At 44.2% G+C, this 71,130-nt stretch overlaps 3 protein-coding genes across 5 annotated transcripts; 2 read left to right on the top strand and 1 right to left on the bottom strand.

Annotated features, from left to right (window-relative positions):
* Nucleotides 1-13,667: 13,667 nt before the first annotated feature.
* On the top strand, nucleotides 13,668-53,146 carry ACSL4 (acyl-CoA synthetase long chain family member 4). Of its 3 annotated transcripts, none has more exons than XM_066640083.1 (16): nucleotides 13,668-13,742; nucleotides 31,545-31,629; nucleotides 35,449-35,685; nucleotides 36,293-36,470; nucleotides 37,093-37,202; nucleotides 37,767-37,905; nucleotides 39,196-39,346; nucleotides 40,651-40,774; nucleotides 41,293-41,364; nucleotides 43,680-43,819; nucleotides 44,508-44,680; nucleotides 44,974-45,048; nucleotides 45,802-45,993; nucleotides 46,869-46,983; nucleotides 47,607-47,764; nucleotides 50,119-53,146. In XM_066640083.1, the coding sequence occupies exons 3-16, from the start codon at nucleotides 35,458-35,460 to the stop codon at nucleotides 50,274-50,276; spliced, it is 2,013 nt and encodes a 670-aa protein (XP_066496180.1). In that variant the 5' UTR covers nucleotides 13,668-13,742; nucleotides 31,545-31,629; nucleotides 35,449-35,457; the 3' UTR covers nucleotides 50,277-53,146. The 3 variants fall into 3 exon arrangements, with proteins under 3 accessions (XP_066496180.1, XP_066496179.1, XP_066496178.1); XM_066640082.1 differs by having other exon boundaries at nucleotides 35,446-35,685; XM_066640081.1 differs by lacking the exons at nucleotides 13,668-13,742; nucleotides 31,545-31,629 and having other exon boundaries at nucleotides 35,433-35,685.
* A 3,084-nt stretch (nucleotides 53,147-56,230) lies between these two features.
* Nucleotides 56,231-56,581, top strand: KCNE5 (potassium voltage-gated channel subfamily E regulatory subunit 5). Its single transcript, XM_066640200.1, has one exon. The coding sequence runs from the start codon at nucleotides 56,231-56,233 to the stop codon at nucleotides 56,579-56,581; it is 351 nt and encodes a 116-aa protein (XP_066496297.1).
* A 3,972-nt stretch (nucleotides 56,582-60,553) lies between these two features.
* On the bottom strand, nucleotides 60,554-64,061 carry NXT2 (nuclear transport factor 2 like export factor 2). Its single transcript, XM_066640108.1, has 4 exons — nucleotides 63,905-64,061; nucleotides 62,858-62,944; nucleotides 61,753-61,897; nucleotides 60,554-61,121 (listed from the first exon to the last, which is right to left on the bottom strand). Exons 1-4 carry the CDS (start codon nucleotides 63,917-63,919, stop codon nucleotides 60,940-60,942), a joined length of 429 nt encoding a protein of 142 aa, XP_066496205.1. The 5' UTR covers nucleotides 63,920-64,061; the 3' UTR covers nucleotides 60,554-60,939.
* Between the last annotated feature and the right edge of the window lie 7,069 nt (nucleotides 64,062-71,130).

Below are 71,130 nucleotides of genomic sequence, written 5' to 3'. Positions count from 1 at the left end.
ATGGAAGACTGCTTGAGAGCTCCCGTATATATCTCACGATCTGGATGCGAGGAGACTTTACTGGGTTCCCTCCCTCTGTCTGCATCAGTGGCTGTGCCCTCTGAGAACTGGAAATATCACTGCTGCTGAGGGAACTGAGGGAGGCCAGAATGTGATACCAGATCATAAAAGGATCCATCTGTCTTGAAAGACAGAACCTTCTTCAATTGTAAAAATCCCTATAGGGATTTAGTATAGCCTGCCTGTGTAAACCGCCTTGAAATAAAGTCTGAGGAGAAATCTGACGACCATGAAAGGCGGTATATAAATACCTGTATTATTATTATTTTTATTATTAACTGGGCAAGTTCAGAAGGAGCCTACCCCAGCTCATATTTGCCTTGTCTCCATTTTCTGGATTACTCTTGTCTGGTCAGCCACGATGATCATAAGCTGTGATACTTTCATCCTTTGAGGAATGCAGTAGCAGAGTTGGAGGAGGAGGAAGCAGGGATGATCAATGGTATCCCTATCTCAATCCTTGTCCAGCAACTAGGAAGAGGAACACCACAGCCCTCTACCTCCTCCTCACCTTCTCTGCCATGTCTTCAAAACTGGCTGGGCAAAGAAGATGCTGAGAGTTCTGTCCCCAAGATCCTCCCAGCCTGGCCAATGTAAGTGTAAAGAAGGAGGTAAAAGGAGACAGTGAGCCTCTTCCTGAGGTAAGCTGACTCCCCATACTGGCCCGATGCAAAGTGTCCCCTGGGAGTCTGCTGTCTGTCTTTCCCAGTCTGCCATTCCAAATGGACATATTTTTTTTTACAGGTATTTATATACCGCCTTTCTTGGTCGTCAGATTTCTCCTCAGACTTTATTCAAGGCAGTTTTACATGGGCAGGCTGTTCTAAATCCCCGTAGGGATTTTTACAATTGAAGAAAGGTTCTATCTTTCAAGAACCACAACATTTCAGATGGATCTTTCTGATCTGGTATCACATTCTGGCCTCCAGTTTCCTCCCACGCAAGCTGACAAACAGCTCCTGCATCTCTCACATGGAGGGCAGCCAAGACGCTCCTTCGCTCACACCAAAGAGCAGGTGGAATAACTCGGCTCGGCTTGTCAGCTGCTTCAAGGTCTCACCATTCACGGTGCCGGTGGCTTCGAACTGGCGACCTTCGGATGTTATCTTCAGGCAAACGGAGGCTCTACCCTCTAGACCAGACCTCCTGCCCCATTCTGTCTAACCTCAAGAGTGGGCCACCCTGATGGATGTGAGTTAAAAATACACACATTTATTTATTTATTTCTATACCGCCTTTCTCTGTTCTTACATGGAACTCAAGGTTGTTATTCATAAACCACCAGGCTTATTCATAAACTACATTTTTTTAAAAAATGGGTTTCTACAAGAATTTGTTCTGAGAAAAGTACTCAGAAAAACCTCAACTGCACCAGATGTTCCCGTCCAAGTGTGGCCATTGTCCTGGCTGTGCCCTGCACCGTCCAAGCTTCTACAGCTGCCACAGCTTACCCTCGTTCAGGTTCTCAAGATGTTATCCATCTCTAGCTGACTCCTCCTCATTCCTCAAATTCCACACTCTCTCATAGTGCCTTCACAGTGCACTCCAGTGCCTTCTTGAGGTCTGTCAGCAGCTTTCTGGTCCTCCTTCCAAGGTGAGAACCCAGGCTGAACCTGCTTAGCTTCCTTCAGGCACCGGCTCAGCCATCAGACCACACCTCCTGCCCTGGTTTTCCATCTCCAGCTGCACAGGCTACATTTCTAAAACAGAAAGCATTGGAGAAAAATTACACACAGGAAAGACTTTCTCCATCGCTTGCGGGCTTCCCATAGGCAGCTGCTGAGCTCCTATGGGAAAAGAGGTTGCAGGACTCAGATGGGCCTTTGACCTGATCCTGTAGGACTTTTCTTGTGTTCCTGGGCTTGTACAGAAACACACATCTGAACAAAGGCTCTGCAATTTGTAAAACAGGGAGAGCCATTTACCAGAAGTCAGTATCAGAAAACCTGGAATGATTGTCACTAAGTATGCAAAGGAAGTAGTGATTAACTCCTGAATAAGGCCTGCTTTTAATTTTAATTATTTATATTTATTTATGCAGGTATTTATATACCGCCTTTCTTTGGTCATCAGATTTCTCCTCAGACTTTAATCCAGGGCGGTTATATATAATTATATAGAAAGTATGTTGCTCTGTCAGGAAGTTAAAGAGGCAGCAAGGATGTTTTGTCTGCCTATGAGGAAACTTCTCAGAAGAGTAATGTAGAACTTCACAGGACTATAAAGCAATAGAATGCCAGATGCAAGGGAGGGCACCAGGATGAGGTCTCTTGTTATCTGGTGTGCTCCCTGGGGCATTTGGTAGGCCGCTGTGAGATACAGGAAGCTGGACTAGATGGGCCTATGGCCTGATCCAGTGGGGCTGTTCTTATGTTCTTATGTAATAAAAAGAGATCCCTGTTGGAAAATTTCTGATGATACAAGGCTGGGTTTGACCCATGGGCAGTGACCCATTGAGCAGTTAGAGTCCAACCTTGCCTACCTGAGAGGAGGTAGAGGAGATTAATGCTACCCACCTTTTCCATACTGACCTTCTCGAGAGCCCTCTGGAGAATGGAACTTACTTCCAAGTAGGTGTGCTTAGGAGAGCAGCTGCTGATACAGTCCATGAATAAATACTAGAAAATGGGGGGAAAGCTGAACTATATCAGGGCCAGTTAGGACACCTGCCCACCTGCCCACCCCTGCATTCAGGTGCCTTAGGAATGGGTGGTACCACTGCCAGATCACGGTAGGACTAGGCTTACATGGAAGCCCTTTGTCCAAAACAGGGGTGCCCAAACCCTGGCCCGGGGGCCACTTGCAGCCCTCGGAAGCTCCCAATCAGGCCCTTGGAGAGCCCTCAGTCTCCAATGAGCCTCTGGCCCTCCGGAGACTTGCTGGAGCCCGTGCTCTCAGCATGAGGACAACTGTACGATCTCTCATCTGAGCTGTGGGACGAGGGCTCCCTCCCCTACTTGCTGTTTCACGTCTGTGATGCAGCAGTAGCAGCTAAGGAAAGGCCGGCCTTGCTTTGTGCAAGGCCTTTTATGGGCCTTGAGCTATTCCAGGACCTTCATTCATTCATATAGGTTCCATCTCTAACATATTCATTTATGTAAATTTATTCAAATTTTAAATTGTGAATTAATTCTTTCTTTCCCGGCCCTTGACACAGTGTCAGAGAGATGATGTGGCCCTCCTGCTAAAATGTTTGGACACCCCTGGTCCAAAACAAAGCCTTCACATTGCGTAAATGCTCAAAGCTGCCTTAAACTGAGTCGGGTCCTTGTTCTCTCTACTTCCATATCGTCCACAGTGATTGGCGGTAGCCCTCCAGGGTCTCTGGCACAAATGTTTCCCAATCTTAGGCCCACCATGAGAGATTCTGTAACTAGAGATATCAGGAATTGAATCAGAACCTCCAGTATGCAAAGTATGGTCTCCACCCCTGAGTCACAAAGGCTTCTAAGGTTTGCCTTTATGCAAAGATTCCAATTCTTGTGATGTTTCAAAGAAATGCCAAACCAAGCCCTGAGGAGTCCAGTGTGCTTCCAGCGGGTAAATGTGGGAACTCTTGCATGTCTGAACCAGCTTTTACAGCAGGGGTGGCTAGCAAAGGGCCACAAATCAGGTTCAAAGTGTGTGATATTGCACTGCTTTTTTGCCCTACACCATATATGCATATATCCAGTGGGCATGGCCAGCTGAAGACCTCCTGGGGCCTGTGGCATCCCAAACGCTGCCTTCCCTGACTGAGCAGTCTCCAAACCACAGACTGCCTTGTTCAGCTATTCCTGTGTGACGTGACACTTTCTGTTCTGCACTGCAGCCTCTGTTCATCCTGCCAGATCTTCCCCCAGCCTCACCCCCTGTGCCAGCCAGCCACACCCCCTGGGCACAGAATCATCTAAGGTGATAGGAGATGGAAGCAGCTGGTTGGTGCAAGGCTGGGGGAAGATCAGGCATGTTGAACAGAGGCTTCAAGGGAACGGCTTCAGAGCATCACGCTGCATGGGAACGGTTTTTCCAAGATGCTGTATCTGGCCTGAGGGCTGGGGTTAGGCGCCTGCTGTCTTACCTGGGTGAAGTTTCCCCTCAACTCTCTGGATTAGAGAAGGAAGAAGGGAGTGGAGCTGAAGTATGGGGGAGAGGGGATATTCTCCCATACTTCTCCTTCTACTCTGTTTTCCATTTTTTAAGCCAGTGGCTGAAAGGAGCATAAGAACATAAGAACATAAGTACAGCCCCACTGGATCAGGCCATAGGCCCATCTAGTCCAGCTTCCTGGATCTCACAGCGGCCCACTAAATGCCCCAGGGAGCACACCAGATAACAAGAGACCTGCATCCTGGTGCCCTCCCTTGCATCTGACAAAGCCCATTTCTAAAATCAGGAGGTTGCACATTCGCATCATGGCTTGTAACCCGTAATGGATATTTTCCTCCAGAAACTTGTCCAATCCCCTTTTAAAGGCGTCCAGGCCAGAGGCCATCACCACATCTGTGGCATGGAGTTCCACAGACCAACCACACGCTGAGTAAAGAAATATTGTGCATCATGTGCACAGGTGCATCATGGCTTGTACCCCGTAATGGATTTTTCCTCCAGAAACTTGTCCAATCCCCTTTTAAAGGCGTCTAGGCTAGACGCAGGCTAGAGCAGGAAGGTCATCAAAGGTGGACTGATGATGGAGGTGGCAACTCTCTTAATCAGTTTCTGGATGGGTTGACCTTGGGTGTGTGTTTGCCTCCAGTACTTTATTAAGTCGGAGAAGAGGCACGAGTGCAGGCTCTCATGGTCACAGCCAGATGCACAACCTTATTGCCTGGGTGTGACGCAGTTAAAAAACCTGCTGTCCAAGCCACTTGTGACATATGTGCTGTTAGCTGTTATTATTATTATTCTTAAAATCATATTATCCTGCTTTGTTTGCCGCACGGTGTCACAAAATGGCTTGCATTAAAAAGAAATTGCAACAGAAATACAAGAGGCAAACAATTAATTAAAAACAGAAAAACAATTGCAAACAGCAATAAAAGCACAACAAACCACTTCCCTGGCAAGAGAAAACCAGTCACAAATAAATCCTAATCTAGCCAACCTTCGATCAGCCAAATGAACCAGAACACACATAACAGATCAGACAACCCTGAATTCCTTGTGAAACAGCCAGGCATTTATATGCACCTGAAGATACGGAGGGTGGGAGCCAATGTAAGAAAGTTCCAAGGTGTCAAGGATACAGTTGAAAAATCCCCACTTCTGGTAGACATTTGCCTCAATTCTGAAGGTAATGTTGCCCAGAGGAGGGCCTCAGAAGATGAAGTGTGCAAGAGATACATATGGACAATATTCGTATAATTTACATTTATATCCCACTCCTCCTCCAAGGGTACCAACGTGTCAAAACCAAGCAAAATCTCAGCTTTTGCCATGCTCATGTCATCTTCTGAATTAAGGCTGCAATCTTACGCATGCTCATCTGAGAGCAACCCCATTGAACTCAATGGGACTTACTTCTCAGTTCACATGCATAGGATTGCACTGTAAGAATACTGTAGCATGTATGCAGGTGACTGAGAGAATTCAGCCATTTTCAATCTATGTGCACATGCTACACTTCTCTCTTGCCACTGCTGGACAGGAACCACCAAAGGGCACATTCCTTATTCACCCAAGCAGAAAGGGTTGTACAATTCATACACAGAAGCTGCAATATAAAGCAGGTGCATAGGTGAATTTCACCTGCACCTGCCTGAACTTTGTCTACCCATGGGTGAAACAATCAGTACAGTTACATCATGATTCTTGCAGCAAATTTTCAATGGGCACGTGTGCTTCAGTAACACAAAGAGGGAAAAATGATTAAAGTGAACTGAAAAATAGTACAGGCACAGAGCCGTATGCAAAATTTGCATTTTTTAAAAAATTGAAAAATACAGGATTTCTAATGTACCTGCTCCACCTAGGAAACAAGACTCGGTAAGTGGAATTCCAGACTCCAGAGAGAAATTCAGAGGAAAATTTTGGAAACACAGCTACTGAAGATGAGGATTATTGCCACTCATTAGTTTGTGCCAGAGTTGCTTTGCAATCTGCACAGATCTTAACACCTGCAAGCAGAGAAGCACTATCTTTAGACTGTGGGTATGTCATGCATGCCTGTGTCTCAAAAAAAAAAATCTTTCTGGAAGCATTCCTGCAGTTTGATTGCTACACAGTTTGATTGCTGCACAATCCTAGGCCTGTGTACCCAGAAGTGTTGCAACCAGAGTTAAGAATGCCTAACAGCCCAATCCTAGCTTGCCCTGAAGCAGGCCGGCCGGCCAGTCCCGCATCCAGAGAAGGGTTGGGGACGAAAACAGCTCAGCCCAGGGCACGGGGAGTCGCTTTCCTTTACCTCAGGTAAAGCGGCAGTCCAATGGGGCTACTCAGATCTGTGCCATTTGAAGAGGTGGTGCAGATCTGAGCAGTCGGGAGCTGTCCTGGGCTGCCCGGGTGCAAGTGCTAGATCCTGGCCCCATCCCACCCTGCTCACCCCCTGCCCACACTTCCTCACCTGCCCCGAAACACCTCCTCCACACCCTCCCCACACACCCCCTACCCCCACACTGGCCTGACTCAGCCAGTGTGGGCTTACCTGATCAGCTGGCCCAGAGGGCTTGGGCCAGCCTCCCTCCTCAGAAAGTGGCACAAAAGTGCTTTATGGCACTTTTGCAACACTCTTCGGTTGGTGCAAGGAACTTGCACCAGCCAGGGGTGCACTCTGGAGTGCGCCCTAAGCCCATTAGACTGCCTAAGGGCCAAGCTACATGTTATGAGTAACGAGCAGGTTGGCCCTTAAGTGTTTTATTTTAGTTAAAAATAGCACATGAGAGGGGCATGCAGTGCAACTGCAACAGGGAGGTGGGGGGCTTTAATATTTGCCCCTTTTCCAATCCATACGGTGAAACACCCCCTATGCTATTTTTTGATAGCTAAAAAGCTTCCACTGAAATTAGTGCATAGAACTGTAGCTTCATGGAGGCTTAAATCCAAAGACAACGGAACTCAGTGTAACTGCCATTAGAGATCACAATAAACCTGTTATGAATAATCTTGATCATAGACACTTTGATCTTACACATCATCTAGCAGCCAGCTGTACATGTTTCTGTTGTAATGGACTATGTGCAAGTTCATACTCTCACCATTGTAATACTGCAGAGCTAATAGGTTGGGCTGATAACTGCTGGATGGTGCAATACCAGAGACTCTGTTGCTTTCAGTCTTGATTTCAACTGATAGGCTGGCTGCAAACGGATGTAAAAGATCAAAAACTGGGGCTGCATCTTTTCAAAGCTACATGTTGCACATGCCCAACCTGCTTCCAGTTGTGCTCTCATAGGAACAAAAACCCCAGTAATCTCTTTTAGATAGCCTGATGCAAAGTAATGAAAGGGAATTTTCAGCCAGATCTGGGCTCCCAAATTTGAAAATTAATAAACTCAGGGCCCAAACTTATCCAGTTTTCCAGCTCCGATGCTGTTGCAATGCAGCCCTGAGGTAAGGGAACGTTTCATCTCCTACCAGAATAGCTGTTTTAATAAAAGATATCTAAACCACGTTGGTTCCTGCATTGAGTTGGCCTCCATGACTGCCCCCTGCCCCACCCACCACAGGAAGCAGTACACACCCTGTTGCACAGCTGCATCAACCCTGGGAAGTTGGATAGGATTGGGCCCTCAGCCATGCTATGAATGCATCTCTTAAATGGACTTGTGCTGCATCCAGACCCCTGGCAACCGGCGGAGGTAAGTGCAGTGCCAAGTGGCGGAATGGAGGAGGGGAGGGGATGTTTCTGGGCAGGGGGAAGGACAGAATCCTGGCCTTGCCTGCCACTCCCCGCCTGCCCGCCCATGGTCCTGCCCACTGCCCACCCTCCCCAGACCTCTGCTTCAGTCAAGGTTGGCCAACACAACTCACCCTTTCCCTCCCCTTTCCACTGGCGTGGGGAGGCTGGCGCAAGCCCGTGTGCCGGCCTAACCCCACTTATGTCATTGCGAAAGTGCTTTACAGCCCCTTTATCTGCCCCTTAGGATTGCACCCTTCAACACTCTTTTAAAACTAACAAATGTACAAAGTACTGTAGAATAATAAGCTGATGAATTTTAGAAGGCGATCCATTTTCACAACTGAGCCATTGCTGTATCTTTAATTAGGAACTTGGACAGAGATGAAATATGAGGAAAATGTACTAAAAGAATTTGCTGGCATTCTCCAGCTGCCTCCCTGTCACACTCTATTAATCACCATTTCCTTGAAATGTTGTGGACATCAAGAATGGGGAAAGTCCTCAGGCATGTTTCAACCTTAACAGCCTAATGAATCATATCTGCTGCTAGCTCTTCATTCTCACTAGGTTGAAGGTTACTGCTGGCCATTGACACCTTACAAGAGAAACAAGAATTTTAATTTTGTTTGCATACACAAAGCTCTGCTTCCATTATGCACATTCATTTTGCATGTCTTTTCTAATTCTGTGTGCTGGCACACAAGCACTCAAAGACAGAACTTATGCCAATATGGGTTAAATATACTGTACTGACATCCACTAGATTCATGTATAGAGGTCTGCAAACCAGCTGTATGAGAACTAACTAAACTTCCTTTGTCCCTGCTGCAGCTTTTCCAAGCATAAACACTGGAGAAAATGAGATGTGATAAAGGTGTTTGCTTTCCTTCTCTGAATAATTTACATTACCATAGTGTAGGCATGATGGTGTGTGTTACTGAGACAGCAGAGATCAATTTCCCATGGAAGTGGCCATCTGGCTTGAATCCATATCAGATCTTTGATACCAGTTGCAGTGGAGGGCTCTGGCCATCCAGTTTTGGTGCAGGATCAAACAAGGATCAAAAGAGCGCAAGAGGTAGATGATGTAGTCAAGATGGCCTGGGGTCCAATTCCAGATCAGACTAGGAAGGATAAAAAGGGTCAGACAAGAAGACAAGATAGGAGATGGGCTGGTGCTCAGGTAGGAGTCTCAGGCTACTCTGCATGACCTAGATCAAACTTCTCATGAGTTGGCTCAGACTGGGGCTGAAACCTAGTAGAGCTTGTATATAGAACTATCAAGGCCCCTACTGGCTATTTATCATCTGCTTCTGCTTGGGTTGAGTGGATAAAGTTTCCACAGTGTTAAATAAACCTATCCCCTCTTTATAAAATTGCAAACCACTTTGATTAACTTTTTAAAGGCTGAAAATTACAAAACCATTTAATAAATAACATTAAAAAGATTGCCACTGATGGGATCCTTCCTCCTCCGTGAATTTGTCTAATTCACGTTTAAAACCATCTAAGCCAGCGGCCATCACCACATCCTGTTTGAAATAGTAAACTTGTTGTTCCTGGAGCTCCCTAAACTGGCCAAATATTTATTCCTGTGGATATATAGCCTGCTCTCTCTACAGCTAGGCTGCTTTTCCTTCTTACTGACAAGGAATTCTGCATAATTTGAAAGTTCATGATTGGTCCAATTTCTGTTTTTGATCTAAAACAGAAACTGGTTGAAGGGGAAAATAAACTTTATTTTTTATCTGTTTATGAACTAGACTTCAACTTTCAAACTGCACTCCTGTTTTTTGTTTTCCCGCTACAGTACAGTAGTTAGTTACAAGGGAGCAATAAAATGGCTGTATCACAAAATATTTGAAGTGGCTTCCATTACTCTGACAGCCATGGAATAAAACTCAGCACCATTAGAAAAGGAAATCCCATCTTCAATGGAATGTGGTCTGCAGTTTGGTTAGGTTTCATGGAAATCCATGCGGATTATAAAAACTTTACAGTTTATATCATCCATTTTATAGTTTCCCTGTTTAGTCAAGTCTCATTTACTGTCTGAGTACCATCTGTTTAAAAATGTAGTTGTACACCAGGAAAAAGTCAGAACAGAGTGTTATTTGAAACTACTTGTAAGGGATTTTCGTTTTATTGGATTCAAGTTGCGAATAAATGTTACATATGTAAAACACTAATTGAATAAGGTCGGGAAGGAAAGTCCAGCAATCAAGTTCAGCAATGGCTGGACTGGCTGTATAAAGTTACATTTCAAACTGAAGGACAAGCAAGTGGGAAAGATAGGGACATGATCTTGCAATTTTACAGTATCTATATTTCAGGCATTATACAATAACTAACTATAAAGACTAACCACCTCAACCCCAGGTCTGTAGTGCAGAGAGAAGGGCCTTGTTTTTTCTAACTCTTTCCTCCCTACTCCTTTTCCTGGATCCAAAGCAACCCCCAGAAGCTATCCACCTTCATGTCCACAAATCTTCCATCTCACAGGAGAAGCCATACAAGTTGACTTAGGGTGCAATCCTAACCCACTTTCCAGCACTGGCATAGCTGTGCCAGTGGGGCATGTGCTGCATCCTGCAGTTGGGGGGCACTCATGGAGGCCTCCCCAAGGTCAGGGAATGTTTGTTCCCTTTCCTCGGAGTTGCATTGCCCTTATGTCAGTGCTGGAAAGTTCACGCTATTCACACTTAACTGGGAGTAAGCCCAATTGACTATAATGGGACTTACTTCTGAGTAGACATGCACAGGATTGGGCTCTTTAGCTGACAGTGGCTGCATATCCATTTGTTGTAACAGAGAGGCGGAGGGGGGGAGAGGAAGGAGAGATTTCTATGCTACAAATGTCTAAGAAATAGGGGCCTAAACTCTATAAAACAGAATAAAGAGACAGGAGTCATGTCATGTGCTTTATAAACAGCTGTAAGGCTTTGGCATACCTATCCAAAACCTGTCCTACTGATTGCAGTGGAAGGCATGCAATCCACTGCCTAAAGTTTTATGACAGTCCTTCCATCTGTCTGGCAGCAGCCTTCATAAACATGTGGTCAAAACAGGAATAGCTACTTCAGCCTGGGTGGGGGTGGGGGAAGGATTTCTCCTCCTCCATGCAGTGTATAGAGAAAAAGGAAGTCTTGGTGACAGAGTCCTTCATCTGATTTTATCTTTGCATGCAAGTTCAACTCCAGAGACGGAACTCTGCAGCCCTATGCCTAATATGGATATGTTTTAAAACTGGAAGTGGAGGAGGGGATGAAACTGAAACCATTGGAACTAATCGCATGCCCCATCAGAGCTGTTCTATGGAGTGCGCAATTAATATTTCACATGCAAGGCCATGTTGAAGGACATAGCAGGCACACCAAAACCTGAAACCATTTCATGGGGACACATAGGCCCTGTGAAAAAAATGAAAAAATCAGCTGTACTGTGAACTACATTCATTTTGGTACAACAAAACCATTTTCTAACTGCAGTTGCCTTTTCTATTTCGTTTAACTCAATGGTTACCCCTTCAGAATTGAATGGCTACCACATGAATCTCAAGCTATTTCGGCCTTCTAAAAGGGGTATAACATTGGTTGACTTTATAGAAAGATGGTTGAGCCCAACAGATTAAGCACAACTGATGTGGTTAAGGAGATATACGGGGCCGTGTTCTTCCATTTGTTTCTATTTCAAGTTTTGTCGTTGTGTTGTGCATTTAAGGTTGCAATCCTAACCACACTTTCTTGAGAGTAAGCCCCATTGACCAAAATAGACCTGGTTAGGATTGTGCCCTAAACTGATGTGAACTACCTTGAGGGTTGCCTTGTAGGTTGGAAGGCAGGATACAAATCTCCTTAAATAAAAATTAAAAAAATCACAACCAACCACAAATCATTGCACAAATATAGTGAATCAACATTATGAAAATAGTGAGTTGCAATTATACAAATAACAAAGTGAGCCAGATACCCATCGATATTGGTAAATTCAAAATGAGAAACAAGTGATAGAATATCTTTTATTGGATTAAGCAGTATTTAAAACAAACTCATTTTTCATCCATTTTAGGGCTGATTTGTTACGGACCTGTGTGGAAGCCACCAAAATACATTCATCTCTGTCACTCCTACACATATTGGGTGTTTCTGGTTGCAATCTCAAATGCACTTATTAGGGAGTGAGTTTCACTGAACACAGTGGCAATTACTTCTGAGTAAACACGCATAGGCTTGTGGTGTAAGACACTTATCTTCAACTGCCTATGCACGTGTTGTATCTGCACATCAGTGCAGCCGATAAATAACTATTTTATTTATACAGCACCATCAATACACATGACACTTGAGAGGACAGGTCCCTGCCCCAAGGTACTTACAATCTAGACAGAAATAAGAAAAAAACATGGACAGGCAGGGAAGAATATGCAGTTATTTCAGTTACTAATACATAAGGCGAAATTTTTACACCTGAGTAACTTGAAGCAGGCTAATCTGTTGGTCCTAAGCAACCTGGAGTTACCTCGCAAGTAAATTGTTGTGTTTTAACCTTTATCTTTATTTCTCTTTTTTAACATCTATTTATACATTGGATTGTTTAGAGATATTATGTTGATTTTTATGCCTAATAAAGGTTTGGTCGATTGATAAAAAAAAACTCATATATAAGCTAAGTAGGTAGAGTGGATGCACTCTACCTAGATCTTTGTCTTAATGATGCCACAAAAACATGAAGAGGGGATTTCATGGACGGAAGAGAGGATGCATCATTTAGGAATTCTGAGAGCAGGAAGGAAGAAAGGGTAGAATCATTTGAGGGAGCAGAAGACCATCAGCCCATAGACCAGAGGTGTCAAACATAAAGACCTCCCTTATCACTTGACAGGTCAAGGGAATCTCCTTATCAGGCCAGCTTGATAAACGGCTCTCTACCAGGTCATTATGTGCTCACAGCTGATGAGCTACCAAGGCTGCAAACAGGCTCTTATCAGCTCTTATCTCTTTAGATTGCCAGGCACTGTGTGCAGCTTGTACAGGGCGCAAAGAAGAGGTACCAAAATGATATGTGTTTTTTTTAATTTGGGAAAAAAGGGGCAGGGGGGAAGGCGCAGGTTTATGAAATTAGGCATGTTTAGGACTGGGAAAAAGAAAAAGAGAACTCAAAGGCCCAAATCCTAACCCACTTTCCAGCACTGGCATAGCGGTGCCAATGGGACGCGTGCTGCATCCTGCAGTTAGGTGGCATGGGGGCGTGGCTTGCGATTGACAGGTCCACCTCACGAGGGGCGGGACAATCTCCTGTGTGCGTCTTTTGATTGGTCCAGCCAAGCTCTTCCCCGCCCCGGCCCCACTTGACGCGCCTCCTGAGGCAGAAGCGTCAGTCCGTGTGAGGGGCTCTGAATCAGCGTCTGCGGCCAGGCTGGGCCGCTCCTCCGCCCACGTCGCTCCAGCTCTCCCTCCACCACCACCCCTCACCTCAGCAGCCCCGTCACTCGCCTCAGCCGCCGACGCAGGTCCACGCGCGCGCTCCGCCCCGCCCCCTCTCCCTTCGCATTGGCTGTCCGCGCCGTCACTCACGCCTCTCCGGCTTCTGATTGGCTCTTCGTCCTCTCGGCTTGCCCTGGAGTTACCTCAGCGGCTCCACACTCGCGCGGCCTCCGCCCCGCCCACCCTCCTTCCCCGTTGGCTGCGCGCGGCGTCGCTCAAGCCTCGGCGGCTTCCGATTGGCCCCTCCTCGCCGGCTTGCCCTGGAGTTACCTCAGCGACTCCTCGCTCCCACCCTCGCACTCCGGTCCACGGCGGCGTCCTCAGCCATTTTAAACGGCGAGAGGCGGGCAACGGCGTCGCAGGAGTTTGTTGGGCGTCTCACGGTGAGTGCGCGGCGGGCCTGGTGTGGCCCCCCCTTCGGGGGCGGGAGAGCCCATGTCGGGGGGGCGCTGTGGGGCGGGACCCTCCTCCTGGGGGTGCGGGGGCTGCTCAGGCTCGCCTGCCCGCCCCCTGCACTGCGGAGAGCCTGCGAGGCAGCAGGAGGCGCAGCCCCTCCCCCAGGCTGTGTGGGGGCTCTCCCCCTCTTGCCCCCTCACCTGTCCATCTGCATGCCTCGCCTGCACATCTGCATGCCTCGCCTATAGAACTTCAGCCTCGTCTGCACGCCTTATCTATGCATTGAGGAGCAGCAGCAGCATTTATACGCCGCTTTTCAACAGAAAGTTCACAAAGCGGTTTACAAAGTCAAACGACTAGATCTTTATGCCTTATCTACACATCTGTGCGCCTCACCTATAGATCCTCTGCCTCTTCTGTGTCCCTTACCTAAGTGTCTATATGCCTTGTCTACACATCTGTACACCCACCCCTTTCTTTTCTGGGGGGATCTCTCTCGCTCGCTCGCTCTTCCTTGCTTCTATATCCACCGCCCCTTGCTTGCCCCTCTCCAGATTGTATTGGGGGCATCCATCCCTTCCTTGCCCATCCATCCTTCCTTCCATCCCTTCCTTTTCCTTTCCAAATTCTATTGGTGGGGTGTATGCATCTATCTGATCCTCCCTTCCTTGCCCCCCCATATCTATCCATTCCTTCCTTTCCTCTTCAAATTCTGGGGGGGGGATCTATCCATCATTCCCACCCTTATCTATTGGGGGGTGCATCTGTTCCTTCTCTTCCTTGCCCCTCTCCAAACAGTACTGGGGGTTGCATCTATTCTTCCCTTCCTTACCCCTCTCCATATTGGGGGTGCATCTATTCCTCCTCTCTAAATTGAGGAGCCCCCCTCCTCTCTAAATTGTGATGAAAGAGGGGAAATCCATCTATCCCTTCCTTGCCTATCTATTCATCCATCCCTTACTCTTCTTCTCCTCTCCAAATTGTATTGGGGGGCGCATCTCTCTGTCCCTCCCTTCGTTGCCCCCATATTTATCCTTCCTCTCCAAATTGTATGGGGGTAATCTATCCATCCCATCCTTATCTATTGGGGGGTGCATCTACCCCTCCCTTCCTTGCCCTTCTTCTCTTCAAACTGTACTGGGGGTTGCATCTATCCCTCCCTTCCTTGTCCCCCTCCTCTCCAAATTGTGTTGGGGGGGGACATCCATCCATCCCTTCCTTTTCCTCTCCTCTCCAAATTGTATTGGGGGAGTGCATCTATCCCTCCCTTCCTTGCCCCTCTCTTCTCCAGATTGTATTGGGGGGGGCACCCATTTATCTATCTCAGTAATTTTCAGTCTTTTTCATGGCACACCAACAAGGGGCTAAAATTGTCAAGGCACACATCAGGTTTTTGGACAGTTGACACAGCACACTGGACTGCTGCTTATATTCCCCAATAGCCCAACTAACAAATGGTCAGTCCCATGTGCCGCACCAGTGTGCAATGGCACAATGGTTGAAAAATAGATTAATTAGATTTATATTCCGCCTTTCTCCCTGAAGGGCACCCAAGGCAACTAGCAATCAAACATTAAAATACAGAGTAAAATACAAATAAACATTAAAAATAAAAGAAATCTAGATCTATCCCTCTATCTCAGTGTTTCTCGACCAGTGGTACTCATACCATGGGTGATAGTTGGGTGGTGTCAGTGGTACTTGCAAGACCCCAGATCCCTGCCACCTGGCAGCAAGACCAGTAGTGCAACAAGACAAGCAGCACATGCTTGAAAAAGTCTTCCCCTCTGCCCTGAGCCTCTTAGTGGTGTTTGCCAATCTGGAAGTTAACTGGGGATGATGTCGTCACCAGTTACTTCCAGTGGTAGTTCCAATAAGGGGGCCATGCAAAGTGATACAGCAGGGAACAAATGATGATAAACAGTGATCTATCTATCCCTTCCTTGTCCCCATATCTATCTATCATCATCAGTACTTATTATAGCAGTATCTATATACTGCTTTGATATAAGCAGTATTTATATATAAGCAGTTTTTATACACTACTTTTCAATAAAAGTTCACAAAACAGTTTACACACAAAAATCAAATAGTTAAATGGCTCCCTGTCCCAGTAGGGCTTTTGATGCAGAAGAGACACCATCAAACAGCCCCTAGAGAAGACGTGCTGGGGTGAATAGGGACAGTTGCTCTCTCCCTGCTAAATATGAGGAGCACCACTTGGGGAAAAAACGTCCCAACCATGTGGAACACAACACACTTTATCTCTGCTTCATCCACTAAGGATACCCATGCTTCACCCGCCATTGTACATCATCCCAATTTTCTTCACATTCACTTTCAATCCAGGTGGCCATCCTGTCATCAGTTGCATTTTTCCCCTCCTTTCAGAGGCACATATCTCATTCATATCCAGGGATTGTAGCATAGTAGTTAGGGGCTGAGCTACAAATCAGGACCTCCCTGGATCAAATCTCACCCCTGTCCGGAACATGTTCCACATGCTCATCTGGGCTGCCGGCTCAGATTTCTACATTATGATGTGAAACAACTCGTTTCAAGGTATCTTGAAATTATCCAGATATCCTGTTTGGTAGTTTTCCTGTGGGTACAAAAGACAGCTGTAGAAGAGGATTATACAAATCTGTAGAACAGGTTTTCTCCACACACAAAAATGTTTTGTGATTGGTGTGAAGTGAAACTTTACTGCTGTGTGAAATGTGTTTTGACTTGGAAAACATTTGGCGTTTTGCCACCTTGTGTGCTTCAGGTGCTCGGTGAAGGATGCAAAGCAGGTGGCTTCAATACACCTCATGCCCAGCCCCACTGCTGCTGTTACCCTTTCCCCCTCTTTTACCTTTTGTTTGTTCACTGTAGCAACCGATTGTGTTGGCAGACACTATATCTGTTGTCTGTGATGGGCCTTAAATAGTTACATCCCAGATTACAAACCCCTCTCAGTGAGCTGATTCTGGCCTTTGTCCAGCAGGAGTATCTCCTTTCCAGTAATTGAGTGAGAGGTAAGCAGCTCTTTGTGAACCTTTCTATTGAACCAGTAGCATCTTTCTCAGTTCAGACCAGATGGCTCCTTCAGGTCCTTGGTATTCAGCAGCATCATTTCCTCCTTCTCACGCCCCCTTCCTAGACGCAACTCAGGAGGCTGGGCTCTGGATGTGGCCTGATGCTGATGTAACTGAGGGGAAAAAAAACACAACAGGAAAATGTGATTCACTGCTGAGCATCATCCAAGGTTGCATATTTCACCCTGCCTATCATGATAAGAGGGGGATGCTAAAGCAAAACGAACAAGTGTTCCCTTCCTCTTGCGGCGAAAAATAATCCGCTGTGTCTGGAAACCTACCAGTACATGTGGCTTTTCATGATCGGATAAAAAAGTAAGCTTTTCTATTTGGTATATGCATTATCTTGGAAAAGAAATCCTATTTGTCAGTTTATAGTTATCTGAACACCACATAGATTTGAGGGCTTGGGAATTGAATTTATGCCTGCTGAATTATTGAAGAACATTTTGTCTTTGTTATCAGCTGCACTATTTCGGTTTTGATACCTGTATCCTAAAGGAGGAACCTCCAAAATTGGATATTTTAGTGTAAGGACAAGAGCATGAGCTAGCTGCAAGGATGACTGCAGAATAGGAAATCAGTTATCTTGTGTGTTAGTCCTTAATCAGTGCTGGATGAATATTATCTAAATTTTACTTATTTTAAGAAACATAAATAGCCAGTTCTGCTTTTGCTTTTTCTGCCTTCCATATAAAAATATACTTTTTGTCCTGAGTAGATGGAGAAATGGGTAAGACGATTCAAAGGTGTCTGGTTTTTCTTGTTTAGATTTCAGTAAGTGAATTGTGCAGTTTATGTGTGTTAATGAGGACAAACTGAATAATGGTTATCATAAACTGTGCTTGGAAACTTTGATATTTCAGGTATTTGAATCCTATACGAATGTATGTGTATATGCACATCCTTCCTGGATTTGGTAAAATCATTAGACTGCATGTTGATTTTGTCTGGGTGAGGAAGTAGTCCTAATTCAGTTAAGTCTAGATTGAAAAAGCTGGATTGGAGCACTGTCACTGACGTCAGTGACTTGCACATAGTGGCCTGTTAACATTGACCTTTCATCTTAAAATCTAGGAAAATATTCAAGGCTATTAACCACAAAACCCTGGAAGCGTCAAAACACTAGGAGGTAATTTCTTTCTTTGATAGAATGGCTATCCAAATCCACTTAATGAAATGTATTTGGGACGAGGGTAGATATTTTGTGGAATATTCCACAAATACTAACATTTTCTATTGGCTTGGGTTGGATAATTTTAAGTGGATATATTCTGAATGATATTGATTGTTAAGGAGAGTTTTAGAAGGTATATTTTGGTACATACAGTTAAAAAGTATTTCTGTAATTTTGCATTGCATTTTTGTGTATATAATTATTTAGTCTTGGGATATTATTTTCTGTCTGGCAACCCTCATGGAAAGGAAACAGGAGCGTAGGACTCGGTTCCTACAAGTCTAGTAGCTTCACAGTAGTTTCATCATGGCCTTGTATTTAGATGACTGAGGTGATCTGCTTCTAAATTATTTGGGGTAACCCTTATTGGCTTGTAACAGCACAGCCAGTTTGCTTCTTTAGAATGGCCGGGGTTAGTGTTGGTCAATGACTAATGACCAATTAGTTATTCTGCTGCTTTTCTCAGAGACTGCTGACCCTGTTAAATCAACTGAAAGATGCAAACACAAACATGTTCTGTGCTCAACTTGTTCTCATTTTGCGACTTACCCTAGATTTTGACAGACTCTTATTCTGAACAGAGCTATTTATATTAAGAATGTTTCAGAGCAGGCCATTCTCTTGTCTGCTTGCTCAAAATATGGTGTGAAAGTCTGTATATAAGAGTCATCACTATATAGATGTTTTATGCCTTCAGGCTATCCCGATTTTGAAGTAATGCTAATGAGCACACTCCTTGAATGTTGTGTTTGAAGGCCAGCCCATGTTGTGACCTGCCCTTTAAAGCTTTTCACCCACTGTTTCAACACTACCTGAATTAGTCCAAACAGGTTCCCATTATTTGGCATCTGGTTACCCACATCAAAAAACATAGGGCAGACAGAGGATTGGTTCTGCAACAGAAATAACTTCATTCTCGTACAATTCCAGTGCAATAGTTTCTTAATGAACTAGCGGCCATCAAAAGTGTTCTTTCACTCTTAAGCAAGGATATCTTTAGTGTATTAGTTGATGTTCCACAGAGTAGAAGTGTTCATTATCGTATTCCAGTGCTTCTGTATGGCATAGTCTTCCACATGCAGAAGCATTAATACATGACTGGAACTCACACTGCAAGAATCCCTTACACTTTTCACTTCAATTGAGTGTGCAGAGACAAGGTAAATTCTGAAGTCTTTACTGTTTCAAGTGTGTTTTTAATTTGAACGGGTTATAGCTTGGCCACTTTCCAGCTGAATAGAAATGGGGACCCAAACATTATTTTGTGTTAGCTCCATGGTGAATAGAGCTGCTAGTTCTTAAGGCTTGGAGCCAAAGAACTCTGAGTAGAAAGAGAATGGGGGTTACATTCCAGAATGCGAAGCATGGCGAACAAGAAAAATGAAAGTGTTGCCAAATGTTTTTTTCAGCATGTGCCACAAATATCACTGCTGGTACTTGGCATGGTTTCAAGTACTTGGCAGTGTACTTGACAGTTTAGATCATTCTACATGTGTGTGATGCCACCATTGCTCACTGGGACTGTGCAACTCTGGTCTAACCCTACCATGAATAGTGTTAATCAGCTACTCTTTGAACCCAACAGTAAAAAGCCACTAGGGTGCTGTTTACCATAGGCCTTTTTTATAGGGCAAGGTATCCTGCTGCTTATTTGTTCTAGCCCGGATCTGTCCGATCTGGTTCTGCTGCAGTTCTATGAGTTGTGCCGTGTTGGTGACAAGGGCATGTGCCCAATTCTATTTACTCAGACCCATGTATTATAACACTCTGCAACATCTGCTTGTATATCACACATTCCAATCTTTGCACATGAATGCAAATAACACTGAAATTTACACTGCTGTAATTTATAAGAGAGGTGTAGGTTTTGTTTTTTCTTCCTGGTTCTGCTATATGAATTTATTCTAATAGCAAGCTGACTAGCAATTGAAGTTTCAAGATTTTACTTTGGTTGCAAGATTCTTGCAAGATGGAGGAGCTCAGATTAATATAAATGTGGGCTTGGTTTTTGTGCAGTTAAAAAGCCTTTTTTGCATGCTGTTTTAGCAACAATTCCTGTCTGTTGTTATCCTTGACTCAACTCTTGGAAGTTGGTTTCATTGCCAGTGACCTTGTTTAGGAGGCCGCAATGGAGAAACAGGCATCTTGTATCATGTGAAATAACTGAGGAGAGCAAAAGTGAACTTGGAGGCAATTGATATGATCCAAAAGGAAGGTCCTGTGTTCTATTATAGCCATTTATGAAGTGGAATTAGCTGTACAATCTTTCTGTGAAATATTAGACTCTTGCTCCATTGTAATGGACAAAAAGGATATAATATGCTCATAGATATGCTTGTAAAGTCCCATGTATTATGTAACATTAACCAGAATAACAGAAATACCCATATGTTACAAACCTGTATGTGTGAGGTGGTGGAAATACCTGTGAGGTGGTTGAGGAACAGGGCATAAGCCAGCTAACAGTAGAGCCTAAGGGGCAAAGCACTGGAAGTAGTGGTGAAGACTTGCTGAATGGCAGGGAGAGCTGGCAGAAGTACTCCTGAGATTGTAAAGCGGTAGTGGTTCTGGACTTGCCTGAATGGCAAAAGCCCCAAGTGGAAAGATGTTCAGGATGGACTTTGAAGACTTTCCCAAGACATACCTCCAGGAGGCTTGGACTGAATGATGCAGGCTGAAGGAATATGCTGCATTTAATGGACAGTGACTTTATTCTTTATTCTCCCTCAAGCCCTTTTACAGGACAACTATACTTGAGACCCTCTTATATGCTATTCATGGCCTCATGCGAATTGGCATGCAGAGACCTTCTGATCTCTGCATGTTGATCAGCTGTGTGAGAACATGATACTACTTGCATTTTGAAACAAACATGTTTTCATCTTAGAGCATACTTTACTCCTGGAATCGGGTTATTCTGGGTTATCACTGCTTGGAAAGATTGAGAATTGGTTGTTTAACGCTCTAGTGATTGTATCAGTTGCGCAAATATACTCATGTAAAAGCTAGAAGATGTAAAAATATTTCTTCTGCATTGAGTTAAGACAATCTTCTGTACTGAGTTAAGACATCTGTTCAGCCATTAGTATAAGACAGCTATACTGATTCTGAAATTTAGTTAATAAATTGAGGGGAACCTTTGAAAACAACTTCTCTTGGCATTTTTTGCTTTGTATAACAGGCATTGGGAAGACAGTTGTTTGTATCTTCAAATAACATGCTTTTTAAAAGCATATGTGTTGAGAGCTGGAGAAGAGACACAGCAGTTATTAATCTTGTTTCACTTTTAAACAGATTCCCTGCAGGTAGAGAAGATCCGTTTAGCATTACTTAGAGCTACATGTAGAGATAACAGAACAGAGACTTTGTGTTCCAGGTAGCTGAAACTTCTGGAACTATAGTACTGGTGAGCCAAATTATTCACTTAATGTTACTTGATGATGATAAGAAATATTGTTTCTAACAAATATCACCAAGTGAGGGTGTTCAGTTTGGTCTGCTCAAAGGAAAAAATGGCTGTGTGCCGTGCCTCTAAACCCCCTGACATGCAGGATGGAAAGAGTAGGTGAAGGTGGAAAGGTTACCAGGGTGGATTAACTCCTTTATTTCTTTGGTGGCAGTCTGTTGTGGGGTGGTTGTTGTGTTCTTGTTCTGCTGTAGTGTGCCTGAGGGGTGGAGTGACAACACTAGCCAACAGATGCCTATATTGTTGAGCGGATAGGCTGACTGACCTCCTTATCCAAAGAAGAGGACAAGGGGGGAGGGTGTAAACACATGTTCTTGCACTTGAGGAGCAAGAGAAATATTAAGAGAGACTTGAAAGGGAGCAGTCTCTTCTTTCTCAACCTCTTAGTTTAGAAGAGAATCTGGGTATCTGTTTAGGGAGCACATCTGAGAACAGGTAGAGGAAAAGAGGGATTGCATTGACCATTGAAACATGCCTTGCACTTGGGATTTCTCTCTTTAAGAAATAGTTGAAAGCTTTTCCAGTCTGTCCATTTCTACCCCGTAAAGCTATGCATGTGCAGTTTTATTTTTCATTTTTTCACCTTTTAACCTAGAAAAAAAATTCACCAATACATTTCCATATACCTTAAGGTTCTTCCAGATATGCAGAACCTGCCCTTTTGTTTGTGGAAATCCCTGGTGTGCCTTCCACACTTATTGGCATAAGTCTTCCTACTTTCTTTGCTTTGATAGCGTATATACTATTTTTGTATCTTTTTAGTAACTATCTTGCTCACTTCCTTAGTGAAGTATAGAAAGTACGTAGCTGTTGAGAAAGTATTGGGTCAATGTTTTAATATTTTGAAACCTAGAATTGCTGTGTGCAGGAAGTATGCTGCTGCACTATTTCCAACAATGCAAGTGATTTTGTGTCCATTAGAAGCACAAATTATGATAATCTCTGATTAGGCGTCTTCCTGAAGGCAAAAACTGTCCTGTGCTCATCCTTTTCTGAGTAATAGTTCTATCTAACAAGATATTGTATCTGGTTTTGAAAATGAGAGCTTTCATGATAGTGCTTGGACTGGAGGGGAGAAATGTGAAAGGACACCTTCTCCCCTCATCCTTCAAACCTCCATGTGTGTTAGTCATCTCCATAGGCTACTTACACATTTCTAGCTACTATTGCTAAGCTATGGAATGCAATTATAGAGCTCTGTGTGTACCATGGTAGGTTATAAATTAATTGAAACTTCATATTGGTCTTAATCACTCTTCTCACATAAGGTACAAACTATATTTTAGTTGTCCTTCATAAATAACTTGTGCGAAGTATAAGATTTAAGATAAGGAAAGGGTTAGTACATAGTGTTCACACAAAACATTCCAAGACAGAGGTAAAATCTGTCTTTGGAGTTGCATCTGTTAGAATAGTTGCTGGGTTGGTTGAATAAACCTTGTTAATTGATATAATCAAGATGCACTATTGAATGCATTGTGTTAAATATTTGTATTTATCATTGCATCAATTAAAGTTGTGAATATGTCACAGAGGCCCCACACTTACCCTGAGGAAGATTATTTTGGATGACACAGATGACTGTCATTGATTTCTGAACAAATACAAATTAATTGCACTCCAGTGTCTACCAGCACTAGTAGATATGTTTAAAAAAATTCTTGTTGCTAAAAGTATAAGGAAGCTTTGATACTTTAGAAATAGTGGAAACCATGGGAAGTGTTAAGGGACATTTTCATATGAGAGAGCTGTACAATGGAAAGAGAAAGGGAGGGAATGAACAGGCAGGGGCATTGAAGGGACTGGAATGTAAATTGTTCAGAAGTACAGGAAAGTTGAGTTCATTTTTGTTTTGTCAACAAAACATGTTTTTAATTTCTGTCTAGCTTGCTTACCCAAGAAATTAACTAGAAACAGTCTGCATACAAATTGCTGGGCAGACTGATCCAGCTTCTGGAGTTTACAGTTAATTGTTTGAAATACCACCTTTATTGCAGCTGCTGATGGTAGAAATATGAGCATTCCTGAGCAAACTTACCCCAGAGGCTTCTAGTTTTGTAAATTGAATACAGCATCTCCAATGGTTCTGGGGATGTGTTTCCTGAAAATTGAATGCTGTGTGAAAGAACACTATAAGATAGATGTTAGTTTAATATTGAAATAGTAATAATCATCAGAGTATTGTATTTATATACTGCTTTGCAACAAAGTTCACAAAGCAGTTTACATAGCAAAATAAATTAATAGGCAGGAAAAGTTCTGATTTGGCTCAGAATGCACTACTCCTATTGGATAGAATTGCTGTATTCAGCATTAAATTCTGATCATATGTATATGAAACAAAGAGTAAGCAGTTTATGGAACTTCCTGTTCTGTGTCATATATGTCCAATATTTATCCACACTGCGTGCCTCGCATTGCTCCAATGAATGAAAAGACGGCAGAGTTAATTGAAATATTGCCAGGAATCCATTGGCTCAGTAAAAGTGGTTTCTATGGATAGGATATGTTCCCTGGGCAAACTGGATTTTCTAATTCCTTCTCCTGATAGCTATGCGCTGTGATCTGCCTGTGGACCTTCCTTTAGCTGACCTTAGGTCAGATAACGCACTGAAAAGGGCAGTTCGACCCCTAAGGGATCTGTGTACCACACCACGCTATTTGTTCTAGCCAAAGACGCAGCATTGAGGAGAACTATGTAAACTACTCCTCGTTTAATGAGTTACCAGATATGATACCATTTTGACCTGTACACTGACTAATGTCCTGAAAGCGCTTTGTTTGGGGGCATCTACTTCCTATGAGACTACCCACCATTAAATCTATTTGGATGCAAAGCTAGTGTCTCATGGTCATCCATAATACTTGATTGGATGCAACTATAGTTATGCATGTGTTCTGCCTCTTATTTTCTGATGTCATAAAATTATTAGGCTAATTATTGTAGAACAACATTGGTATTGTACTCTATCTAAACTTTTAGTTCATACTAATATCCATTTTTTGTGTTTTGAAATTGCAATGAAAGTTAATATGAAGGCAGTAGACTCCCCCCACCCCCGCCCCAATCTTCTGACTTGCAAGATCAATGGAGTCATTCAGAATAGGGAATCTTTGCAAACTATTTTATTTAATTGCATTTCTGTAGAAATAGGATATGGTAGCAATTACTTTTGGGAAGAACTAGCATAGGAATTGGCATATAAATGTTGAAATATTGGCTAACCACTTGTGTACTGACATGTTCATTTCCGGCAGTTGATGCAACCTTCACATTCACACTTGTACATTTTGGGAATGAGGCAATGGACAATATAATTCTGAAGACAGCAATGAGACAACTATAGCATGCAGTACTTGGTACTAGTTGGAAAGCTTCTTTGACTGTATAATATTAAATTAAATCTTAACTGCATTTTTTGTGCATGTTAGCACATATTGAAACTAAATATGAGTGCTTCTAAAAACGTGTTATACTTCATTCAAGCTGTACAAATAATATGCTAAGGAAAAGTAGCTAAGCAGGACAGGGGGTGACTGCAGGCAGGGAAAGAGTTTGTCACTCTGTTTTCCATCTGTCACCTGAAGCTGCCCTCTGCTTTATACCTCTTGACCACAAGCCAGTCTAACTTATGGCTCATACTGGTGTCACGTGGAAATAGGCTTTCTTGAGCTCAGTGAGACTTGCTTTCAGCCTGATATCGAACATGTTTCTTTTGAAATACTGTATATTGCACAATTTCTGTGGTTCTGATTTTTCTTGTATATCTAAAACTGCAGTCCTGTGCAGTTTCCTAAGCATAAGCCCCATTGAACACAGTGGGACTTACTTTTGCATAGACATGCATTCGATTGGGCTGCTTATAAACACATCCCAAATTGTTTTACTGTTTACGATGTAATACCATTTGAAAATAACCAAGTGAACAACAATGGCTAATTTCATAGAACAAAATGATTCCTCTTCGTAGTATTTTGCTGGCTTATGGTGTGCTGCTTAATTAAAACCGAGATTGAAATTCATGAATCTTGCCTGGGTCCTAGAGAGCAATTGATTTTTGTTGTAGAAGTCAGCAATCTGGTTGTGTAGTCTTGTACCAGACAATTGAAGGATGCCTATGGTTGTCAGTCAGTAATGGTATGGAGAGAATTCTGGGCAAGCCCTTTCTTGCAAAGAACTGCCTATTCAGACAGTGGTCTGTACTGTAATTACACTTTTAGGTTACCCATTTAGCTTCAGGTTTTCTAAACCATCAGCATAAATGTGAATGTAGAGTTGTATAGTGAGCTGATTTTTTCTTTTTGCCTCAGGGCATATTATTACTCTCATGGACTTAAAGAGGTGTGTTTTTTTTCCTTTTTTGTTTTGTATGAGCAGACTCTGTCTGCTTGAGGATTCATAAACTAAAGAATGGCTTGGGCAAAGCTTAATTTTTTTTTTAATCTGGGGCATCTGTATAACTTATTAATGACCTTTAAATGGCTCCCATACATCCTACTATTCCTGGCAAAATTGACCAAATTTTTTTAAAAAGTTGTATGTCTCATATTACATTTATGAAAGTATTCTGAACTACCAAGTAGATTTTGAAGGCGTTCACCAACTGCCCATCACCATAAAGAATTTTAGTTCTTGGAGAAGTAAACGGTTTGTATCAATAAAATAAGTACATGCATCCCACTTGTTTTCCTCAAGGAGGAATGTGTGTTAAGAGCTGTCTGAGATGATTCATTAGCCAGCCTGAAATGTTAAAGTTCATTGCACTGTAAAAACACTCATCACTTACTAGGAAAACCTGGCTCGTAAAACATCCACGATTTTACTTACCAATGTTTTCCTGTCTTGAACATCCCCCAACTCTGGAAATTCTCATTTCTTTGTGTATACAGTGAGATTCATTCCATCCTTGAAGGATTCAACAAGGGTTATGTTTTTACCAGATTGTCTGAGTCTCCCTGCCCTGTGGATATTGTAGTTGACTGAAGCAGTTTCTATATGGCAGGTTCTGTTGTTTCTGGGTTGTTCCCCCCCCCCTTTTGAGGATTCTAGCCTATTTTCTTACTTGCAAGAGTTGCATAATTTAGGGAAATTGTGGGAAGGGGGGCAATATCGGGGTAATATTTCAGGCTCTCATTACCCTGAAATAGATCCATGCGCTGTGGGTGAGAGAAGTGACCGTTCTTGTATGTTCAATCCCAAATTTTAACAGGATTTTTGTGAACGTGTCAAAAGGATTGAGATTTTATTCGTGGTCTTCTAAGATGCTATGTAAATATATTCATCTCGTGGAAATCCTGCTTGCATCACAGCTGGTTTGATCTGCTGTTCAGACCTCTGCTAGCACTATGGACACTGTTGTCATGTCGCAGGAGCTTCAGTGTATTCAGTGCTGTTTGGGTGTTCCATGAGAACATCCATGTGGAACACTTTCTCCTGCCTCCTGAACAGGGTTAATTGATATAAGCAATATAGGACTTGCAGAAGATGAGGTGTGGGAAGCTGACCCCATTTGATTGTTTGGAAAAACTTACAATTATCCAAAGGGATACTACAGCAAAGTAATTCTGTTATTCTACAGTAAATTTCTTGCCTTCTCCCCTGCTGCTTTCTGTACTACTGCAAACTGAAGGAGCAAAAGTTTGAGTGCAATGTTCTCACTCAAGTACCCTTTAAATGCTCTCCAGATTTTAATAGCCATAATGGCCGGAGAGATGGAAGGCAGGGTGTTACCAAAGAAAGCTCTTACCCTTGCACAGCTGTTTGTAGTCTTGCTCTGGAATTTTATCTTCTTAAACATCTGCTGATGCATCTTCATTAATGGTACATATCCTTTGCTAGTCAGCCTATACAGGTCTTCAGAGATTTGAATTGTACATCTTCTTGTGAACCTGTTCGCTTCTTAAGAAAAATACTTACTTTCCAGCCAGACTTAAGTTTTACAAAGGTTAACTTGGTTTGACCTTTCAGAAAATTCATCATCGCAGTGACCACTCTGAATCATTTCCCCAGAAGTAGTTGTAATAAGGAACAAAACGTGCTGCCCTCCTAAATTCTTTTCCTCTATGTAGGCGTTCCCCTTTTGCCTTTATTTAGTTTTTTACTTCCCCTTTTGCCTTTATTTAGTTTTTTACGTACACAGGCTTGCAGCATGAAGTTGGAAGTTTTCACTTGGTGAGTCGCTGGGTTTCTGTACATATGTGTAGTTTGGCATGGCTATGCAAACAGCTCTTTCCAATAATGTTGTGCTTTTAAATGGCTATCCAAGTCTCTGTATAACTAGGATAAAGCTGAGAAATGCTGTTTTTATCCTTGCTTGTATCCTACAGATATTTTATAGAAGAAATGTCTGGAGGATCTTTTACAAAAACATGTCCAACTTTGAACAAAAGTAACCTTAATTATGCACTGTCCATCAAAACCTATTGACCAAGGGCTGCTTTCTTCTGTCTCTTTAAGATCAACTGAATAACAAGCATCTTTGTACTCTTCCCCCTTCATTTTATTTGGAAATAGTAAACAGTATCATTAACTTTAAATGGTCTACATGGAAAAAGCAGAAGACAATTCCTTTTTTTTTTTTTTTTGTAACGTGGGCTTTCTTGTTGACTGTAGCACTCGTGACCTAGTTTATTTCAAGTATCTGGTTGCTAGAAAAGGCTAGATCGAATTATCTGTTTGAGGTCTTCAGCAAAACATGGAAGCTGAATTTTGCTGTAAGGAAAAATACTTTTAATAACAAAAGATGTTTAGAGCTGTTATCAATTGAACTGCGCACTTACTATATGCCATGGAAAACTGAGTAAGTTATATGATCCTACTGTACATAGTAGTACAACAGCAGAAGTATTTTTGGCGTTCAGAGTTGGAACTTCACTGCTTGTAATAGAACTGTTTTTCCCACACACTGAATGAACTCTAGTCTAGACAGCTAGGATTCTGATGAATAAGTTTCTCAGTTAAAGAAGATCCAGTGGGAGCATTTTAAATGGAATGATCAGGCTGCAGACAATAACAGTTACTATTTTGTTTTTATGTGAAAATTTTTGTGTAATAGCCAAAGTACATGATACTTTAAAGGCATGTGCTTGCTTGTGTGTGTTTGTAAAAAAAAAAAAGTGCCAAGGGGCACCTGAAATGGGACAGAACTACAGCAGGTGGATAGGGTATTTAAAGACTTTGTTCCTACTTCCACCCCCCCCCCCCAGTGCTATTTTAACTGTGTAGAGGAGGTTTTCTTTGGCTTTCCCTAGCTGAACATAATGTTCGTTTTTGCCATTGTTCAGGTTTTATTTTGCTGCACTCTGAAGAATCCTGCTAGGGAGAAAATGGAAGTGAGCCTTAAGCGCATGTACTGTATTCCTTTCCTTGAACCTCTTTCATCAGCATGGCAATGATGGTTAGTCTACTTTAGCAAGTAGACGCACCAAATAAATAGTTAGGATTAAGGTTCTCAATATCTGTATCTTGCTTTACTCTGATATTTATTTGCATTATTTTTGTCTCACATTTTTCCCACACTGAAGGGGATTTAAGGTGGCTATTACAGCCTCTTTCTAATATGCTTGGAGCATATTTTTGCTCTGGAACAAAATTATACCCTGGAGCACCAGACTATGTAAACAGGGTAGAGCTGGCACTGCTTGTTGTGGTGTGAAAGTGTACCTTTTTATTGGGGACAGGTGTCCATGCTACTGCCTAAGACTCTCTGGCTGAGCTGACCCAGGTGATCACATGCTTCTCCACTGCATCTAAACGAAGGAAAACTTTTCTAATTTTGCTCCCTTTTTCTCTTGTCTCCCAGCAGGGAAGTGTAGAAAAGAAGGGGTAAAAGACTTGTAAAAGATTCCTTCAAGTATGATAAGTATTATAGATTTGAAATCTAAGATAATTGCTAAAGGATCTGTTCGTCTCCACAAGTTAGCTAAGTGTCAGTCCCTGAGCTCATGGAACAGGGTCACCTTGATGGCAGTCACCAGGCTGGGGAATTCCTTACCCCAGGGTATTTATGCACCCAAAAGGCACCCAAGGACAATATAAAATACATAATTATCCAGTTGCTATGCAACTACTTTTCTCCTATTAAACAAAGAAGAGTTATATCAATAACCCCAATTGCTGAGCAGCACTTTTAGGACCTTTTCTTTGACATGCAAGCTTTGTGTGTGTGTGGGGGGGGTCCAATCTTGATGCAACCCTAAACAAGCACACTTGCGTGATATGCCGGAGGTAGATAAGGCATATGAAACAAATGTCAGTCAGAGCCAGCAGTACGCACTTGGTCTGATGGGACTATACCCAGCCATACCAACCTTGTCCATTGTGGCTGCTGAGTGTTCCCTCCCTCCCCACCCATCACCCAGTAAACTTGCTGGCAGGAGTCAGAGCACATGGGATTTAAAAATGGCACTGGGTCCAAGGAGGATGGATGGCTGCGCAACTGCTTCTCCCCCCCCATCACCAGTAAGCCATGCAATGTCATGATTTGGGGAAAACATGTTCAAATGTGGTGAGCATTTATGATTGTTAGCATTCATATGATGTCATAATCACTGTGCTATTTTAGCAAGTGGATGAGTGGTGTCTGCTTAAAACTGTATTTAGCCCTGTAGGATAAGGCCAAAAAGAAACATGGGGTATGGTATGGAGCCAGGATTATAGAGCCAAAAACCAAAGCTTTTGTAACTACCATGAACTGAAGAGCAGTGTAACTCCCACCCTGTGCTAAAACACCAGACAGAAGTAAAAATCGCCAACTCTAGGACTGTGATGTAAAAAGATCATGTAAATTAGAAGCGAAAGTCATTGCATCAGAGGAGAGCCATTAACCAGACAAGCTTGAAGGCTGCAACTTGTGACTGCTATGTTCTTGCCTTTCCATCACTTAAGCTACCAATTGCCCTAGCTGGGCAATTGTGTATTCATGTAAGTATGTATGGTTTAACTATAAGAAATATTACTCTGATAATACAGCAGTCAGCATAATATCTATTACCACTCTGTTGCTGGGGAATATAGCAGTTTTGTATGCAATTAACTCTGTATTCTCCTTCTAAAGATTCCACTTGTTACATTTGCAGTCTAGTCACCCATGGATCTATAGAGGTGATTCTTCAATCTCTGGGGGTGGGTGGTACACAACTGGGGTTGCTCCCAGGCAAATGTGCCTAAAATTGAAGCTGGGCAGGCCAATCTTATTAAAATTTCCCCACAGTACAGCGGGGCTTGCACTGTATTCCACAGAGGAATTTCTTCGTCTGGAGATCTCCTCAAGGTAAGGGGACACTTGCCCAGGAGAAAATTCTAGCTGTGGCAGTAGATCTACTGGAACCTACACTGGCAAAACTGCTGGTGCAAGTGCAAATGAATCTGTGTTGGCGGATCTGGCCTGGAATAGGGGGTAGGATATGGCATGTACCACTGACGCTGACCTGTCCACCTCTCCGGCCCAACCCTCCCACACCCTCTCCCTGCCCTCCCTCTGCTGCCCAGCACAGAGCTTACCTACTCCAGTATGCACTGGGCCCTGCACTGGGTGCTGGTGGTACAGCGTAGGCCTCCTTGCCAGCACTACTAACTCCTACGCTGCCGCAATACGCTTTATAGCACATTTTCAACAGCCTGTGCTGGCAGAGTGTGTGCCTTGCTGGTGCAAACGGAGTATAGGGTTGTGCCATTTGTGTGTTTCAGGGATGGTGTTGCTTTTCTTTGAAACTGGTGAAGCATTCACTTGTAGAACGTACAAAGTAAATAACTTTTTTGTCTCCAGTTATACAGAGGAGAACCATTTTGACTTCTGTATCCAGAAAAGTGTGGATTGGGTTGTCTTTATTTAATGGATATTATAAATGTGTGGCCATTGGATATCCTTCAGGCTGCTTAAACATCTTTACAACATCTATAGCAGGGATTCTTAACACTTCCTATTTTTTAGTTCTGTTGTTCTATGAAGCCTGTTCTAAGATTTGCTTCTTTTAAAATATGTTACACTGGGGTGAGTGTAATTTTTTTCAACTAGCTGCACAGCGATTTAAAAATACTCATGTCTGCATAACTTTTTTAACCTAGATTTCTACATTGTCTGAACAGTGTGTCCCATTTTACTGCGGGTAGAACTAATTCTGAAGAAGATCACGTTGCTTTTGGAAATACAGTAAGTGTTTTTGTTTAACTTAACCAATATTTATGTTAGCTAGAGTTACCTCATTGAGTGTGTTTGAGCAACACTTAACTGCATTTTAGAAAGAAATGTAAAACTTCTACTCAGTACAAATGTTGTATGATCTTATCCATTTTATAAGTAGTTTTCTAGAGTAAAATCTTCATTAGAAGCCTATCGTGAAGTACAGCCTATGTCCTAATGTCACAGCTTTAATTAAGTGGAAGTATGGCCATGCATGTTAGTTTATAGTAGAACTGAGATCATCTATAGCAGCCAATTGCTCTTTTTATGGAAGCATTCTAGGTGCTTTAAAATTCTCTTGACGTGAAAGTTTCGGACATGTTTCAGTACATAATTGGTATGATAGCACTTCAGTGCTGGTATAAATCTTAAAAAGAAAATGCGGTATATTCAGGACTATTGGGGTTAACCAAATTTTTAATGAGTGAAGTGAGAGCATAGACCAGTGGTTCCCAAACTGGGCACTGTGGCGAACTCACAGGGGTGCTCCCCAGCGGCCTCTTATCAGTTCTCCCTAGTGCCCTCATCTTGGATTGCACAATATCTCACAAGATCTTGTATGATTTTCATGAGAATTGCGTCATCCAAGATGGCGGGGCCTGGGTGAGTTGGGAAGAAGAGGCCATCATGAAAGAAGGGTTCCATGATCATGGTAAGTTTGGGAACCGTTGGTATAGACACAATTGGTCAGATATAATTTATTCATTTGGCATATTGTGCTCGGTTATTGGAGTAACCCTTAAATTCTCAGCCTTATAATATATATTATAGATCATTGATCAAAGAATCATTGGTGTACTGTCTATTAGGCTACTAGAGCCACTTCTGGACACCTGAAGCATCTGAGCAACTAGGTGTGGAGTAGCTAGCTGGTGGTTTAGTGCCAGAAACAGCAACTGAGAAAAGAATTTAGGTAGCCCCAACGCACTTTCTGTAGTTCAAACCTCCTCGTCTCCACCCCCCCCCCCAGAACTGACTTTTTCCCACTAGGTAAGAAAAAGTGTCCTCAGGGTTCAGTTGCACTAATTCATGTCTAACGTGTAGTTAGACTCTCATTCGCAGTATATGTTCCTGCTTTCTGCCTTTTGTCACACTGAGCACTCCTCTTTCAGGTCTGGTTTTAATGTCATGTCATGTGGTGTCTCATCAGTGTTATTTGTTCTGTAGCTGTAACTGTAAAATTCAGAAGCTTGTTGCTATTGTATTAATACTACTTTTGTGTGTGTTTGTGTTTCATGTGTAACCTTCTTCTGCTGGAGTGTTGAATTAACTGGAATAAAATTATCAGAATTAGTATTGAAGAAAAGACTAATACTTCATCTGGATTCTTAACCTCTTTTGTAGCAGTTCCAGGAGACATCACAAGTCCTGAGCTATTGAAAAATACTTCATTGGAGATTCATGACAGTATAATCTGTTCTGGAATGTGAGAATAAAATATATGAATATGCCATTATAGTAAATTCACTATATTGGGCAAAAATTGCAGGAAACCATGTCTAGTCCATTAGGGGGGAAAAATTAAAATCAGCAGCTGTGTAATATGTTCTGTTATGACCAGCAAAAAAGTCACAAAATAGTGAGTAATCTTTGAGTTCCCCAGAATTTTTCTTTAGGCTAGATGTTCCGTAAAACAAGGCCAAATGACACAAGTGATGAGGGAGTGAAGAACTGTTTTGGAGCATGATGGAAAAAGCCCTGCAGTTTTCTCTTGCAGTGACTTACGGGAAGTATAATGCAGACAGAACATACTAAAAATCTATTTTGTACCTTGCACAACCTGTTTTAAGCCATTTCTTAACATTGCATATACAGAACAGGGATCAAATGTGTACACCTGTGGGCTGGGCAGAAATGGGTTAATTATTGAATATTTTGTACTCCATTTTAGACTTGTATAGAGAGCAGACTTCAGAGCTCCTATATGAAGAAAAGAGATGAAACATCTCTCCCCACCTCCTCTTTTGTGAAGTGTTGTGAGACATGGCCTTTTGCCCCAATAGGGTCTGTGTGGGAATGATCTATTCCCAGAGAACTGCCACATAACATGTGGCGGCCTAGAAGTCTAAAAGGTCAGTGTTAGATTTATGTAACTCTATGCATATAAATTTCTAGTATGCTGCAACTTTTGTCAGGTCTTTAGTGGGGTTGCTCTAGCAACAATCTGGGGAGAACGCCTTAGGGCAAGCCTGATTGCCCTATAGCAGTGGTTCCCAAACTGTGAGCCACAGCTCCCTGGGGAGCAGCAGAAACCACCCAGCGAGCCATGGAATCTCGCAGAAAACCTGCCACTTTATACAGTGTATAGTATTGTAGCCCTGATGGGGAGCCACAGCCAATGGCCCAGTAGGTCAGTGATTTTCAATCTTTTTCATCTCGTGGCACACTGACAAGGCACTAAAATTGTCAAGGCACACTATCAGGTTTTTGGCAACCGACAAGACACACCATACTGCCAGTGGGGGGCTCACATCCTCATTGGCCCTACTAATAAATGATCTTCCCCCAAATTCCTGTGGCACACCTGTAGACCACTCGAGGCACACTAGTGTGCCACGGCACAGTGGTTGAAAATGGCTGCAGTAGGTTAAGGAAGTTTCCAGTTGAAAATGTTTGGGAACCACTGGCCTGGGGTGAAGTGGAAGAGGAGAAAATGGCTTTGTACTATCCTTCCCAGAGGCCAGTATGGCATGCTCTTAAGTGACAGAACTGTCACCTGGGAGTAAGCCAGGGTGGAAGGAACTGTCGCTGCCAGACAGAAGTCCGTCCATCTGCTGCCAAGCCTACCTCTGCCTTATAATCTGGGGCTGGTCGGGAGGCCTGGTGCACACTAGTGCTGGCCCTAGTTCCCTCTACAAGAAGCCATGTAATATCTGTTGGAATATAGTACGTCCTTAACAAAATGTAGAGCTATACTAGTGTGTGGCTGCATAAAGGGCAAGGCCTTGATTCCATCAAAATTGGTTGCCAATCCAGGGTGAAGTTGAAAGTGAGATGCTAGAAGTATTTTGCAATAACTGTTGCAACAGTGCAGTATTTTGTCCCTGCCAAGGAATCTGACTGTAAGCAAGTCCAGTAAACAGTGAATTTGTGTTGCTTACGACTGCCAGGTATAAACAGCACTGCTAAATCTTTTCTTTCACAAATATTTGAAGAAAAAGCTATGAACCTCTGACCACAATGATGCAATGCTGGCTCTGCCAAAGTAGATTGGAAGTATAATATATTGAGGGCAGAGTAATTCCCGAAAGGTCTTCGCTGTTTGAACTGGAGCAGGGACTTGGGAAGAAAATGTTCCATTTTGGTCTTTTCAATCAGTTAAACTATTTAAATAGGTATTGGATCAGTTCCTTCAACCTCCAGTATCTAACTGCGTTTTAGATGAAATCAATAAAATGATGAAGCTAATTAACTGTTACTAATTTTGTTCCTCTGTTCTTGGGTTTGATTTGATTTGTTCCTTATTGATCTTTTTTGATTTTGATCTTCAGCCATGAATAATCTACTGCTTCTGGCTTCCAAATGTTACTAATTTTTCGTGGTTATTCTAAACCTGAGCCACTTAAACCTTCATTTTACTTTTTGCTGCTGCTGCTGCTTCCACACTTGCCTTGAGAAAACTTAAGGTATTTGGAGTCCCCAGAGAACAGGAGACAAATTAATAGACTAAAAAAGAAAGCTATGAAGCTAGACCTACTCGCCATTCTCTTGTCCCCTTTATACATTTTAATATCTGTGTACAGTGCTCTTGTATTTATACCGTGGTATTTTTTTACCAATGCCAAGAAGAAAAAAATTATGGCAAAACGGCTAAAAGCTAAGCCAGTCTCGGACAACCCTGGAAGCCCTTACCGAGCTGTTTCGCATCATGAGTCACTAGCTACAATAGACTTTCCGGAAGCAGACACTTTGGACAAATTGTTTGACCATGCTGTAGCAAAGTTTGGAAAAAAAGATTGTCTTGGAACCAGAGAGGTCTTGAGCGAAGAGAATGAAATGCAGCCCAATGGAAAAGTATTTAAGAAGGTAATATTCTTAATTACTCTTGAATAAAGCATTTTGGAGGGATGAAGAGATGACTCTTGACTATCTGACGTACTGTGAACTACAATTGTTATCGAAAGGAACACTGGAATGTATGCATTTCTAGTTGTCTATATTGTTTTCCCACAGTGGCTATGGCTAAATGCTAATTTCAAATGGCAGTTCCATTGTTCCTTACTTGATCCATGCAAGGTTGGGTAAAAGTTTAAAATGTTTACTTGGATGTTGCATTAGATATTGAAAGAAATCTTTCTGCAGCAGTTCCTATTGTCGTGTGAATTAGAGCTTAGCTGTTCTTAAATCTGGTAGGATTTAATACTTCAGAAAGTGCTTTTTTCTTGAACATGCTGTAGTTTGGAAAATGAGCATTTACAAAGAGTTTTTGCAGGGACAGGCTTTTAAAAACTTTAAACACAGTTGGCCATTATAACGTACCTGCACTCTTCTTGAAAGAACACTGTGAGCAGTTGTCTTCATGATTTAAAATGCTTAGAGTTTAGGCACTGGCTTGCTTTTTAGCACAATCTCTCTTGTAATACTGGTTGAGCAGTTCTGCAGTGTATCAAAACCATGTTTAATCTCTTATCAGCTAATCCTAGGAAACTATAGATGGCTAAGCTATGAAGAAACTAACCAGAAAGTGAACCATTTTGGGAGCGGACTGGTTGCACTGGGACTAAAGCCAAAGAGCACGGTTGCCATTTTCTGTGAAACCCGAGCCGAATGGATGATTGCAGCACAAACCTGTCTCCGATTCAATTTCCCTCGTGAGTATTGGCATTGTATTTGGCATATTCTAGAAAAATAGGGCCATGAGCCGTCCAGGGGTTACTGAAATCTCCATTCACTATCACAAAGTTCTGTAGCATTTTGTATACCAATGGTGTGTCTTTTTTGTCTCTCACACAAATGCAGTGAGGCCAAAAGGCCATTAAATGCAAGTCATTCAGTTAGTCTGTGACACTTCTGTGCAAAGCTCAAATGTGTACACTACTAGATAAGAACAGTGACCGTTTATAATAGCCACGGCTGGTGTGTTTAGTCACTGGTCTTCTCTTGTATCCATTTGAACTTTGGATAGAAATATCGCAGACCTACTATCCTACTTCAGCAAAGTAGCACAGAGGATTCAGGAGTGATTCTGCCCCTACTTAGGTGTAACTTGGGGATAGAATTATGTTGTCTTGCCAGTTCTGTACATACAAAGCATAAAATGATTTCTGTGTAAAATGCTATGCAGATGGATGGTATTGTGTAAGTAAAAAGTAAATGCATGATTTTTATTCATCAATGTAGAATTGCTGATGGAATTGAATACAGATCGAAATGATTCGGTTTTAGCTCTTACTCTTTATTAAAGGTGTTTTCCCCCCCCCCTCTATTAAATAGTTGTTACTTTATACGCAACGCTTGGGGAAGAAGCCGTAACCTATGGATTGATTGAATCCGGAGCATCATATCTAATCACTAGTGCAGACCTTTTAGAAGGCAAGCTTAAGGTAAGTACTGATCAACTGCCTTCATTCAGTGCCTATGGTAGTAACCTTATAGTATTACCAGGGTTGCCCAAGGACAGTGGGGTGCATCAGGAAGGCCCAGTGCAATGTCCTGGTAACTGAAGGTTGTGTGGGAAACCAATTTGGCATGAGGTTGACAACTTTGAGAAGGAGCCATATGCATTTTTTCCCCACTGGGATCACAACTTGCTTCATAAGTCAATTTTAAATGGCTTTTAATAAAAATTTGAAAATCCTGGGAAATGGACTGAACTGGCACACTTATCTATGGGCTATCAACTGTACCTTAACCCTGGAAAGCCAAGGCACAAACACCAGTGTTCTTTTTAACTGCACTGCCTGTATGAAGCCCCTTTTCTCTGCGGGTTTGCCACACTTACCTAGTACAATTTCACTTGATGGCCAGAGTTAATAAGAGCTTATTTTCACAATATTGTCACTAGCCCAGGCCTTCATGGTGGGGAGAGGCAGGTCTCAATAAATGGGCTGTATGTTGAGAACGTGTGCTGTAGTCTTGCTAATCATCAAATCTTACTTGTTCATCAGAATGTATTGTCAGAAATCTCCTGCCTCAAACATATTATTTATGTGGACAAGAAGACTATCAATAAGTCAGACTATCCTAAAAAACTGGAGATCAGCAGCATGCAAGCAGTAGAAGAACTGGGAGCCAAACCAGAAAACTGTAAGTAGACCAGATGAGAGACTAGGACTGCCACTCCGGCACATCACTGTAACTTTTCTATACATGAAGCAAGGTTGTAAATATGTTTTTAAAATGTTGCTCCTTTATAACTTCACTGGCCCTGTGGCTGAAACTAGAGTTGGACCTTGATATTCACAGGGGATCCGTTCCCAACACCATCCCATGGATAGCAAAATCCGTGGATAAGCAAGTCCATGGGCCAGTTCGATATTACCTCTGGACGCGACCAGAGAACCGCTCCAGTTGCGTCTGGAAGCTCAGGTCCTGCCCTCCACCATGGGTTTGGAAGCTGCGGTGTGTTAAACTCACAGGTCCAAAATCCACAGATAAGGAGGACGGACCTGTGTAAACATCTCTCTTGGTATAGTATGGAAGTCTGGATTGGTTTATCTGCCTTGATATGCAGGGGGCCATTCAAGGGTTTGATAATGCCTTATCCTCTACTGGTGGTAAAGGCGCTTCTGCCCAGACCGTGCCTCGTATCCTGCTAAGAGCATTTATACAGGATTCACTTGGTTTAATAAATGAGGGAATAAAGGAGAATAGATTAGCTCTGTCCCCTTATCTTTTGTTCCTCCGCAGTTGCCCTGGAGCAAAGGAGCAAATGTATATAATGGGAGGATAGTCTGCTTCAACCAGTAGCTCTTCATGGGTCACCTGAAGTCTCTGGGGATGAGGCAAGCCAGGCACAGGGTCTTCTGTCGAGGGATAAACATGTCTTTACATCTATTGCCAAAATTGGGTTCAAGGCATGCCTCAACAGATGCATACAAATCATGGCACCCTTCAAGTCCAGCAGGGCATGATTCCCATTCTGAAGGCTGCTGCTTTACAACTACATTAGGCCTTCCAGGCATTTCTCTATCCATAACAGAGCTTGCTGTAGCTGCTGCCTGCACTCCTACCACACACTGACTAGCTTGAAGTAAGTGTGTAGAACTGCTTCCAGTGGTAATGAGGATTGTATCCTTTGGGGAAAGTATTCCACAGAACGCGCCAGTGCCAAGCCCAGGGTAGAGATAGCCAGCAGTTGGTGTCTCTAAGATGCCTGGCTTGCCCACAACCAGCCTCGCTTAACATTTGTGAACAAAACTTTCCAGTGTTGAGAGATGGGCCCTGCTTATGTATACTTTTGTAGGTTGTCTTAATTGAAATCCTTTTGTGGGATTCCCCCCCAAGCTTTTGATTTTAACGTTGACCATTTCATTTAGCACAGTATCTCAATCAATTATCTGTCACTTTTCACCTCCCCTCCATGTCTCTTTGCAGTAAGCATCCCTCCAAGTCGACCTGTTCCTACAGACATGGCCTTAGTCATGTATACCAGTGGCTCCACAGGGAAGCCCAAAGGAGTAATGATGATGCACAAAAATTTGATAGCTGGAATGACAGGACAGTGTGAGCGAATACCTGGCCTGGGGTAAGAAGTTGCTGCTTGTGTTAAAACCATTTTTAAGAAAAACAAAAACCTGGCCTTTCTGCAGTCACTCTAGGTATAGTCCTGGTGTATGTCTCTAAAATGGTATCCTGCAGAGGTTGTTGCTACACTGGGCACACAGGAGCTGGATGCTCTCTGCTCCAGTCACTGGAATGACCTGCAGTCCAAGCCTTGGACATGCGCATTATGCCTACCAAGGCTACTTGGGCCTTGTGGGACACGGCAAAGGCTGGTGGGGAGATGGCAGTGGCTTAGCTGATCTGCTTCTCCCTGGCACCTCTGCATCCCATACATGGGTGCCTTGCACTATTTGCTGACGGAGGAGTAAGGGAAGGAGCAGACTGGGTCATCCCTTGTCTCCCCATTGCTTGCCTTTCCTTTGTGTACCCACAGCTTCTGCATCTCACCTCTGCTCAGAACTGTGCTCTTTAATAAACATGTTCAGTTATTTACTTTATAATGTGCAAACTAAGGGTTTGTTCTAAGAAAAGCATGTGGTTTGCAAAACCACATGCTTTTCCAAAGAAATGTTGCTGTGTGCCTCTTGGGCAAAACACCATGACAAACACCTGCCCCTTTCTCGATAAAGACCCTGCACTGTGGACAGCCTGTTCCTAAGATTTCAGGAACAATAGCAGCACTACAGATTAATGGTGCAGCTGCTGAAGTGCTAATAGTCAAGTGAGGCAGAAACATGTGGTTCTGTATGCCAAGAAGTAGAACACCCTGAATTCCCCCCACCCCCGACAGGTTAGGCCAGCTTGTGGCAGTGGCTACATACAGTATATACAGGTTTTGGCAAAACTTCATAAGATGTGTTATGGAAATGTGTTATGTGCAAGAGAAGCACAAGTACCACTAGCTGCTATGTTGGCAGTATGCCGGGACTAGGGTAGAATCACTCAGTATTGGCATGAATGCACCAGTTAAAAATTTTCTTTTCTTGTGGCATGGAAGAGGATTTCCTGGGGTTAGGGACAGGACAGAACCAAACTTGAAATGGAAACCTCTTGTAGCTCAAACTCCATTAGCTGGAGAGAAGATTTGCGACTGGGAAATGATTGTAAGGAGACTAGTGGATTGTAGCAACAGACACAAGTTTCTTTCCACTCCAGTTGTGGTTTTGAAACTAATTAGTGGCATTATTAACCTGGCAGCATATGAAAGAATGTGGATAGATGTAGCCCTCCGTTAGGCAGAAAACAAACCATTCTACTTGCTTGTTCAGAACAATGTACCAGAATATTCTGATTAGCATACTGAAACACATAATACTTTCTCTTCAGGCCCAAGGACACATATATTGGCTACTTGCCTCTGGCTCATGTATTAGAAATGACAGCAGAAATTTCCTGTATTACTTATGGATGCAGGATAGGATACTCCTCTCCACTCACGCTATCAGACCAGGTAAGGATATTGAGCTGTGTTGTTGGTGAACAAGGAAGAAGTGTGTCCATATTCAGTGCAGCTACACCAAAGATCCAACAGCATGTTAAGATGAGCAATTGCAGGCTTGCTGTACTGGTGTGCTTGAGCCTGTGTCTGTGTTATGCACCACAGTATAAGCAAAATAGCCTTTAAAAAAAATAGTGCACTTGTGAAGTTTTGTCCATTTTTTTAGTGGAGCTAGATTCCTAAATGTTACTTTTTCTTCGTTGTGTTTGTATTTAATTGCTTGCAAAGCTGATTCTCCCAAAATGTTCCATCTTGCCTCAGTTTTACCAACCTGCCCACATAGAGTGATGGTCTCAGTTGCGGGATGATAAATTTGAAGGCACTATCATATGCAGTAAATGCCATGCTCGTCTGACTCGCTTACTGACTGCTTTCAGTTGGTAAAGCTCTAGAACGCAAAATCAGTTCCACGACTTCCTTTTCTTATGGAAAAAATACTGGATTTAAACTTTCTCTCCCTCTCTCTGCAGTCAAGTAAAATTAAGAAGGGAAGCAAAGGAGACTGCACTGTTCTGAAACCCACACTGATGGCAGCTGTGCCTGTAAGTATGGATAGTGATGTGCAATTAAGTTCATTTTCATATCTTTATCTTCATATAATTGTGTAACAACAGCTTCAGCAGCAGAGGTGCAGTGTAGTAGCTAACTGCTGGATTAGAACTACAGAGTTGGTTTTAGGCTCAGATCCCCACTCAGCCATGAAGCATACTGTGTATGACTCTGGGCCACACCACCTCATAGGGCTTGTAAGGCTCAAATAGGCAAGGGGAGGATTGCATATACCACATGTATATATCAGTGTTAAAACTAAAGTTCAATGGTTCCCAAACTTTTTAGCATTACTTGTTGGCAACCTTCAGTCTCGAAAGACTATGGTATCGCGCTCTGAAAGGTGGTTGTGGCATAGCGTCTAGTGTGGCTGAAAAGGCCAATTCGGGAGTGACAATCCCTTCCACACTGGGAGCAAGCGCAGTCTGTCCCTGGTCTGTCTCCCTGGCTATGGGCCTTCCTTCTTTGCCTCTTAGCCTCAGACTGTTGGCCAAGTGTCTCTTCAAACTGGGAAAGGCCATGCTGCACAGCCTGCCTCCAAGCGGGCCGCTCAGAGGCCAAGGTTTCCCACCTGTTGAGGTCCACTCCTAAGGCCTTCAGATCCCTCTTGCAGATGTCCTTGTATCGCAGCTGTGGTCTACCTGTAGGGTGCTTACCTTGCACGAGTTCTCCATAGAGGAGATCCTTTGGGATCTGGCCATCATCCATTCTCACAACATGACTGAGCCAACGCAGGCGTCTCTGTTTCAGCAGTGCATACATGCTAGGGATTCCAGCACGTTCCAGGACTGTGTTGTTTGGAACTTTGTCCTGCCAGGTAATGCCGAGAATGCGTTGGAGGCCTTGGGAGCATTGCGTCGGAGCATTGGGACCTACTTTTTAAAAGGACACTCTGTCAGGATCCACCTAGTTTTACAAGACAAAAAAGAAGTTTCACTTTTCCAGCAGCTCAAGCCTCTGTGTTTATCCTTTTTGCCATGGGGGGAGCCTTCTGGAGCATTTGTTTGAGCTCAGCGTTCATCAGATCAAGACCATTCTGGAGGCCTTGCATTGCCCTTAGCCTGGCCTTCAATAAGAGCCAAAACACATTCATCTACTGATGAGTAAACACACACTTGTGGTTCAGTTCCCCTTTCCATAGGGCTCAGTACATTTCCTTACTTGGGGGGGGGGAATACTTCCTTCTCAAGAGTTTGTTGATACCTACTTTCACTGAATTGGGGCCATTCTGGTGGCATTGCATTCTCTTTGGCCTGCCCTTTGAAGTGAACCAAGGCACATTTGTCTACTCATGAGTAAACACACATGTACTGATCCATTTCGGTTTCCATCGGCCTTGATAATTTTCCTTATCACCTTGCCATTTTCATAACCCCCCTAAAATTGATTTGCAACCCAATGATGGGTCCCGACCCATAGTTTGGGAACCACTGCTCTAATTTGACACTTGCATCTGTGAGACTGAGCAATGCAAATGTAAATGCAAAAAATGAAGCCATAGGTTTGTACTCATCTATTTACAGTGAACCCCCCAAATTTACATAACTGACTGCTACTGTTCCAGATGAACATTACTTTCCACATGCATTGGAAATTTGAACATGTCTCAGTCAGGCCATTGGTTCATCTCGCTTTGTGTTGATGACCGGCAGTAACTCTCTTCAAGGTTTCACTTGGGAGGGGTGTCGTTCCTGGAGCAGACACTTTCTTTTATATAGAATCAGTTTAATGTAATTCATTTGTATGCTTACCAAGTTCGTGAGTGTACTGTGAATCCCATACTACTGACACACAAAGAAGCTGAGAGGCAACTAACCTTTAGAATGTTGGCACAACAGAATTACCCCTTTCTTCAAAAAGTTAAAAACAACAACAAAATTTCCTAAATAGCACAAATCGGAACTGGAGACCTTTATATATATTGCTTTTAAATACCACAGTGATGCAGTTTGGTTGGGGAGGAGGGAGAAACTAAGGCACTTTATCTTAACCTTTAAAAAAAAATGTTTGTAGCCATTGAAATGATTTATCTCCGAGCGAGGGAGAAAAGCTCAATTTTTCCACTGCATGCTTCCACTTTTTCCAGGAACACAGAATAGCCCCCAGCTGAAACTGACCACAAATGGATTAACTAGATTGCACATTAAAATGTTACACAACAAAGGAATGACTCTACTGTTTAAAATGAATGAGCTGGTGCTGTATCCGCTTCTGTCCAGACTGTTAGACTGCTAGTGTAAACAGAATCAGGAATGGCAACTTTTCTCACAATCCTTCTCTTCCCTGCCCGCTTTCCTCCTCGTTGTAGGAAATCATGGACCGAATATATAAGAACGTTATGAGTAAAGTTCAAGAGATGACTTACTTTCAGAGAACATTGTTCAAGATAGGATACGACTATAAATTGGAACAGATCAAAAAGGGATATGATGCTCCTCTGTGCAACTTGTAAGTACAATTCATATGGTTGACAGTCTTAAGACAGATTATCTTGGTCAGTATGTTCATAGGGGACAACACTTGTCCTTTGAGACAAATCCATGTGTGCTGGTTCTGAGTCTTGAGATTCATATACTGTGTGCCAGTTCTGAAAGACCAGAGTAGCGAAATTATTAACTGTAACTTCTCTGTGTTTGAATGGTGCTGATGCCAGGGTTATGGTATGTACCTTAATGCTACCACTGTGAGGTCATTTAGGATAGGAAAGTGTCTCGTTCTATCAGTTGAGAGGCTTCTCTCTCTCTCTCTCTCTCTCTGAACTTGGGCACAAGTATTGATTGCAGTGTCTTGCTGGTGAGTGGTACAACTCAAAGATTTTACTTACACCCTACATTCTACTTGTGTCATAGGTGATTTTTGTTTTAAACTCTGCTTCCCAATGAGTGTTGGATTAAAATATTCAACTCGTATTTGATCTGGCCAGATCTATTCATGGTCTGAAACATCCTTGTTCATGTCAAAGTGTACTTCCAGTTTTAGGGTCTAAAAAATTTATTCCTGCCAATCCACTTTCAACCATAGGGTATAATCAGATCAGGGAGTGGGTATTAGGAAGGAGTGTTCCATATAATAGTCACATGAAAGATGCTCTTGCGATACTAATGCCAGTGTTTGGTTTTTGTTTTTCTTTGATAAGAATACTGTTTAAAAAGGTGAAAGCACTGCTCGGAGGGAATGTGCGCATGATGCTTTCAGGAGGAGCGCCACTTTCACCTCAGACACAGAGATTCATGAACATCTGTTTCTGCTGTCCTGTCGGCCAAGGTTATGGGTTAACGGAAACCTGTGGAGCAGGGACAATCACAGAAGGTAAGGATGTGGGTCACTGACAGCTACAAATAGAGAAAAGTGGCAGTTGCATGGCTGAGGAGGGTCACAGCGGTCTGTCTTGGCCGCGGGGGTCCTTCCCCATTTCATGTTAAGAAGGGGTGCAGGGCAGAGCAAGGGAATAGCCTTGGAATTCCAGGGCAGCACTCCTTCCACTTACACCACTGAAAATTGGGGGGGGGGGAGGGAAATGATTGCTCTGGCAGTTCTTTAGGCTTTGTCGTTTAATATTTCTTTGGTTGTTCTTAGTTCCTTTTTCTGATCTTTCCTTCTAGTTTCTGACTACAGCACTGGTAGAGTAGGAGCTCCTCTTATCTGTTGTGAAATTAAACTGAGAGACTGGAAAGAAGGTAAGACCACATTATATAGATATAGTAGTGAATTTAGTGAAACACGAGATCTACTACATTATATATAGTATATAGAAATTAGTATTTCCAGTAAACGTTTGAAAGCTGCTTCAGTTACCAATATGACATACATACAAACCTTGGAGAGAAATGCCTCCTTGGGCCTGTTTTTCAAGGAAAAGATTAGGCAAGAACCTTGGGCTTTCTCAGTCCCACCCTCCATCCCTTTTGTCTGTCTTTTGTATGGGGAAAAATGGTCATCCAGCTGGGAGTTTTCCTTGCCCCTAAAGATTTTTCAGTTCTGGTGTTTGCTTCCTCCCCAGTGAAATGACTAGGGAAGTCCTGTCAAAACAGATGTATCAAGAATGCTGGGCTAGCAGGTCCTCCGGATTCATGTAGTTAGTGTAAATTTGTCAGTGTACAGTATTGTCTTATACATGTCTCGTCAGAAGTAAATTCAGGTCAGTGGGGCTTACATTTAGGAATATAATCTTTGTGTCTGTCTTCCACGCAAGTGAGGCAGGCTGGCAGTGCTTGATATAGAAAGCGTTGTGATCCTATTGGAGGTGGTATTTTTGTAAAATTGTGTGTGAATGTTGCTGTTAGTCATTCCTAGTTACTACTTACCACTACTCAATTAGAACATTTATTTTTAAATTGCTTTGTTTTCTAAATAGAATAGCTGTGATTCATTTCTCAGTGACTGACAACTCTTGCTGTATTCACCAGTTATTCTTTAAAACCTTCTTTCAGGAGGGTATACTAATATGGACAAGCCAAACCCGAGGGGGGAGATCCTAATTGGTGGACCCAATGTCTCAATGGGGTACTTCAAAAATGACGAGAAGACAGCAGAAGATTTCATTGTTGATGAAAATGGACAGCGATGGTTTTGTACTGGAGATATTGGAGAATTTCATTCTGATGGCTGTCTACAAATCATAGGTATTAAGAATACAATAATTAAGAGAGCAGTTGCATCTTTTTGCTGACAGTTTTGGTTTGGTAAAGAACGTTGGCAAGTATAACATGCATACCTCTCTATTACATCATTAGCAGGAGTGTGCTAAACTATGGCCTTAAGGGCGCAATCCTAACCCATAAGCCATAACCTATAACCATAACCCTAACCCTAACTTTCCAGCACTGACATAAGGGCAGTGCAGCTCTGAGGGAAGGGAACAAACATTCCCTTACTTTCAGGAGGCCGCTGAGCGACATCCAACTGCAGGATGCAGCACACGTCCCATTGGCACTGCTATGTCAGTGCTGGAAAGCACTGACATAAGGGGTTAGGATTGTGCCCTATATGTGATAAAACAGTGTTTCTCATACTGTGGGTTGGGACCCATTAGGTGGGCCGTGAGCCAATTTCAGGTGGGTCCCCATTCATTTCAGTATTTTTAGTATATCAAGCTTGATGCTACCATGGTATGCAACTGCCTTTGGGGAAATGTTACAGATCTGTACTTTTAACAGGCTATTATGTATGTGCTTTTAACAATGATAGTAAATGGGACTTATTCCGGGGTAAGTGGGGGTAGGATTGTCAAAAATTTTCCTGCTTGATGTCATTCCGGTCATGCTCCTGGTGGGCCCTGACAGATTCTCATTGTAAAAAGTGGGTCCCAGTGCTAAAAGCTTGAGAACCACTGTGATTGAAAATGTAATTCCGCTCCCAGTTTTCCACATATACAGTACGCATTCATCCTGTGCTTGGAGTAAGCTCCATTGAGTACAGTGGGACTAATTTCCGATAAACAGATTTGGGCTGCAAATCTCTTTAAAGCATTGAAGTTTTTGCCCAATTTTTCCTTCAGATCGCAAGAAAGATTTGGTGAAATTGCAGGCAGGAGAATACGTATCTCTGGGTAAAGTTGAGGCAGCCCTGAAAAACTGTTCACTTGTGGACAATATCTGTGCTTATGCCAAAAGGTAAGATTTGCACTTGTTGGCTGTTTTCTTATGGGAAGCTTTAAAAAAAGAAAAACATGGTTGGCTAAAGTTCTGCTTTGTTTATGTATAGAAAAAATCCATTCTACCCCACCCAAAGGCTTTCTTATGCTTAGAACTGCTGGTTGGCTAGAAATCAAACCTGATATGAAATGCTTTTTTCAGATCTAAAGCACCCAGAAGGCAGGGGCAAAGAGAGGAGTTTCGTTTTTTACTTCCAGGCCAGCAAGGGTGTGTTTATTAGTCACACAGCACCTGAAAGTCACCAATAAAGCTGCAAATATAAAAGGAGCCACATGCAGTACTTTCCTCCTTGTCTCTGTACAGGGGATAGTTGATAATTGAGGGCTGCCTTCTGTGTGAGGAGCAGGAATAGGACTAGATCTGCCTGATATTCTTACTGAGGCTTGTGGGTTAGAATTGTGTCGGCTCTGTGCATCCATTCTTTCTGGGCAGGCTGGAGTAATTGGATTGATACTGTAGAAAGGAGAACTGACCCAAATCGCTGCAAATCTGTAGAACTGAAGCAAGCTTCTAGCTGAGTCCCATATTAACATTTGGATGAACCGAGACCAAAAACGGTGTTTCTCTTGCTTCCGTTCTAGTGACCAGTCTTATGTGATCAGCATTGTGGTTCCCAATCAGAAAAAACTAACGGCTCTTGCTGAACGGAAGGGTGTGAGTGGAAGCTTTGCGGACATCTGTAACAACATGATCATGGAATCCGAAGTCCTGAAAGAAATTAAAGAAGTGGCGAACAAAAGTAAGCAAACACAGTTCCTTTTGTGCCACAATACACAGCATTGTGAAGTATGGATAAGCCTCAAGGGGATGTCATTTATTTGTTTGTTTGTTTGTTTGTTATTCACATTTTTATACCGCCCTTCCTCCAAAGAGCTCAGGGCGGTTTACACAGCTGCTCCTCCCTTCTTTCTTGTCCTCACAACAACCCTGTGAGGTAGGTGAGGCTGAGATAAAGTGACTGGCCCAAGGTCACCCAGGAAGCTTTGTGGCTGGGGGGGATTTGAACCCGGATCATCCAGGTCTAAGTCCACCTCCCAAACCACTACACCACCATGGCTCTCAGTACATGTTGTACTGTGTTGGTTATTTCTCGCAGAGGAAAGGCACAAGGGATAAGCCTTCTTTCAGGGGACCATTCCTCACTCCCCTTTTTTCCGTTCAAGGGCATAAAGGTTAAAAGAATTGTGCCTGAGTGGCTGGAATCCAGCTGTCCTGGACTACTTTTCTCCCCATTCCCAAGATTCCAATTTTAGGGCCAGATTGAGTTTCATGCTTGTGTAGAGCATGCAGCTGTTCTGCCACAGAGGACAACTGTGCTTCCTGTTGCTTGAAACTGTTGCCATTGGTAGCTTTACACCATGAACTATGCCGAGCTGTGCATACCAAGTACTTTTGGGGCTGTCTTTGTCGAAAGTGTTGTGCGCATGTTGAATAACATCCATGTGCACAAATAGACTTCCAGTTAAAATGAGTTGTAGGAAACGGAACCAGGTGAAAAGCCAAGACCTGGGGAGTAATGGCATCCTAATAATGATTCCCACCACCCTCCAAATAAGTTGCACTAACTCTGTTGAAGAATGGCGTATGAGGAGAGCTTTGGGTTGCTTTTATCTTCTTTGGAGAAGGGTGGGAAGAGGCAGAAAGGCTTTACGCAAGCTTTGCATTGGCCCTGAAGTGACTTGGTCATCATGGCACACCAAACACCCTTCAGGGCCAACACCTTCAGCCTGGCAGAGGCCTTCACCCCCTCTGTGCTGCTACAGAGAGGGGCAAGAGGAACCACCCGTGCACCGCTGGGAGGGCCAGGGACCAGATTGATGCACGTGGAAGATGGGACTGCAGCGCTCTCGTCCTGACACGTGTGAAAATCAATTTAATGTAAGGGTTCCATTCCAGAAAACGTTAGGTAAGTCAGGGTACAATCCTAACCAGGTCTACTCAGAAGTAAGTCCTATTTTGTTCAATGGGGCTTACTCTCAGGAAGGTGTGGTTAGCATTGCAGCCTCAGAGGCAGTGCTTTCTTCATCCTATTACAACTCTTCTGCCACCTAGTGGACATATTTTGATGGTGTGAATGTGTTTTGTAGAGGGAATTCAACGTGTCTGTGTAGTTTGTTGCTCTGCCCTTTCATTTTCGCAGATTATGCAAGCTGACTTTGAATTAAACAATAGAAATGGGTGGAGGGCAACCCAATATAGAAACATTATGAAATCCCAGTAATTACAATTCTGTTACTTACAGGAAGTGAGTACCACTAAATCAAGTGAGGCAGATATTTGCTTGTGTTGAACACTCAATCTTTTCTGTATGCTCTTGTGCATATAGCTAATTTTTATTTAGGTACACAGTGTAGTATTGGCATTTTTGTTAATAATTTATTGCCTTATGTAGGTACTGATACCTGTGACATATTTCCTTGAATAATTTTCTATTTGGTGTGGGTCTCAGGTCCCTTCTGTGAGTCACGGCAACAGTTATCATAATACAGGCTTTAGATTAGGCCCAGTTGATTTCCATTAAAATCAACAGAACTAAATCAATGTGGATTCATGGCTTTTAGTTTTAGGATTCCACAGAATCCTGGGGTTCCTCAGTGAGAAGGTCAGTAAAGGCAGACACATTTTCCTGAAAAGTGTGAAATCTTTGCTCTAGTTTAACATGGTTTGGGCAGCCAGAGCTTTAGATCCATCGCTGTGCGTGTGCAACTGAATATTTATTATTATTATTATTATTATTATTATTAACAACAGTATTTATATACCGCTTTTCAACTAAAAGTTCACAAAGCGGTTTACAGAGAAAAATCAAATAACTAAATGGCTCCCTGTCCCAAAAGGGCTCACAATCTAAAAAGATGCAAATGAATACCAGCAGACAGCCACTAGAACAGACACTTCTGGGGTGAGGTGGGCCAGTTACTCTCCCCCTGCTAAAAAAAGGGGGCACCCACTTGAAAAAGTGCCTCTTACCCAATTAGCAGGGGTAAGCTAATACAGTGTATAGGCCATGTTTATGTGCATGCATTGGCTGGCTGTTAATGTACTGTGTATATGTTAACTCTCTTTCCCAATTCCCCCTCCCTGCTCTTGCAGTGAAGCTGGAAAGATTTGAAGTACCAGCCAAAGTGCGATTAAGCCCAGAACCCTGGACTCCAGAGACTGGCCTGGTAACAGATGCTTTCAAATTGAAAAGGAAGGAGTTGAAGAACCATTACCTCAACGACATTGAGCGGATGTACGGAGGAAAATAACTCCCAAATCACGCAGGGGGGAAGAATAGGATTGGGCTCTGAGTGATGAACACAATCTCTTTAGTGTTGGCTGTGATGATAAAATGGAGAGGTGAAAGTTTCTGAAAGCCACTCTCCATTTTAAAGAGAAACAGCCCTGGCTTTCTGTACTACATTTTTTTTCAAGATGCTGTTAGAACGACTGACCCACTGCCATTATTTCATCTGATCACTCCCAATACTGACATGGCTGTGTTCATATGAAACTCCCTCATTGGGTGACCCTTTTGTTTCTACCTGATAGTCTGGCTCCTCTTACTCCATAAAGAATGAAGTTGTCTTTGAGGATTCCAGCCTGATGATTTAAAAATGAGCCTATATTTAACGTGTGCACTGTTAAGAAAGAAAGAAAAGTAGGCAGAACCAAGCTTGTGGCTTCCTACACAGCGCTCCACAGAAATGTTCGATCTCAGGTCCTTCGCTAGATAAAGTAGCATCTGTCCATGTGACTGTAGACACAAGGTGCTAAGAGGCAAGGAGAAAAGCTCGTTCCTTTTGAGGTACTTTCACATAGCCCAAACCAAACAAATCCAGTATACAGTAGCGTACGATGTGCACGTTCAACAGACGTAATAGTTTGGTGATGTGCATTTTTGCAACTAAAATGGTACCCCTTGTGCTGTATCTTATTCAGTTAATAGCAATACACACTGAATGCAGTTTGTTGTAGTTCAAGCTACTGAATAAGTAATTCTGGCTGTGTGAAAGTGCTCCAGGAAGAAGTGGAGTTTTGTTTTTTTCTAGAGTATTAAGACCCGGTTCCAGTTTGCTCCTTTTTACTCTACGTGGAAGAACTGTGTAAATGCAGCTTTCTCTCCAACATCCCCTGCCCTTCACTGAGCACAGATCACAACATTCCCTTGTTGTTTTGTATGTTCAAAATTCTGAATTTAAAAGGGCAAGAAATGCCATGCCGATGGGCTCTTCTACATGCTAGTATTCCAAGTACTTGCAGTGCCTAAAAGGAAGACAAATATACATAACAGGAGAATAGACCTGAACTGAAAAGATTTATAATCCACATCTTCAAATGCATCCTGCCAGTTCCTTGAGATTTACATAGTGTGCTTCTGACACTGCCCCCATGATTCTTTGCTTTATTCAAACCTAAAAAGATATCAGGTTGATGACCATTTTCATTGACTACTAAGCTGGTTTGTATGGGGAACGCTGCCCCCCCCCCACAGATGTTTAGGTCATTTATTTAAACTAGGTTAATTCCTCTGAAATCAGTGGGACTAAACAAGTTTGATGGCGAAAGCTATTATGTGGAATATTAGTCTTTTAAAGATGCACGTGTACTTCTCTTGGATCTCTGTGCCTGTTCCTCTAAACACATCCACACCAGGAACTTAAATCCTGGTTTTCCAAAATTTTTTGCTTTCAATTTAAACAGAAATTGTCCTTTCAATTGTCTAACGTCACACAACAGTTTGCATGTAGGAATTTGAGGATTTATTTATTTATTTGTGAGTGGTGAGCTTGGTCTCTGGAAGTTTTGCTTTTTTTAAAAAAAGGTTTGTCAAAAGGGAGAAAATACTGTATCTACAATGTGGTCTTTCTGTTTGAAAACATTGGTTTTAAAACTGGAAATTCTTGGTCTCTTGAAAAGGGAGCTTTCCTGCAGTTTGCATTGTACGCGCTGTGTTCAACAGAGGTGTGTTGGGGGCCCCTTGACATGTTCTGGGCCTGTGTATACCTGCTAACATTTCACACTTGAACCAGAAATACTGTAAGATGTGGCAATTCTTGATGCTGGTCTCTACTCTGCACTTTTTTCTTACTCCTTTTATATATGTTGCTTCCATTTTGTACAGCTGTGGCCCTTGATTGCAGTGTGTTACAGTTTTGCCTTGGATCTAAAGTATTTATAAATCTGATTTTTTTTGTGTTCATCCTAGTTAAATGTGTATATTATGGTCACAACGAAAATAATCTTGCATTGTTTCTAAAGAATGACGAGTTTTTGTATGAAATGTCATCTCTGTATAGAGCTGTTTTTTATGCAGCCGGGCAAGTTTTTCCTTCTATGAGGTGTATGTGTGGGTCGGCCAACTTTTCAAAGCAACAATAAATTGCTAGTTCCAGTTACCTTTAAAACTTTTGAGCCAGTATCCTGGCCGTCCTGTTCATGGGGACCAATTTTTGTGTTGAATCCACATGGGATGTGTTTTTAATCTCAGTTCTCCAGCCAAACCAGCACACTGCCAACTGAACTTGTCAAGACACAAACCTGCAAGTCCAATTTCATTGCTGCTAATGGGACAGGGATTTGAGCCTTTGCAAAAAGGGACCAGGAAAATGCCTCTTGGTGGTTGTTAATCAAACACATACACTTGTTTACATACATAGGAAATGCTTCCCCTCTGGATCAGTAGCGGCACGTGCGGTTTTAAAAAGTTTGTCATTACATTGTAACAGTCTGTTGGAAAAAAGTTACTGTTATTTAGACACAAATTTGCTGTTTTGAATTCATCAAAAAACAAACATCGATACAATGAATGTATGGAGTAAATAGCTGTTGTATGCTTTCACATCTAAATGGCAGCTCTCAAAATGTGTTTAGAATGCATTATGTGTATCTGCCCTATATAGTCCCTTCATGCCTGTGTTCGTGTGGATTTATCGACTGACGCAAGCTTCAGGTTGCACCGTTTTTTAAAGAACTTTCCAACATGGAATACAGCTTAATTGGTGGAGAAAGTCATGGTGTTTAAGAGATTTTTGTTCCCCTTGCCAACAATGTCACTCATGGTAGTTTAAAATTTTCAGTTTGCCGAAGTCCAACTAAGATGCTGGTCTCTTTAATAAGATAAAAGGAAGTTAAACTAGGCTAGCCTAAGATCTTTGGGTTAAGGAGCTACACAGATTGCTCACAGGAGTGAACAAGCATTTACTCTGCCTCACGGTCTCTTGGTACCTCCTGTGGAACCCGAGGCAGGTCCTCTTCCATTTAACAGGGATGGGGTGGTGGTTAGCAGGCTCTGTGAGACTAGGGGCACAATCCTAATCAGGTCTACTCAGAAGTAAGTCCTAGTTTGTTCACTGGGGCTTACTCTGAGGAAAGTATGGTTAGGATTGCAGCCTTGGGCCAATAACAGCAGGTTGCTTCTGCAGAAACAAGACCAACTTTCTTGTTGGCAGTGAATACAGGTGCCTTTGGACTCCCTTGTGGGCTGAGGGTAGCACGGCAGCAATTTGTATCCTGCAACAATTTGCCCCTCTGTGTTCTATACATGTTTTGTGTACACATCAGCTGAACAAAGCCTGGGTGTATAAGGCAGGATCATTTAAACAGCTGTGTGTGCACTGGTCTAAGTTTCATAGTTCACTAATGACCACAGAGGGTGTGGTGGGGCCGTTGTGTGCCTGTTTGTCCCGATCAGAAATGAAGGGGGGGAATTTTTGTGTTTTCGAAAGCAGGATAAAAGGCTAAAGAGAAAACAGGCATTTGTTCATTGTTTGCATATGTGAGTGTACATATAAAGAGAGAGAATAGACTTTCAATAACTCAGCATGTCTGGGATCAGGTGCTACTTTATCAAATATGTGGGACTATGATGAGCTACTAGAAAGGGGGGGGAAGGAGCCTGCTGTGGATTTGTGGGGCTGGGACAACCTCTAGCACAGAGCATAGGTGGCACCTCTTGCCCCTCCCAGCAGACCATCATCAAGAGAGGCATGGCGGTGGGGGAGACCCTGTACCAGGCCAGGGTCCTACTGCTGATTATTACACAGGCCAACACGCATTTTGCTGTTAAGACCTCTTGGGTATATGTGGGGTGCTGAATCCAAAAATGGCACCAATTTTGCCTGATTGGTTCTAGTTTTGACAGTACAGCATAGCCACCCAATATGCGATTCAAGCAGCTTCCTTGCGAGGAAGCATCTCATCAAATCTCTCTAGAAGGCTTATGTCTACTGTAGGCTAACTAGCCTCCCCTCCTTCAGAAGAGGCACCATGCTGGGGTGAAGAGGGCCAGTTGCTCTCCCCCAGCTAAATATAAGAGGGCACCACTTTAAAAGGTGCCACGTTACCCAGTTGGTGGGGGCACCTGCTACCTGATGTAGCTTGGATGGCTACTGAAGCTTGGCGGGACTGCCAACACCTGGCTGTCCAGACCGCTTATGAAGTCTTTATGGTATTTTTGACTTGCAAAGTATCTTACAATCTCTGCTGCATTTTCCCTTACGATACTCTTTTGGGAAGGCCACAGTCCTTAAGAAAAAAACATCTACCTGTCCCAGTATGTCCCAGTAAGTGGAATATGTAGCTCCAGTGGCCATTTGAAATCCATGTTGATGCCGGATTAGTGGGAGTGCCGTACAGCTGGTGGCTGGAGTTTGACTCCGGGTGGGTGGGTGCATTTGGAAAGGTAAAAAATAGCACCCCAAGCAATCCATAGCTGTGCCTTGGAAGAAAAGGGCTGCAGAGACAGCATGCCTTTTTTGGTCATTTCTGAGTTGCTCTGTGTACACGAAGGAACTCTGGCTGGCGGAGAATGCATCCCGGACATGTTCACTTCCCCTAGAACAAATACTTACAGCAAGTTTCAAACTCCATATCCTCTCTTCTTTTTATTTCTCCTTGAAATAGAGAGGAAGCTACTTTAAAAGAAAGTGAGGCTAGAATCTAATGCAACACATTTATTTATTTACACATTTCTATACCTTCCTCTAAGGAGCACAGGGGTTGTACGTATATAGTTCCTTCCCCTCTTTTTGTCCTCGCAACAACCCTGTGAGGTAGGTGAGGCTGAGAGAGCAGTGACTGGCCCAAGGTTGCCCAGGAAGCTTCACGATGGAGCAGGGATTTGAACCTGGGTCATCCAGGTGCAACTCCCAAACCACTACAACCACCTTCAGGTACCTTGCAGGTAAACAGTACAAATTTATCGACGCCAGTGGTTCTCACCCATTTAGCACCAGGACCCACTTTTTTGAATGAGAATCTGTCAGGACCCACTGGAAGTGATGTCATGACCGGTAGTGACATCAGCAAGCAGGAAAATTTTTAACACTCCTAAGTGGAAATCCTGCTGGCACTTACCCAGGAGCAAGTCCTATTTACTAACATGGTTAAAAGAATATACATAGGTTGTTCAAAGTACAGGTCTGTCACATTTCCCTAAATGCAGTCACATACCATGGCAGCATCAAGTCTAGTATGTTAAAAATAAGAAGTTGAAATGAATGGGGACCCACCTGAAATTGGCTTGCAACCCATCTAGTGGGTCCCGACCCACAGTTTGAAAAACAGATCTACACCTTAACGGGTGTGCAACAAAATACATCCCCTACGTGCCAGGACTCTGCAGAGATCTGCCACCTGGATGCCTCCCTGTCCTCTCCAGCATCACATCCCATGGCGAGGAGTTCCACAGACGCTGGGGTAAAGAGCTATTGTGTCTGTCTTAAAGGAGGGGGGCTGCGTTTGGCAAGGCGTGGCAGGTGCCAGGGGGTCTTTGGGGCGCGGGAGAAATAAAGAGGGCTGGTCTGCAGAGATCTGCTCTGGAGCCTCCGCCTGGCTGCCTCCCTGCTCCCCTCCAGGGCCACATCCCGTGGGCAGGAGTTCCGCAGACGCTGGGAAGAGGGCCATTGCGCCTGAAGGGAGGGGGGCTGCATTTGGCAAGGCGGGGCAGCTGCTAGAGGGTCTTGGAGGCGTGGGAGAGAGAGAGGAGGGGCGGCAGCAGCAGGTCTGATCCACAGAGAGCTGCTCAGGCTCCTCCGCCTGGCTGCCTCCCTGCCCCCCCCAGCGCCACATCCCGTGGCCAGGAGTTCCGCAGACGCCGGGAAGAGGACCGTTGCGCCGGAAGGGAGGGGGCTGCATTTGGCCAGGCGGGGCAGGTGTGGGGGGGTCTTGGGGGGCAAGTTCTCCGGGAGGGGAGAGCCCTGCGGCTGCCGCGAGGGGCGGCATGAACTGCAGCGAGGGGCGGCTGGGGCCGCTGCTGGGCCTCCTGCTGCGGGAGCTGCGCGGCTCCAACGGCAGCGGCGCGCCCGGAGGGGCGTCTGCGCGGGGCGAGGGCGAGGACGACGCCTACCTGTACATCCTGCTGATCATGATCTTCTACGGCTGCCTGGCCGGGGGCCTGATCCTGGCCTACACGCGCTCCAGGAAGCTGGAGTCCAAGCACGACCCCTACCACCTCTACATCGAGCGCGACTGGACCGCCGCCGCCGGCAGGGCCTGCGCCGCGGTGGCCCCCGCCGGGGAGGCGGCTGCGCACGCGGACCGCAGGAGCAGCGGGGAGAGCGAGCCCCTCTGACTCGGAAGTAAGTCCCGTTGGCTGCAATGCCCAGCCCAGCCCTAGGCTGCCTACTCAGAAGTAAGTCCCGCTGGGTGCAGTGGAGCCAGGCAGCCCAGCCCTAGGCTGCCTACTCAGAAGTAAGTCCCATTGGGTGCAGTGGAGCCAGGCAGCCCAGTCCTAGGCGTGCCTACTCAGAAGTAAGTCCCATTGGGTGCAGTGGAGTCAGGCAGCCCTGTCCTAGGCATGCCTACTTAGAAGTAGACTTACTCAGAAGTAAGTCCCATTGAGTGCAATGGAGCCAGGCAGTCCAATCTGAGGGAGGTCTGCTCAAAAGTCCTATTAAAGTCAATGGGACTTACTCCCAGGAAAGTGTGGATAGGATTGTAGCCAGGGTGACCAGGTGTCCTCTTTTGTATCACTTCCTGCTGGTGATGGTGTGTGTGTGTGTGTGTGTGTGTGTGTGTGTGTTCTCCACAGTGGATACCCTGCATAGTGGAACTAAAACCACATTGGTGTGTTGCAGATGGTCTGAAGGAGTGCCATGGGAGTTTGGGAAGGGCCATTTATTAGTAGGGCCATTGGGGGATGTGAGCCCCCCCACCAGCAGCTCCATGAGCCTTGTCAATTGTCAAGAAAACCGATGTTGTCTGTTGTCAATTTTAGTGCCTGGTCAGTGTGCCATGAGCTGAAAAGGGTTGGAAATCCTTGCCTTAAAGAGAGAGCACCACCAGCCCCTCTTTCCACACTTGACCAGCACTCTGAGAATTCCTCCCCAGCAGAAGAGACTCTGAAGAGTTAATCTCACACTACCACTGCAGATCGCTGTGCAAGTGTCTGGCAGGAACCCTTGGATCTGCTTCTGTGTGCACCAGAATGAAGCGCATGATATTAACGTGAAGAGAGGTGGAAGAAGCTGCTGTCTTGAAAGTACGGAACAGGCACTGTAAATACTTGGTGCAGAGTTGTGTAGTCACCTCCTGCTGGTAATGGGGATGTTTGTGTGTGTGTTCTCCAGAGTGGGGACCCTGCAAAGTGCAACTCAGAAAAGCTGAACTTGCGCATCAAAAGATGTCTGAAAAGCCCCGATTGAGAGTAAAACTGGTTTGCCACATGGATGAGGAAAAGCATCAGTGCAGACTGAACTATGACACCTTGTGCTTCCCAGAATGAAAAAAACCAGTGCTCCTTAATGTTTGCCATGTTCTGAGCATTTTGGGACAAGCTGGGCTTAAAACGTGGCTTAGCAAAACTAGCATTTACATGAACAACTTTGAAATGTATGATTGACAGGTTGACCAAATGTATAGTTGCATTTTGGTCAGAATGTAAACGCAAGAGTTAAGCCTGCAGGTGTGTGCCTCTGACATGTTTGGTGTTGCTTGGCCAGTGGTATGCATACCACTAGTGGTAAGATGATGGGTGAATAAGGTCTTTGCGTGCCGATCTCCAAGTGCTAGTCTTGTGTGTTTAACTTGAAGCCCAACAGCAAGATCAGCGGCCGGCTATCACAAAATATACCTAGAAAAGCCACACTACAGTGGTATGAGTGTACAAAGAAGCAGAACCCACAACGTGATTATCTTTTCGATGATAATAAATACCACCGGAACTCAAGAGTTGCCCTGAAGCTGCAGAATTCATCATGCTCTCTGAGATCAGCCAGCAAGATTTCCCAGAGACAATCACACAAGTCTATTCACAGCAGAATTGTGCAGCTTTACAGCAACTATAAGGGACAGTGGTATTTATTGTCATTGTAAGGAGAGTCACCTTGCTTGCTGGTACATGTTGTTTCTTGCACATTGAAAGATCGGAATGATCTGAAATGAATTAATGGATCAGCCTTCCTTCTGAATTTATTCAGATGTTAATTCCAGATATAAAGATATGCATTTATGGACTTCAGAGCTAATTTATACTCACATTAACTGTAGACCTTGAAATATCTAGTTACGTACTGTTGAGGGAGGTTTGCCATTTTCATCTTTGATACTTGTTGGTACATTTATCATTTTCTAATTATATTTTTGATCACACAACAAATGGTACCATTTTTGATATTAATCAGCCTGTCCACCTCCTTTAGGTCTGAAACATGGCTGGCCGGGGTAGGAGAAGTCTTATCAGAACCTGAAGGGAGCAAGAAACCAATAAGCTGTGTTCAGAAAATTTGCAACCTCTTTCACAAGAGCCCTGCTGGATCAAGCCAAGAGCTCATCTAATCCAGCTTTCTGTATCTCACAGTAGCCCATTAGATGCCTTGGGGGCACTTAACAAGATACCATATGCTGTTGCCACTCCTTTGCATCTAGCATTCAGAGATAGATTACCTCTAAAACCCAGAGGTTGCATATACCCATTACAGCTTGTAAACTATGATGGGCCTTCTCTCCAGAAATCTGTCCAATCCCTAAGCCAGCTACTGTCACCACATCCTGTGGAAAGGGGTTCCCCAGCTTAATTACACGCTGGGTAAAGAAATATTTTCTTTTGTCTCTTCTAACTCGCCTGCCACTCAGTTTTAGTGGATGTCCTGGAGTTGTGCAAGAGGGAAAGGCACGTCCCTCTATTCACTTCGCATGTTAAGAGCTACACACAGAAAAGCCACCTTCAGGATGGCCTGAGAAGAGAGCTGCTGGCGGCATCATCAGTCAATGCACCAATCCTGTCCCTGTTCCTCTAGTTATTTGCAGGAATTCAGGTCCATGGTACTGACTGACAAGTATCTCACTGCTGCTAAATAAAAAGGCGCAGAGGCTTGGAGGAATATTCAGAGAGCTGCAAAGTAAAAGGAGACAAACCCAGGTTATCACTCTGCCCTCCCTCCCCTCTGAGCAGCACTTCACCCATTTGCTTGGATTAAGACTCTTCTGGAGCACTTGGGAAAACTGTAGGGCTGCATGGTTACCCTGCAGATGCCCGATCTCGGAAGCTAAGCAGGGTCAGGCCTGGTTAGTACTTGGATGGGAGACCACCTGGGAATAGTGGCTGCTGTAGGCTTATACCATAGTCTTTCAAGACTGAAGGTTGCCAACCAGGGCTGTAGAGTTGTGCCCAAATACAATCACTGTGAAGTCTCTACCTGGGTAGTCACATATTCTGCTCAATGCCAGTACAAACTATACATAGATTGCAGATTCCTCCCCCTGCCCAGCTCAAGGGTGTGTTTGTTGGTGCACACAACTGGCAGCCTCACTGCACACATTATCAAAGCAGCACTTACACTATGGCAGTAGCACTTCTGCTGGTGCAAACACTTCATGAGGACTGGGACCAAAGTTCAAGGAAGAGCTTTATTATTATTATCAGCTATGACGGTCTCCCATACAAATCATGGCCAGGGTTACTTCCACTTAGCTTCTTCAGGCAAGGCACAGCTTTAACCTCCAGACCATACCTCCTGCTTTAGATACATAGATGTTTTTTGGGGGGGGAGGGGGGAAGAGGGAGACAGGAACAAGGGAATAAAAAACGCAAGAGATGCACCTGCTATTTCTAAGAGTCTGCACTATCCAAATCAGGAAGACATGACCATTTTGTCATTGGAAGGGCAGGACATTGGGCCCCTGATGTCTCCTGTACCATCATCACATCTTCAGATGGTCGTCTTCAAGTGCAGCAACAAATTATTACATAAAGTGATTACTGACTTCAACATGGTTAACAGGCAGTTCCCAGCTCTGACATTCCCCTTTTCTTATAACAAGAGCTACAATAGAAGGTACCCAACATCAATTAAACCTGGAATATCTTAAAACAATCCTTGTCAAAGAATGAATAGCTCAAGTCCATTTTCCATGGAAAAATAACCCCCCAAGGTGCAATTATGTACATGTAGTCTAACCCAGAGACAAGAATATTTGCGAAGAATATTTGTCCTTCTGCATTGGGCAGAGACATGTGCTTATCCTGTGGCTCCTACATCGTTACTAACTTTGGAGCATGCAGACCTTCAAAGATCAGGAATTAATCAGGAATTACATCCGCGTATCAGTCAAAACCATTTTAATTAACTCACAGAAGCAAACGGAACCTGAGACTCACAGTATTTGGGGTGGGTTAGTACAAATTCTAACAAGGGAGTGTCCAACTTGTGCAGAACATGGAAAATGCTGCGGTAAGAACCCCTCAAAATTTACACAAAAATTATTCCAATGCCCCATAAATATTCCATTCATACACAGAAACCAAGTGGAAGGCTGATCCTTTTCAAAGCAAATCGTAAAGTCACAGCAGTCTGTCCATTATAAATGTAGTTTCTGGCAAATCACAGCCGCACTTTCAGGAAAGGGGGGTGGCTTTCCATGTGTGAAGAATGACCACCCTGAAAGCCAAGTGTTTTGTCCAGAGGGAAAAGGGCTGCTTCTTCCAGCCCGTTAAGAAGAAGGCCAATCGTGAAAGCGGAAGCAGTCACTCGCAATCTTCCACACTGTGTTGTTGTTTGTGGTCTGCGCCGTGAGCAAGAAGTTCTGGCTGAAGTACTGTTGCTTGCTCCCATCAAATTTGACAGTCCCACATGTCACAACCAGGACGGTGGTCTGGTTCAGAGTCGCTTGTTCTTCAACGAGAGAGAGAACACAGATGTTAAAAACGTTTAGCCTTCCATTTTACTAAACCCCTCCAATGAGCTCCAGGGGGACCATGATCCTTGGCAGTGCATCAGGGAGCTGACCACTGACAGAGGCAGGGTGTGGGAGCTACCAAGGCTGTTCCCTGCCTGTATAATTGCAAAGGCAGAGAGTGGGGGAGGGACAGAGTAAGAATGAAGAAAAGCTGCTCTAGGGCACCCATCTTTTCTCTCCACTTTTTCTGCTTTTTGAAATGGCAAGGAGGAAGAAGATGGCAGCAGGAAGCATGTGAGCTTGGAAAATGAGGTGACTGGAAGAGCTTGGAGGGGGCAAGGTAATTGAACAGGTAGAGCCGCGTGGTCCCAGATAGTTAGCACATTGTCACACTTGCCCTCAAGTAAATTTGCTTGAAGTGGCAAGACATTCATGAAAATCACCCCAAAACACATGTGGTGGAGCCACAGAACTTGTGTCCACACAAGCCCAGAGGAAAGACCTTCGGATGCAATTCACACCACTGGGGCCGAGACACCTTCCCTGTCACATGATGCAAAAATATTAAATGTGTGCCGATTCATTCTTGATTTGCAGCTGCATCGTTTGCTTGACAAGATATCTTACCGTGAACAGGCTGGCAGTCAAACGTGGTAACTTGAAACTCGCTAGAAGGCAACATTTCAAAAAATTCTGTAAGAGCTTCTTGCCCAGAGACTGCGTTCCCATTCCAAACAAGTGTGGCTGTGTCCTGGTACAGTCTGGTCAACACCTGAGACATTTAAAAAACATTTAAAAAACAAATATACATAAAATATGTATGTATAATATATATGCTTTTGGCTGGTCCAGCATCAGAAAACTGCTTTCTCAACTTCTTTCCTTTAAAAAAATGCTTGATTGATTTTTCCTAAGAAGTTCCCCAAGACTTTTCAAGGATGCAGTAATGGTATCCCTTACACATTTTCTTTAGGTTCAGATTAACTCATGCTGAGAATCTCAGCTACGTCAAGCCCCAGAGGCCCCATTCTATAACATTACTCCCCCCCACCATAAAGTTTATTCATCTAACACAGGGGTGGCCAAACATTTTGGCAGGAGGGCCACATCATCTCTCTGACACTGTGTCGGGGGCCGGGGGAAAAAGAATTAATTTACAATTTGAATAAATTTACATAAATGAATATATTAGAGATGGAACTTGTGTGAATGAATGAAGGTCTTGCAGTAGCTCAAGGCCTATAAAAGGCCTGGCACAAAGCAAGGCCAGCCTTTCCTTTGCTGCCACTGCTGCATAACAGACGTGAAACAGCAAGTAGTGGAGAGAGCCCTTGTCCCACAGCTCAAGTGAGAGATTGAACAGCCATTCTCTTGTTGAGAGGCCAGCACGGGCTCCAGCAAGTCTTTGGAGGGCCAGTGGCTCATTGGAGACTAGGGGCTCCCCAAGGGCCTGATTGAAAGCCCCTGAGGGCCGCAAGTGGCCCCCGGGCCGGAGTTTGGGCACCCTTGATCTAACAGGAGCGATTTTCAACCCTTTTCATCTCAAGGCACACTGCTACAATTGTCAAGACACACTATCAGCTTTTTGATAAACAACAAGGCACAACTACAAGTGCTCTTGGTTCCTATTTTCACAGAGGTAGTGAGATGGGAAAGAGAAATAATTGTAGATATACTACTTTATGATCATACTGCAGGTGTTTGAAAAAGCAAAAGCTGTTTTGCTACATACCCTCCTCCGCTTATCCATGGTTTCATAGTAAATGTTTGCAAACTCTTCTGCAGCTCTACAGGCTTGATCCACATAGATTTTGAAGTCCTAAAGAAGCAGAACGCCCAGGTAAGTGACACCCAATTAACAAAGCACAGCCACAAGTGCTCACAACAAGGTCAGGTGCAGAGAAAGAAACTCCTTTTTGTTGAGCCCAAACAGAGAGAACTTTTCCAGGATACAAGAGACAGACAGACCTTTGATCTTCTTGTCAATGCTCTTTGAAGTCCCACCACTGCCCTAGGAATACTGCCTGGACCAGTTTCAAAAAAAGACAAGCACTGAGGCACAGAGGAGGCTACTATCCCTCCTCCCCCTCCCACAATCTCTCTCATGCCTGCCTGCTTGTAGTTGCAAAAAGCCCCCCCCCCCAAGTGCACCAGCACAGTATTAGCAGATAACGAGGACAAAGTCACAGATAATGAGAGAAGGTGGCCCCTGTAGAACTGACTGCAAATATTCTTAATGATGTAATAATAATGAGGTCAGAACCCATCTTGGGGCAACTGATCCCACAGAACCCGCAACAAGAGGAATCGACACACAGGCCTCCCTGGGACAGGGCTGCAGGTTCCCATGGGAGGGGGGGCAATGAAGGGAGGGTTCAAAGCTGAGCCCCTCCTGGCAGGCAGGCGGCCTGGGCCAGTCCCTGGGAGCAGCAGCACCAGGCCCCCACCTGAAGCCCTGGTTGGTGTAGTTCCATCAGGGCCTGGGGGGGGGGCCCTGCACTCCCTCACCCAAGATGCCTGGCACTGACCACTAGCCCACGGTGTCCTCCCACTCCATGCAGTGGCTGTCCCCTCCCCCTGGTAGGGCGCAGCTGCCCCCAGCAACCCCCCTCACCCTGGTAGGGCCCAACTGGCCCCAAGCTGCCCCCCAGCCACCCCCTACCACTGGTATCACCCAAGAGGCCCCCCAGCTGCCCCCACCCCCTGGTAGGGTCCAGCTGTCCCGCTCCCCCGATGGAGCTCAGTCGCCCCCCACCCTGGCGGGCCCAGCTGTCCTCACCACGGGGGCGGCCATGGGGCAGGCGCGGACCGCGGGCGGCGCGAGGAGAGGGCCGGAGGTCAGCCACTGGCAGGCGCGGCCAGAGCCGGAAGCGCCCCCGCGGCGCCACCACTTCCGGCCCCAGCCGCTTCCGCTTCCCGGTCCCCTCACAGGTAGTCCCGGCGGTGCCACAAGACCGGCCTCGGGGGGCTCGGGCACCGCCCCGCCCTCCCGCTTCTCCGTCTCCGTCTCCGTCATCCCCCCGCGGCCTCCGAGACCGTTGGGACCGTTGCCACCATCGAGACGGGAGGCCTAGAGCGGCGCGCTCGGCGGTTGCCGGGGCAGCGCAGGCAATGGCAGCGTTTCCGCTCTTTTCCGGAAGCGCGGACTGCGTTCCGTTCTAGGACCGCGTTCCTTCACATCTATGGTCACGACAGTCTGTCCCCAGCTCTATGGCTCCCGCTGGAGCTGGAGGACTCCTCTGCGGACAGGTGGACGCCCAGGCGGCAGGGGGCGCCCCAGGACAGCAGCTGCAGCTTTATCATCACCATCATCATCATCATTTTTATTTAATTCATTTTTATTATTCATTTCAATATTATTTATTTATTTACTCTTATTATTTATTATTTTCCCATCTTTTTATTGTTTTAATTTATTATTTTAATTTTTATTTATTTGTTTTATTATCATTTATTATTCTATTATTTTTATTTTTCATTTATTTATTTATTTATTTATCATTTTTATTTAAATATAGTCATAATTAGAGAATAAAAATTATAAAAATAAGTAATAAATAAATAAAATAAGAATAAAAACAATAAAAATTATCATTTGTATTTATTTTATTATTTTATTTTCCCATCATTTTTATCATTTTTATTTATTATTTTACTATTGTTGATCATTATGTACTTATGTATTATATATTATTCTATTTATCATTATTTATTTATTAGACATTCTATTTATCATTGTTTACTTTTTATTATATATGATTCAATTTATCATGATTTATTTATTATATATTATTCTATTTATAAATAAATAAATAAATAAATAAAGGTCAACAATGATACAATAATAAATAAAGTCCGATCGACTTGGCAGTCTGTTATTTGATGTCAGTGAGCCGGTGGGAGCGCATGGATTTGAGGAAGGGGAGAGGCTTCTGTGTCCTCTTAAGTAAGATGTGGTTTCTGGGGTACTTTTGAGATCACCAAGCTGAAACTGAAGCCCACATTTGGGGCCCTATCCTATCCAGCTTTCCAGCTCCAGTGTAGCCACAATGCAGCCCCTTGGTAAGAGAACGCCTGTCCCCATACCTTGAGAAAGCCCCAGTGACTGCCCCTCCACTACAGGATGCAGCGTATGCCCCATTGGCACAGCTGCCCTGGCACTGGAAAACCGGATAGGACTGGGCCCTTATTTTTGCCAAACTTCCAAGATTGAAGAGAGAGATTTCACTCTACCTGTTCTGCCATAGAGCTGAATGGAGAGGACTTGCTCCCAAACATTCTTGGCACCTTTAAAAAGAAAAGTCGCTTGCTCCCATCTGATTTTTCTTTAATTGGCATTGACATTTTTCTTTAATTGGAATTGAATTAAATTCATTAATTGTCTTTTTCTTATTTTTGCAGATGGAATTCCCTATTTTTCAATCAAAGTGCCCCTCTGAGCCAGTAGGGGGCTTGGTAGGGCTCTGTATAGCTTGGGAATGGGGGTGTAAATGTTTCATTCCAGCAGAAACAATTATTGTAATGGGTTGTACTCTGAGAACAAAACACCTTTGCAATCAGTGAGACATATTAGTTGTGGCTAACTTAATTTCCATGCATTTCAATAGGACTTAATTATGAGTTATTATCTTGGAATATAACCCAGTATTTGCAGTGAAATTGAAAGATAAACTTGATGTGTTAAAACTCTAGAGGGATTAGTAGAAATTAACAGAAAGATAATTAATCATGGGTTCCCTTACCAGGGATTGCCTCATGTTCTTACGCATTTATGGATCCACAATATTCATGAAGCTGTTCCTCCAGCTGCCTTACTTGGTTGGTTACTAGGGTTGCCAACTTTTCAACAGGCCCCTGCTGTTGTGCCTTTAATAGCAGCTTGATTTGCAGCAACTGGCTGTCAAATCATGGTTGCTTTTGCAAAGTACTTTACATGATCAAAGCAGCAGCAAGTGGGGGGGGGAAGAGGATGACATGGAGAGATTGCACGTGAATGGGATTGCACATGTATAAACTGCTCAAAGCTCTGTTCAGGGCAGAGCAGCAGGGATGGCTGAAAAAGTTGGCAACTCTACTGGTTGCCAACGGTTATAACGACCTGTTGTTGGCAACCTTCAGTCTCGAGAGACTATGGTATCGCGCTCTGAAAGGTGGTTTTGGAACATCATCTAGTGTGGCTGAAAAGGCCAATCAGGGAGTGACAATCCCTTCCGCACTGGGAGCAAGTGCAGTCTGTCCCTGGTCTGTCTCCCTGGCTATGGGCCTTCCTTCTTTGCCTCTTTGCCTCAGACTGTTGGCCAAGTGTCTCTTCAAACTGGGAAAGGCCATGCTGCACAGCCTGCCTCCAAGCGGGCCGCTCAGAGGCCAGGGTGTCCCACTTGTTGAGGTCCACTCCTATGGCCTTCAGATCCCTCCTGCAGATGTCCTTGTATCGCAGCTGTGGTCTACCCGTAGGGCGCTTTCCTTGCACGAGTTCTCCATAGAGGAGATCCCCTGGGATCCGGCCATCATCCATTCTCACGACATGAGACCATTACGACCATTCTGTCTGTAATTCTGACAGCCCATTCTGTCTGTAATGGTCTGTCTATAACGGCCATTCTGTCTGTAATTGCGGCATGCCACTTTACAGAACACAAAAGTGTTTGCACAGGCCACAACTGTGCTGAGCATTGAGGCAGTAGGAAAATGGCTCAGAGCTTGCCAGCGCTGAACATGGAGAGGAATGATGGGAATCAAATGCTCTTTCTTGTCCCTGCTAGATTAGGCAGAATTAGATTCTGTTCCTCATTACAGCAAAATAGGAATTTTGGGGGGGAAAACAAATGTGTATTTCTTTGTCATTGGTCCCGTATCTCAGTGGCTTCGGCCACAAAGTGAGCCACAACCCTCTGCGCACAAAGGAGTCATAGAATCTCACACTGGAAGAGACTTATTAGATCATAGCCTGTCTCCCTCCCTGCAGGAAAAGATTGTTTCTTGCAACGGATTGATAGTACCATCCACCAACAAGCGTCCCAACAAACAGACCATTCTTTCTCTCGCTTGCTAATACTTGTAGAAAGTGAGAATATTGTTATGCAGAGAACATCAGAGTATTGTATCGAATGAATGCCATGCTCTTAAAAAGCACAGACAGATTCTGCAGAGTTTTCCTTGTGGGTTGGTCCTAAATGGGTGCTACCTTCTCCTCAACCCTGTGCAACCCTCCCCTAGGTCTGCAATAGAGAGACCCTCCCCACCCCACCACAGAGACAGAGTTCATGCCTCCACTGGACTGGCAGTGGTAGACACCATGACTCAGGGCACAATCCTAACCAGGTCTACTCAGAAGTAAGTCCTATTTTGTTCAACGGGGCTTACTCTCAGGAAAGGGTGGTTAGGATTGCAGCCCAACTCATTCAGATTTGATTGTGTGTTCTTGACCACTGAATTGACAAAAGGACTCCTGCCTCTTCTACCTGTTTACACCCAGTAGGAGCTCTAATTGCGGCCACTACATATTATATAGTCCTACAGGGACTCTGACCGTTGTATCTGCCACCTCAAATTCCTGGCATTCCAAAGATGTAGGAACGCAACAACAAGAGCAAAGCATGAACCTCTCTCATCGTCAGCAGGGAAACAAAGGCAGAAGGAATGCATCCCTATGGCAGAGGACCCAATGAACTATCCAGCAGCCACAATCAGGCACCCCTAAATGTCCAAACGCATTCAAATGTCCGATGCATTCTCGGCATCACCTGGCAGGACAAAGTTCCAAACAACACAGTCCTGGAACGTGCTGGAATCCCTAGCATGTATGCACTGCTGAAACAGAGAGGCCTGCGTTGGCTCGGTCATGTTGTGAGAATGGATGATGGCCGGATCCCAAAGGATCTCCTCTATGGAGAACTTGTGCAAGGAAAGCGCCCTAAAGGTAGACCACAGCTGTGATACAAGGACATCTGCAAGAGGGATCTGAAGGCCTTAGGAGTGGACCTCAACAGGTGGGAAACCCTGGCCTCTGAGTGGCCCGCTTGGAGGCAGGCTGTGCAGCATGGCCTTTCCCAGTTTGAAGAGACACTTGGCCAGCAGTCTGAGGCTAAGAGGCAAAGAAGGAAGGCCCACAGCCAGGGAGACAGACCAGGGACAGACTGCACTTGCTCCCGGTGTGGAAGGGATTGTCACTCCCGAATCGGCCTTTTCAGCCACACTAGACGCTGTTCCAGAACCACCTTTCAGAGCGCGATACCAGAGTCTTTCAAGACTGAAGGTTGCCAACATGGAATCAACAGGGCAGTGAACACAGCCATAGGCCTTATGTTTGACACCCCTGATCTAAACGGTACTGCTAAATGAGCATTGACAGAAAATGTGCAGATGTGGTGAACCCCACTGTTTCACACCTGTGAGCTCTCTGGTAAGCCTTGAGCCACCACTGCAAACGTGCTCCTGGTTTTTCCTGCTCTCTCCACGGAGGGTGTTTGTCTGCAGCAACCCTAATCACAGGGGCGATCTCTTGCTGCAGACAAATGCTCTCCACGGGGAGAGCAGGAGGAACGTGGCTACCAATGCGTTCGCAGCAGAGGCATGGCTTGCTGGTGCACTCTTGATGAGGTGTAGCCATGGTTACAATTATCTGAACATGGTTGTAGTCTGTGCAACTTTAACGCAGCTAAGATCAGCTCAGGGCCTCTATCTTTGGCCCTGCGCCCAGTTATTCCTACACCAGCCAACCATGAGTTTCACTTCATGTGTCCAACCATGTGGACCGAAGTCACGCAAGCTGATGCGGAAAGAAATGGGTCAGGCTCCAAAGCGCCACACAAAGATTCTTTGTGGCTCTTGGTGTGGGCGAACGCCACGACCCCCTAGAAGCTTCTAACTCTTCAAATAGGTCCACTTTCTCCAGTGCTCAAAATAGTGACAAGCAAATCCCATCCCTAAGAGTCTCAGAGCAAATGCCACCCAAAAGCTGCCTTATGCATTGCTGAGATTTCTGCTCTCTCTGTGGTGTGTTGTACTCACATGTGTCATCCTTCCGGGTCTGGACCATCCAGGAGAGTATCCTCCTCTTCCAGATCCTGGATGAGAAAAGGAAGATAAGAACAGAGCAGAAGGGGTATGGAGGAGAGGACAGTGGTGGGATAGAGAAGAGATGCCCCTACCCCCCAGGTTCCCAATGTTCTTATGTTAATGTGTCGCAACATCTTAGGGCAGTGGTTCCCAAACCACTATTCCAATTTTCAACAGGTGGTTCCCTTGACCGACTGGGCCAGTGGCTGCGGCCCCCATTAGGACTACAATCCTATATATGGTATATGGCGGCAGGTTTTTCTGAGGATTCGGTGGCTCCCCAGGCTGGTTTCCGTGGCTCCCCAGGGAGCCACAACTCACAGATTGGGAATCATTGCCTTCGCGTCAGGAAGTCTCCGGTGGCCCTTCCTACCTGTCCCCCCAAGCAGCGCCATCTTGGATCTCACGAGATTTTGTGACACAAAGATAGGGGCGCCTGGCTGAGCCAGGAAGAAGAGGCTATGGGGGTGTCGTGACCCAGGTTAGTTTGGGAACCACTGCCCCACCATGTTACCTGCCTCTCCTCCACACTTCCTGTTAAGAACTTAAGAACAGCCCCACTGGATCAGGCCACAGACCCATCTAGTCCAGCTTCCTGTATCTCACAACGGCCCACCAAATGCCCAGAGAGCACACCAGATAACAAGAGACCTGCATCCTGGTGCCCTCCCTTGCATCTGGCATTCGTAACACAACCCATTTCTAAAATCAGGAGGTTGCACGTACACATCATGGCTTGTAACCCGTAATGGATTTTTCCTCCAGATATTTGTCCAGTCCCCTCTTAAAAACATCTAGGCCGGATGCCATCACCACATCCTGTGGCAAGGAGTTCCACCGACTAACCGTTCTTCTTTGTTCCTCTTTCCCTCTTCAAATCCAGGGAACGGGAGGAGGCGGAGTGATGCAAATGGCATGCTGGAGACCCATTTAATATAGCAAAGTGCCATGGGGACATGGGATTGACAGCATTTGTCACACTACCTGCGATGCTAGGAGGTTTTGGGTTAACTCTGTGGTGGGTCCACTTCTTTGATTGAATATAAGCTTCTGTTTGAATATGGTTTTTATGGGATATGTAAGAAAAAAGCACACCCCAGAGCTCCCTTAAGAACGCAGGCTGTGATCCTATTCACACTTTCCTGGGAGTGAGCCTAATTGAACATAAGGGGACTTGCTGCGAGTAGACATGCAAAGGATCGTGTTGTCAGCTCCCAAACCTGCCACAGAAAACTTTGGTTGGGGGGGGGGGGGAGAGAAGTAGTGCACAACAAGCCCAGTGGGGAACCCAAGATGCGCGTTGGATGCCAAACATCTCGTAGCTCCAGCCTCAGAAGAGAAATCAAAGGTCCGCGCCAGGCAGCGCCACACTGGAAGCCAATTTCAAACAAAGCCATTTGCAAGCTCACATGCGAAAGCACCCTGGGATGCAACAGGCCTTGGCTCGGCAGGGTGCCGTCTCTCGGCTAACCCTTGCGCAGAAGTCTCCAGTCAGGCTGCCGACACCCCACGAACCAGCTCACTCTCTGATCAGATGTGATGGGACCGGGGAGCCCCCGGGGCTGGCAGGGGCTTCAGTGCACATCTTGGCACAGGAGACAGTCGGTGACACATTGTGTTATTTGCCCAGGCTTCTTGCAAAAAGAAAAAAAAACAAAAACCTGTGACATTTGGAGGTCTTTATCTCCGCTTTTAATGCGTGACCATGGTGAGAACCATCCAGAACTGCCTAGGAGAAAAGCCTTCTGGAACCATGCGCGTTTATGTCATGCAAATGATTTCCGATCACTGTTTACCAAGGGTGGATATTCCCTCTTTTTTGGAGGGCTCCTAAAATCCTTCCTTTCCAGGGACGAATTTTTAAAAGTCTTCATTGGGGATGGTCTCACCCACGACTACTTCATCCATGAGGTATATCTGATGTACGTTGCATCTGTGGGTGATTGT

The sequence above is a fragment of the Tiliqua scincoides genome, chromosome 12 (genome assembly GCF_035046505.1).
Source record: "Tiliqua scincoides isolate rTilSci1 chromosome 12, rTilSci1.hap2, whole genome shotgun sequence".
NCBI lineage: Eukaryota > Metazoa > Chordata > Lepidosauria > Squamata > Scincidae > Tiliqua > Tiliqua scincoides.
The sequence above is the reverse complement of the archived record's forward strand: the minus strand, read 5'-3'. Positions and strand labels throughout refer to the sequence as shown.

What these genes read in the sequence shown, in the direction of transcription:
- ACSL4 (XM_066640083.1), top strand. Translation starts at nt 35,458, where the DNA reads ATGGCAAAACGGCTAAAAGCTAAGCCAGTCTCGGACAACCCTGGAAGC. An exon ending in AGCAGGGACAATCACAGAAG is followed by an intron (nt 44,681 to 44,973) that starts GTAAGGATGTGG and finishes CTTTCCTTCTAG; the next exon opens with TTTCTGACTACAGCACTGGT. An exon ending in ATCTGTGCTTATGCCAAAAG is followed by an intron (nt 46,984 to 47,606) that starts GTAAGATTTGCA and finishes CTTCCGTTCTAG; the next exon opens with TGACCAGTCTTATGTGATCA.
- KCNE5 (XM_066640200.1), top strand. Translation starts at nt 56,231, where the DNA reads ATGAACTGCAGCGAGGGGCGGCTGGGGCCGCTGCTGGGCCTCCTGCTG.
- NXT2 (XM_066640108.1), bottom strand. An exon ending in CCATGGATAAGCGGAGGAGG is followed by an intron (nt 61,898 to 62,857) that starts GTATGTAGCAAA and finishes TAAATGTCTCAG; the next exon opens with GTGTTGACCAGACTGTACCA. An exon ending in TGACTGCCAGCCTGTTCACG is followed by an intron (nt 61,122 to 61,752) that starts GTAAGATATCTT and finishes CTCTCGTTGAAG; the next exon opens with AACAAGCGACTCTGAACCAG.